The sequence below is a fragment of the Rattus norvegicus genome, chromosome 8 (assembly GCF_021556685.1).
Source record: "Rattus norvegicus strain SHRSP/BbbUtx chromosome 8, alternate assembly SHRSP_T2T, whole genome shotgun sequence".
In the NCBI taxonomy this organism is placed as follows: Eukaryota; Metazoa; Chordata; class Mammalia; order Rodentia; family Muridae; genus Rattus; species Rattus norvegicus.
In genome coordinates this window covers 59,455,545-59,527,633 of record NC_141541.1, presented here as the reverse complement: position 1 = coordinate 59,527,633, position 72,089 = coordinate 59,455,545, and the positions used below count along the sequence as shown (strand labels likewise).

The window sequence follows — 72,089 nt, the reverse complement described above, 5'->3', positions numbered from 1 at the left end:
CTGAGCTAAATCCCCAGCCCCGATTAAGGTGGGTTTCTAAGAATTTTGAGATATACTGATCAGTCTTCTGACTCTGGAATCATCCCCACTTTGTCAATGGAAGCTATCCTGTTGAAAATCTTGCAAAGAAAAATATACCCAACCTCTTCCCCTCCTGGCACTGCCCAATCAACTCTTTGGTGCCCTCCAGAATAGAGTCTCTTCTTGGTGTCCTTTGCTGTATCATCTGTGATTTTCATCATAGCCCTACTTGAAGTGGTGTTGTCCAGATTTCCAGAGAGGCAGGTGCAGGAAATGGATGCTATTCTCAGCTTTGAATAGTGCTAAAACCAATCCCTAACACCAATCAGGAGTTCTGGGGAGGGGCAGCTTGTCAACAGTATAAAGCATCTGACAAAAATGATGCAGAGGACAGCGGTGTCCTCTTCAGAGTGTAGAGAAGAATACCTTATTCTGAGTGAACCTCAAGTCCTGCGAGGGCCACCCTAGTCCCAAGAGAAATAGGATGTCATCTAGTAGAGGGCACATTTGTCACCTGAGCAGCTAGCAAGATGAAAACTGACAGCCATATTTCTCTTGGCCCACATAATGGTTTTAAAAATTCATATTGGTTGCCAAATATTTAAAAATTCAGAGTTCACACAAAACTCTAGGTTTACAGCATTTCTTTCTCTTTTTATCTAAATTTTCCTGCCTCACAATGGTTGCTCAGGGGAAAGTAGATAGTTTCCTTCAGAGACAGAAAGTGCTCCCTTCTCCAGCATGTCTTCCCCATCTTTCTGTAGTTCACATTTGTGACTTCTTTTGGAGCCTTTAGTCATCTGATGGTAATTATTACTCCTGTAACAGGTACTCTTTGGAGGACTCTACTAGGCAGAAGGTATATAAAACAGGGAAGTAAAGGAGAAAATTCTGAAACAAGAACAACGGTGCTTGCAGGCTCTGACAAAGCTGTGTGCTTGTGGAGATCCCAAGAGAATGAGAGGACTGCTTGCATCTGTAGCATATGAAGAGACTACTATGTGCCAAGCCTTTTGACTAAGGAGACAGAAGGCTTCACAGGAAACTATCTGAGTAGATACTCAAGAATAGAAAACTATCTGGTGGACAACATTTTAGATAGAATTCTATGATCAAAGTCTTTTATACAAGTGGAGAGAGCTCAGATACCATAGAAACCATAGTGTGGCTACAGCCTGTCTTACACGAGAAATCAGGATAAGACGGGGCAATGAACTCAGTTTGAGGATACAAGGAACAGAGTTCTATCCTACAACCAAAAGAATAACATTCAAATGTGTTTGCTTGTTTATCTATCTATCTATCTATCTATCTATCTATCTATCTATCTATCTATCTATCCATCTATCTATTTTTGAGACACGGTTTCTCTGTATAGCCCTCGCTGTCCTGGAACTTGATCTATAAATTGAGGTTGGCCTTGAATTCAGAAATTCATCTGCCTCTGCCTCCCAAGTGCCAGGATTAGGAGCTTATGCCACCACCATTCTCTTTTTCAAAATCTTAAAACATTTGAATGATGCTAAACATGATATATATTCTAAGTGTACAATGACTCTGTATATATTAGATAATGATTGTCATAGTCTAATTGACTAATGTATCCATCAGTACCCATGGTGAACAAAATGTGCTCATCTGATAACTCAAAGCTTGTGCTGTTTTCCACAGTATCATCTAACGGTCTATGTCCTGCCTCTGTCACTATCATTCCACCTTTTGAACTATGGGTTTACTGATGAATCTGATCTCCAGCATTTGTTTTGATGAGGTACTTATTTCACTTAGCATAGTATAATCTAATTTCATCATTCTTTCTCTAGTTGAATAACATTCATCATATATGTTCACACACAGGGACACCCTCCCCATGAATCTAATATACTTGATTTACCCAAACATTAAAGTCTACTTCAAATATGTTCAAGACACTTATATTAGCCTACAATTAGGAGAAAATTATCTAGCAAAACATGTTTCTTAATAAAGGGCTGACTTTATCACGGCACACAGTAATGAAGAACAGTAGCTGCTCTCCTCTGTGACTGTGGTTGATTGATCTGTAGCTCACTGCCACTGCCCGGCATGATAAGGGGCACAGTGCCACACTTCGGGAGCCTGGGAACACTTAAATTCCATAGTACAATTTCTACAGAATACTTTTGTACCATGGTAAAACCAATAACATTGTTAACTTGAATCAAAAAAATCAGAGGCAGACTGTATGGTGGGTTCATATCAATTCTCAATTTAATAAGATCTCAACTTTCCTGGGAAAGGAGAACCTGTAAGCTACTGTTCAGATTAAGTTGGCCAGTGGGCATCCTTGTGAGGGAATCAGGTTATTGGAGGTGGGAAGACCCACCCTAAAAGAGGGTGACATGTTTCCCTGGGATCTGGTTCTAAACTGCATGACGGAAGAAAGAAGACTGGTAGAGCATGGTTTTCGTTGGTCTCTTTCTTGACTACAGAAGCAACATGGCCGGTTGCCTCAATCTCTTACTGCTGTAATAGTGATATTCCATCACCTCAAACTATGAGCTGACATAAACCCTCCATTCTCTACGTCATATTTTTTTCAGGGTGCTTTATAACAGCAACAATAAAGTAAGACAGTCCAAGTATAACATAATTAATACAATAAGAATGATGGCCCCTGGCAATGCATTTGAGACCATTTTCCTGTACAATGAGCTGACAATGTGTCTTCCCCCATCAAAGAAGTAGCTTATGCCCATAAATTTATACCATTCCACTCAAAATTATGCTCAAATATTTTTCATGGATACATATTTTCATCATTTCTCCTTCCAGAAACTTCCATGTTTTTTCCTGTTTGTGAATTCCTTCTTTAGGAAACACCCACTTATGCTAATATGCAGAGAGGTCCTGGGGCTTGTCTGGGGCTGCTTTGCCATGCAGATTACTTAGGAGAAGCAATGTGAGAGCCCTCTGGGAAATTCTCACATGTAACAAAATCAGAAAGTAATATCCTGTTTTGTCTGCACTCTGCACTAGTCCCCGTGTATCCTGTGGAGGAATCCCTGAGTTTCTCTCCACTGGTTGAAAGATCAACAAACTTTTGGCTCCTAGCCCTACCCTAAAGCCACCAAGGGAATTACCCTGAAAACAAAATGTCATCAAAACTGAACCAAAGCTAAAGAAACAAAGCCTTAGAGGTCTCACCAGCAGCATGTTGAGATCCTGGAGCCAAAAAAAAAAAAAAAAAAAAAGTCCAGGTTCGCATGTAGAGCAAGCACTTATACCAAAGGTTATTAGCTCCCAATTTTCTCTTTAAGAAAGTCCCCATTTATCTTCAAATAATTTCAAGAACTCAGAATAACAGATGATTGCTATTAAGCACCTGAAAAAATGTAGTGATAAAAATACCCAAGGAAGTGTACAATGGCTTTTAGAGGAATTTTAATTTTCTTCATCATGACAATGACATTTGCCCACCGATGCCATCAATGAGTGTACAAACCTAGGCCATATCTCTTGTGCTTGGTCCAAAGTGTCAAGAACCTGCCTCCCTAAAGGAGAGCTTTGAGAGTTTTCTTTCCCACACTCTCTTCCCAACAGGAGTCTTCCCCCTGTAGACTGAAGATCTCTGTGACTCAGGAGAAAGAGCAAGGGCACAGTGCACTGTGTTTCTCTTAGGCTTGTTTTTTGTTTTTTCAAAGAACAGAAATCACTGTGGTATCTGTAGAAAAAGTATGGGACTTGGTCAAAGTCCTGTAAAAGTGCTTTCTGTCAGCCTGCCTGTGCTTGCAGGAGCCACCGTCTTCTCACAGGCTACATTCTGGAATGCTCTGTACAGTATACATACCATCAAGGAACATTTATCCTTAGGGTATGTGGCTTCATCTAAAGATTTAAAGGGACTTATGCTGCTTCCCTGTTGAAATCTCATACTCCATGAAAGATCAGACTTATTTGAATATAACACAAGATGAGATGTAAGAAGGTGGTTAGGATGTTCCCAGAATATCAGAATCTCTAATCTGATCCAAATCCAATTTTATATTAAATGTGTAATCCAATCAAGTAATATGTCACAAAAATGTAAAATTTGGCTATCAAATGATAAGAGGTATAAGGTAACATGTCTTTAAGTTTAATCAAGGGCTATGAAGTCTCAAGATGCTAAATGAGCTCAATTCCATAAAAATTATAAATGAAATCTGATAATTCAGAGAAAGGATAAGGTCTCCCCACTAGGTGAGTTCCTAAAGAAAGCTGTGCTAGGATGTACCATGGAAGGCAAAAGGAGTTAGACAATTCCTCAGAGCTGCTATCTGGGATGGTGTTAGAGTTCCAACCCATAATTTACTATTACAGAGAAAAAGCCCTGTGGTTTTTACCTAATATGGGAAAACTCTACAATAGAGGACTGAAAGACTCTTTGAAAGAAAGTGAAAGGCTTACCTATATCACCAGGCAACACTACAGTGGATCCATTATGACTGAGAATTCAGAGCAAGAAGAAATGGAGACACAGATAATACAAAGACTGAGACAGATGGAACTCACCTAAAGGCCATGATCTATCTTGTTGACACTTTGGTCTTGAATTGCTAGCCTCTGAACTGTGAAGAAATACTTCTGTAGTCTGTAATTTAAGCATGAAATCTTTATTTGTTCCCATTCTAGCTCCCAAATAGTTGGCACAAAGAGCAATTAAGTTTATTAACAAGGTCTAAGCCTAGGCTGGGCAGGTTCTGAGCTATTCTAACCATCTAAGGCTGTTAATACCAGACAAATGCCCTATTACTTGCCAAATTTGTCTTGCCCTGGTTCATTCTGGTCATGTCTGTTTTCTCATCATGACCTCTTGAAGATTCCTCCTGGTCTCTGCACTTGATCTCTCTACTTTCTTTCCTCATTGTCCTTCTCTTACTTCTCTCTCCCTGGGACCACTGGCAGGAACCAGAAGTCCAGCCTTCCCATATCCTCTGTCCAGCTAATTGGCTGATCTGCTTTTTGTGGCCTAATCAGAAGGTGATGGAGAAGAATGTTACAAGACACTAAGACAGGTAAAGCTTCATAAAAATAGCAATACCAAAGTCTGGCCTGTACCTGCAAGGTGTAGAAATCAGCATTTGAATAAGACAAGGATAATCTTTACACGGTGCACAAAAACATACATTTCTATTATTTAAATCAGTAAGTCTATGACACTTGGTTACAAAATGCTAGAAAGTCAGTATGCTCCATATATATTACAGATTCCTCAGGCTCATCAAGACTAAGTTAGCATTTTTGATATTTTTGTGCAAAAAAAAAAAAACTACCCTTGGAATTTTATACCCAAGCACCTCTGCCTCACCTTTCACCACTTTTCCATTTGCTACCAGCAGCCATCTCTGTTCACACTCTTCTTACTTAGCACTCTCGAACCTGCTCAGAGAACTGTGCTCTTACAAAAGGTCTTTAAAAACCTAAGACATTTGCTGATGTTTTCTCCTCTACCTGGTGTGTCCTTATGTCTTTGTATTCATAGCAACATTTATGATGCTTTAAATGTCAATTCCAAAGCATACTGGGTAGGCTGCCCAAGATTGCTATACCTAATTCTTCTGATATGCTCAGAACATAGCCACTACTGCTTATGTGCTTGGGTCTCACTCCCAAAGCAGCAAGTTCCTTTATGGACAGTGCCTGGTGCATCTCACAAAGATTCTGACAAACACCAAGTACTCAATAAATGTTTATAATGTTCACCAAGTTTAATCAAACAAATTCACATCAAATAAAGTCACATTTAAAGGACACTTCATGGGCAGCAAACTTTAAAGCAAGAAAGAACACACAATAGACATTTTTGGCTGGAACTATATTGATAGAGCATTTAACTCCTTCCTAAACAGTTTTGCTGCTATCAAATATACACAATCATGTTTAGATGTATATCTGTCCATTATGGATTAAAATGAATTTAAATATTGAAGTATCCTTATTTGGAACAAAATCAAATGTGTCCAAAGGCACATTGCTAGTCAAGTGGTGAACACAGAATGAAAAGGCAGACACTGTAACAGGATGTTTCTTCAAATTAATCAAGTTGTCCATATAGTAAATGTCCATATACCATATAACTCTATAGTAAATGTCATATTGGAAGAGGCCTCATCCAATTGTTCCCATCTACACTAATATTTCTCCTCTCTGGTGTTACAATAAGCTAAATGAGGAGTTAAATTGGCTTTTGTCTCTCTGTCTTCCTTTCTTGTGTAATGTTCCATAACTATCTTTTCAGGAATGGAGAAGCAATAGAGAAGACATAGGTCCTAATGCCAGATTTCCACACATGTGAACTAAGAATGAACTGGGCTGGATACTACTAGAGAAATAAATATTGTAGGAACATTTTCAGAATGGCTTATATCCCTAAGGCTGTAAATAATGGATTCAGTAAAGCAGAACCAACTGTACTTTGGGATGTGGCTAAAGAGTCTTTTAGTAGATTGTCTTCATGACCAGACATTCTGGTTACAAGTATGATAAAATATGAATGATCCACCTCCTTCAGAAAAAGCAGGTCACACACCTGTCAACAGTGTTGGTCTTTCCACCTGGTGACCACTCAATATTAACCCAGTTCTATACCTGCAACAGAAAGGGCATAGTGTGGAGCCCTGCTTTACCATTCCTTTCGCCATCCTGGGCTGGCTTATGTGTCACTTGGAGTATGTTATAGCCATCAGAATCCTAGCAATCTGAGGCTACATTGTAACAGCCACTGGTGTCATGTGGTTTGATGATAACCAGGAAGACTTATATGAGAAAACATTGTGCACAGTCATGCTGTCCTTGCATGGGAGTATGGATGACAGTAATTGAGGGAAAAGGGTAAATTGTAAGATGGTCACATGAAGAACTTTTCAATAGTCCTTAACATAGGCAAAGAAAAGCTGGTACAAGGTTGTTCTGCTCTTGATTATGAAGTTACATTTTATGGTAAACTCATATCATTCTGACAAGAAAGACAAATGACAAGGATTGTCTTTGATGGGGTCATCCTTGAAATCAACCACTTGGAACTCTGAGCCTTGACGCAAAAAGAGAAGTGACTAGATTCTCCTTGTTGGTATTACCAACAAGAATATAATAAAATCATACTTTACAAATTAATTGGTGGCTGGCCACTGAAGGGATCACTTAGACAAGGGTTTTGAAAAGCTCATTTCTGCTGAAGGGGCTTGCAACCCCATAAGAACAACAATGCCAACTAACCAGAGATTCCAGGACTAAACCACGACCCAAAGACTATATATAGACTGACACAGGGCTCCAACTGCATATGCAACAGAGAATACCTTTGTTGGGGCACCAGTAGAAGGGGAAACCCTTAGTCCTGCCAAAGTTAGACGTGCAGTACAGGGGAATGTCAGGAGGTGGGGGGTAAGGGAAGATGGATGGGGGAACATCCTTATGGGGGAAGGGAGAGAATAGGGGGCTTATGGACAGGAAACTGGGAAAGGGAATAATATTTGAAATATAAATAAAGAAATATATCCAATAAAAACAAAAGAAAGAAAAGCTCATTTCTATCTCTGGGTTACATCTTTCCTTGCATATTCTCTACATTACTAAGCCTATATTAAATCTGACAAAGGAGATATAAGCAACATTTAAAGTCGCTGAGGAAGAACGCGTCATGGAAATCAAAAATGAAAAGATTAAAACATTAGAAAATTGGTATTTAAAATGACTGAACTGCAGTAAAAAATGTTCTTGAAAATCTCACAGATAAAGTGAGGGAGTTTAAAGATAAAGGGTTTCCCGGCAGATGAAAACGTGAGTTCTGGGGTAGCTGGGCGTCTTGACAGTGCCATGAGAAGTAGAGCCCAGACTTGGTTCCCTTAAACAACCAAATGATGCCTTTGACAACAAAGCACATATATATGCCTAATACTTGGAAGAAAAGAACACATGATTGGCCAAACTGAACAAAAGCATATGTTCTACTTGAGCTTTCATAAGGGGTATTCCAGGCCTTGCCAGCCTGGGAAGACCAGGAAATGTTTGGACCATTGGATCCCCAAGTCCAGAGCCACTTTCAACAAGGACATTTTAGGCATCTTCCATTCAAAGCATCCAGTGTGGACCAGGTATCTCCTACAGAGGAGTTAAGTTCATCTCTTTCCACTCTAGAACCATCTCTTTCTCCAAACAGCTCAGGGTTTCCCCTTTCATCCACAGCTCTGCTAAATTCTCTGAAGCATCCTCATTCACAGGTTTCATTAAGCCTCCTTTGATGGAGCATGAGTGGAGTCCTTTAGACAGTAACACACTCTGGGACGAACATGTTCTTCGGTGTGGCCTCACACATGTGAAATAGCATCAGTTACTTACTCTAGGCTTCATTCTTGTCTCTTAGTATCCTAGTGGCTACATGAGTCAGAAATTGACTCATGGGGCAATTTCAAAAGCAGAATCAAAAGAATCTCCTATTCTTAACCTACATCAGTAAGCAGTTCCTACACAGAAAATGCTCTGACTTCCATTTAATAAATCCTTCTTCGTGAAGGCATCCTTGATACCCTTGTCTTGACAAATACCATCTTCAGCACCACTTCTGAAGTAGTAGTTGAAATCTTGGTGCCGAATCCATCCTCAGCTTAGCTTTCTACAGCCACAGCAAGAAATGCGTTGGTTTTTAGGGTTGTTTTGAGTAGTTCCCCTTTCTGTTGGATTGCTTTATTTAAGTGACCATAAATTTGTTCACATTGAAGGTTCCTAGAAGCATAGATCTTAGCATAATATTTCTGAGAACAGAGATGACTAAATTAGGAACCCGTGAGTGAGTGAATACATCTTATTTTCTTTAGGTAATGGAAAGTAATTCATCTTGCTTGGATTAATCAGTCTACTCTAGCATAAGCGATGACATCATTTTGATGGGCAGTTAAGAAGCTAAGATTTGTTTGCCGAGAACTACATTTTCTGTAGGTGTAAAGAAATAACGGAGAAGTTTGAAGCTTACATAAATAAGTATTCAATAATTTTTTAAATCAGTAAATATTCATTCCGTATATCTACTTTTCATGAAAGCTTGAATGAAAAGAAACCAATAGCCAATATTTCCTTAATGTCATCTGCACACAGTATGTTCTGGGCTCTTAAACCCTGTGGGATGAAAAATACAAATGAATTGATCAATATGTCTCTCTACATTGCTCTTGCTTTTTATCTGTAATTTCATAGCAATCATAAAACTTTTTCTTTTTTTTTACTTTTATTGAAAATAAGGTTCTTTTTTTCATACAATATGTTCTGATTACAGTTTCCCTCCCTCTACTCTTCCCAGTTCCTTCCCACTTCCCCTCTCATTTAGATCCATGTCCTTTCTGCCTCCTGTTAGAAAACAAGCAGGTAAAGACATAATAAAAAATAAAATAAAATGACATACAAAACAACCAAACAAGAAAAAGAGCCAAGGAAAAAACAGTATATGCCTATAGAAGCAGAGACATACATATTTTCAGATTCAGGAATTCTATGAAAACCTAAAACCAGAAGCCAATATATACAAAGGACCTATGCAGTAGAGGAAAAAAAACACCCTTACTTAATACTATGAGGCAAGGAATCTCACAAAGACGCCATTGAGCGTGTTTTCTGTTGGCCATCTACTGTTAGGCATGGAGCCTTTGCTTAGGAGTAGTTTGTTTCCCCATTAGACTCTCTTAGACAGAGCTAAACTTTCATTTGCAAGTGGCTATCAATTGGAGATAGCTAGGGATGGGTTAGGAATGGATATATGAGTCCACTTCTGCTTTCAACCCTTGAACACCCATCTGGTGCAGATGGCCCTGTGCATCCTGATACGGCCTCTATGGATTTGTATGTGTCTAGAAAGCACTGAATCTTGGTGTTCTCTGCTCCCTCTCACCTTAGCCTCTTTCCAACCCTTCTTCTCTTAAGAGGATAGATTTGATGGAGTTATCCCTTTTAGGACTCAGTGTTCTGAGGTCTCTCACTCTGCATATTTTGGTGGTGGTGGGGTAATCTCTGTATTTGTTCCCATTGGCCGTAGGAGGAAGTTTCTCTAATGATGGCTCTGGAAAGCATGGATCTATGAGTATAAAAATAAAATGAGTATAAAAATAATGTCATTAGGAGTCATTTTATTGTTCTGTTCCTTTAGTAGAACAGTAGGATTTGGTTTTCCCACAGGTTCTTGACCTATTTAGTCTCGGGTTCTTGGCCACACAAGCAGTGTTTGGTCCATCTCATGGGGTAGACCTTAACCTAAATCAGATATTGGTTGGTTGTTCCCATAAGCTTTGTATCACTACTGCACCAGCATAGCTGGCAAATAGATTACCCTCAGAGATCAGAGGGTTTGTAGCTTGGTTATAGTTTACCTATCTTCTTATGTGGCATACAGAGTATGTAAAATGTAGGTACTAGTATAGACTAGTATCGTGAATGCTAGTCTGCAAGGGCAAAGGCACTAGGTAGGCACCAATTCAACTTCTCCATGGTCAATGACTCAAACTGGGGGGAGGGGTCACTCTGGAATGGAACTAGGAAAATATCATCATGAATAAGGTAACTCAGGCCTAGAAAGACAAATTTTGTATGTATTTGTTTATATGTGATGTTATCAATTAAGTCATTGATAAGCAAGCACAATACATATGACCACAGAGGTTAGGCAGAGAGTAATGGACTGGGGTTAGGGGGAGGAACATAACTTCCTAGAAAAGGAAATAGAGAGCTATGGATGGATAGTAGTGGGGAGACTAGAATGGGAGGATCAAACGTGAAGAGGAAAAGAAAGAATGAGGAATGGAATATGTGGAGGGATAGCTAAACTAATGGTTGTTTGAGGGTTCTAATAGAAACCTAATACAGTAGAAACTATATATATATATATATATATACACACACACACACACACACACACACACACACACACACACACATATATATATATATATATATATATATGTATATATATATATATATATATATATATATATAAATGAAATCACAAAATAATGGCAGAGACAGGACCCCAACTGGACATCTGTAGTTCTCAGCCAAAGGGGTCCTATTGGAACCAACAAACAACCCAGACTATTGCCAAGGCTATTGGTGGCTCTCAACAAACTGACAGTAAGGCGCTGTCATTGATGAAAACACCTACATGAAACACTTTTCTAAGTTATAAGGCTAACTATTCTGAAATGCAGCAGTAGCATTTCCTGGTAGATTTATAGTAACGATCAGTATTCCCTCTGGGTTTTCTAGTCTTCACCTTTGCTGTGAGAGTGTCTGATATGAAACAATACAGGTCTATTTAAGACTGCTGACCAGAGTTCCAGTTGTAATCATTATAAGTGCTAAAATTAAATTAATGTTGGCACCAGACACTGGATGTTGAACACGATTTTATCCATTTACATATATTAGTTTTGTGAGCTCTGAAAGATTAGTTCCTTTTCTCCTTCTTAATCCTAAAGGCACAAGAAAGCTAAATTAATGACTAGTGAATGAATAGCTATGTTTTGAACTGCCCCCCCATCCTGTTCTCACTCTTCCTTTTTAGCTCTTTTTTATGCTCTACTCATCTCAGTCAGGATGAAGAATACATTTATGGTACACAGTGTCTTGTGCATAAGAAATAGATGAATAGTCTCACCTTGCAAGGGCAGACACTTTCTGTCTAATTATGTAAAAGCACTTATGGCCTTGGGCCAAGCCAGCTATTTTCCTTTGCCTAAGCTGCATTGTGACCCATGATCCTGACTCACTGATCAAGATGGATGGAATTACCTCAATGATAGTTTAACTCAAACTTGGGTCCTCAATATAGATCCCTGACCTCACTAACTGTACTTCTGAGAAAACATCCAAACCACATTTCTAAGTCTATCTGCTGGTCTATAGCCACTATTGGTTAATCCTGGGAAATACTAAATCAAAGTTTACCAAGATCCTATAGAATAGGACAGAATTAATGCTGAATGTCCTTTAAGGGCATCATATATTTTGGGTGTGTGTTAAATTTCAACATTATATTCTTACTTAATCTTGTATCAAGTTGTAAAAATCTAAGGAAATTCCATTTTACATTTCTTTTGGTATTGGGTGTTTTACACTACTGATTATACTGACTAGTTGTTGGGTATCCATTCACACTTTCATCACTGATTTCAATTTCTCTGGTTATAGTAGGTTCCAGCATTTACAAATCAGATAAATTTTAAATAGAGAAGTAGAAAAATCACTGATCCTTTCAAGTTGTTTTCCATTTCCTCTGAATGTTTGTTTGTTTCTAAGTGTCAATTCCCAATCACAGGGACCACAAGTCACATCCCAGATAAAATAAAGTCTCAGTCTAAAGCCTGTGGGTAGCAAAGTGACCCAAAAATATGAGGAGCAAGAATGCCAGCAAAGTAGAAGGATTCATTTGTAATCATCAAGAGTTGGTGACTGGTACAGGAAACAAGTGGTCATGTAAACGCAGTGCTTTGGGAAGCCATGGGAACATCGGCCCTTCTAAACATGATGACTAACTATACAGATCAAAACCAGACCTTTCAGCTTGGATTATTTCTTTCTCAAACTTACCGCTGCAGGAGATTTCTGAAACACATGCACAGACTATTGAAGTGGAAACTTAAGGGTTCTTGGAAAGTCAGTTGTTTTAGAAGGTGTTTTGTTGGGACAAACACGTGAAGGAACATTTCCTTGAAGCAGACACAGGTAAAGTATGTTCTACTAAAGCAAGCACATGAAAGGACACATGATGAAGGATTCTTTGCTAATGGCACACATCTATTGGCCTGCCTTACAGTGTGAAGTTGACCTACATTTGTGGGTACTCCATAGAAAGAAATGCACCAAAAAATCTTCTGCTGGTATGCCGCAGTTTCTTGTCCCTTCTGTAGACTCAGGCTGATTGGCAGAGTGATGTTAGCTGAGACAGATGAACAGACTGAGACAGATACCAGATACGCACTGAGACAAGACATGTACTGAGACAAGACATGTGCTAAGGCAAGACCTGTGGAGGACACACGACATTTTGAGTATAAATAGGACTCAATGAACTGTGTCAGAGGAGGGGCTGGCTTGCTTGTACAGCTAGCAATACAATGCTTGTTGGTCGCAAGTCTTTGCTGATCTTCTCTTTGTTGAGAGAGGCACAGCCGAGAACTTCTCTTGACCACCCCCTCTCCCAGTCTTTCTTTGCCCGTACTGGAGGGAAACAAGACCTGAGCTGTAAAGGAGAGACTGCCTCTATGTCCAGCTGAGAGCACTGAGCACATGAGGAGATAACTAAGGAGAAGGCAAACAAACATATGCCTGGCTAGAGCCTGGCTATCCCAGTTCTTCATTGATGCTGATGGAGAACCCTGGTTACCTCTATTTCCCTTTTCTAACTAAATTTTTTTATATTCATGTTACTAATAAGCTTCAAACAACAGGCAATATGAAACAAAAAATTAAGAAATATAGAAAATATGCAATAATCTGGACATTTTAAAAAGTTCTTTAAAAAATAAAATACTTCAGCCTTCATTTGATTTGGGTTTTAGGTTTTATGGTGGTGGTGACTGATGTAGGGGCTGTATTCACACTGGGTAAGCCTTCTGCCACATGCCACCCCTTACGGTCATTTTGAAATAAATGGTGTTCAGTAACTCCTTTGTGGCCAGTGTGTGTATGCATGTGTGTGTGTGTGTGTGTGTGTGTGTGTGTGTGTGTGTGTGTGTGTGTGTGGTGTGTGCATGTGTATAGATGTATGCATATGTTATGTAGACATACACAACTATAAATATGGAGACAAGAAGCTGATTTCAGGTACCTTCCTTTATAGCAATCACTTTATTTATTTATTGAGGTAAGATATGTTACGCAACCTGGAGCTTGCCATTGAGACGGGGTAACCTGGCCAGTGAACTCCTAGATTTAACCTGTTTCTACCTCCTCCCTCCACCCACAAGTACTGGAGTTTTCAGGCATCTACTTCTGGGTCTGGCATTTATGTGGAAGTTGAAGATTGAAACTCAAGTCTTCATGCTTGCACTTTTCTCAGTGAGCCATCTCCCTAGCCCTCAGATCACTTCTAAACACTATTATCTAAATCCAGCTAAAATGAGTGGCTATTGGGAGGTAATTCTCCATGGGTTGCTTGTATGTTTACACATTTTGCAAGCAGAGGAACTGATTTCCAATTGCTGAAAAATCCCCTTTAAAGTCCTATGAAACTGCCTGGAAACGTGTACCATTGTAAAAGAAACATCAGGCACAATCACTGCGACATAAATACCAGTTGAGAAAGGCAGCTTTCCATGTAATTCCAGCTTTAAAAGGCAGAGGCAGAGAGACCTCCAAAGGGGCTGGCTAGGGAGACTAACCCTATCTATAAATGAGCTATGGATTTGATTAAAAGAGTCACTTTCTCCAGTGATGTAGCTACTAGCAAGTCGCCCTGACCCAGTGAATATGTGCTCAGGTAAGAAAATCTAATTAAGTCCGGGGTGGGGGGCACATATTAAACAAAACATGCAAACAGGAAGGGGACTTATTGAGACAAGGGGTTCTCCTGAGAGAGGGATAGGGATGAGAGAAAAAGGATGAGGGTAAAGTAATTAAAATCCATTGTATAAATGGATGAAACTCAAAGAGAAAAATAGTTTAGAAAAAAGGAAAAACCATCCCTCAATGACTAAGGGAGAAGAGCAATTAAGAATAATGCATACCTGCATGCATACATACATATACAAGTACACATACAAGTACATGTACATGAATACCACACATAAATGAAAATGGGAAAAAACCATAATATGGGTATGTATGCACACAGAGAGCAGATCTGAAGAATGGGGAGGCTTCAGGGCCATGCTTAATTCTATTGGACATACCTACTCATTGGGGTTAAACGACGATAACAAAAGGAAGGCATCATTCAGAGTCAGCTTTCAGAAAGTGGCTACACGGATTCACTCTGGAGACAAACAGAAGAATAATCTTGGGGTGAGGTGCCTTGTAATAACCCCAAGTGTACTACTCTGCCCCCTCTCCACCTCCCCCCTTACTCTACCCTTAGCTGTCACAATGAAAAATTGGCTAGGGTCACCAAGTCCCACACCGTTCTTCTGCATGGCGTTTTCTCTGTGAAGAGCACTTCCTTCTACAGGAGAGAGAAATAAGTCCTGGGGAGAACAGCTGTTCCTTTCATTGCACTCCGCCACATGCTGGAGATGAAGACACAGGGCGGACACAGCATCTTCATTCCGTTTGTTGATGTGCCTGGCACAAATGCCAAAGACAGCTCCAAGTAAATTGCTCTCCAGGCTCCAGTGAACTAGAACATCTTCATTTAAGTCATGCATAGCCTGGAATTTTTTTTAAGAAGAGAAAGATGACTTTATGTGGTAGTTGCTAAGCAGCAGGGCTCTCTTGGGGGAACTCAAACATACAGCAGTTTGCAGAATCGCAGTGGGAAGCCAGGCTGTCTTCTTTAAAGCACTCTCCTCATGTAACCCTTACTATCTTCTAGGCAGGCTTTGCTCCCTTGTTTGTTTTTAACTACCCACCATTCCTACCCCTCATTAACTAGTGAAGGATTGGAAGGAGCTAGCCTGACTCACTGAGAGCCTCCAGACAGCCTGATCTGACAGTAACCGTGAAAGCGAGGGTGCACGGCTTTTCCCTTACTGTCTTTTTGAGGTACAGATAGAAAACATAGAGAAGCACAAGGCAATGAAATAAAAATGCAATTTCACACCAGTAGTCAGTGGAAAATTTGGTGCTTGTGTTACTCTGTCTATGACAGACATGTAGCAGAATTGTGACAGTGCACATATAGAAATTAGCAGGCATTTCACTCTGATAAACACTGCCACTGAAGATAAGAACACAATTTTATGTCAGTTTTGCAGTGAATCTCTTCACACTATAGAATTTCCACACTTGTGCAATATTTTGTCATATACATATACATACACCAATTTATTACATTTTTAATTCTTTACTAACTTCTGGCTGAATGATCTTTTAGAGAATGGTCTTAAATGGTATTTTGTCAATTATAATCTCATTTAAGGTGCTTTCAAAACTATTAAAAATAATGACGTCATCTATGGTTATTTTTTACTGTTAGCATATTAATTACTTTTAGATATCACTTTGACATTTGATTCTGTTAAAATACAATCTGTGGTTAAATACATGTAGTTTTAATGTAACTACATTTAGTGTACATTTAATGGAATTTATATCTAGTGCCTAGGTAGGCTTATTCTCTTGTGAATTACAAACCAATGGCCTTAGTGGGTTTTCCCCCCTAAAGAGGGGACTACACAAAGGTAAGAAGTAAGAATCACCCTTGAATATTTCAATTGGACCAGCTCAGTACTGAAAAGCGGCCCTTAGTTGTACCCAGACACTCAGCTCATGAATATACAGGTATCAGAGGTAAAGAGTATTTAGGTAACACACATCTCTAGAGAGCTATCCAGTCATTTAGTTTGCTTCACTTCAGCATCCTTAGAGAGGCAGTGAGGGGAAGGATTTTCTCCTCACCTCCAATCAAATGTGACTAGAGATGTCCAGACACTACTCAAAGATCAATGTGTATCTCCTGAAGGCTGGGGACATGGGTATGAAAAGTTGGGCACAGAAGCTTTCCCAGAAGATGGAGGAGAAGGGGCCCCCTCAGCTGACTACATTATCTCCCACTTGGGAAAGAGAGGGAGGATCTCATGCATCAGATGGAACAGGAAACTATGCTGACTCGTCCGCAGGGTCTCGTCGGCAGATGACCTACAGTAGACGGATGGGTAGACTGCAGTGGTCCAGGGACTGAGGGAAGAATGAAGAACAGCTATAGAAAAAAGCATGGAACTTTCTTACAAATCCCCATCTGAGGCCTCCAATGGTGGTGCTGCCTCCATGAACTCAAGAAATGATATTCATTAGAATGAGGGCTTGGACAGGAAGATGGCTCAGTGGGTGGAGTGTCACACAGCATGAGAACCTGAATCAGGTCTCTAGCTCCCTACAAAAGGGTAAAAATGCATGTGTCTATAATCCTAGTGTTGAGAATAGGGAGACAAGGATCCCTGTGACTTGCTGTTCAGCTGGGCTACCCAAATTTGTAATCTCCTGGTTCAGTGAGAGAGCCTGTCTCAAAAAATAAGGTGGCAAGCAACTGAGAAAGACATTTGATATTGACTTCTGACCTCCTTACAAACATGCTCTCACATACATGGACCAGCATAGATGTTTGTGTGTATGTGTGTGTGTGTGTGTGTGTGTGTGTATGCACATATATGCATAACATACATAAACACACATACATACATGCACACACCCCCTTGGTCACAGTCCATGGGTTCCACCCAGTAATCATCAACACACCAGGCAGTAAGACCATTTTTACCCCTCTTCCCTGATTTCTCTTCGAAGAAGTCAGGGAACTTTATAAAGCTAAGAGTTGAGAAGCAAGCAAGAATCCTTACAGTGAGGAGAAGTGGACACTCTGTCCCATTACTGGAACATTCTGCTCAATGTTGAGGAAGAAAATATATTCATAAATAAAACATTTAATTATAAACTACATTTTTTGATACCTGGACAGCTGTGTAAATATCTAAATAATCTAGTCTTTATGTAATTTAACTTTATTTTATAAATTTGTTCTATATACTTAGGTTTTTACCTACAGTGTAGATACAAATGCATATAAAAACAATAAACTGAAAATAGAAATATTAATCACTAGAATTATATACATGATTAATTTTCAGGATATGACAAATGAAACAATTTTTTAATCCTGTAATTACTAATAATATCAACTTTAGCCTTTGTAAGCATTTAGCAATGAATAGAGAGTCATTATGTTCACTGGAAATAACATATGCTAAATTCACACATATGTTCTCCCTCGCTCTTCCCCACCCTCTCTTTCTCTTTCCCACTAGAGTGTGTGTGTGTGTGTGTGTGTGTGTGTGTGTGTGTGTGTGTGTGTGTGTATTTCAAGATAGGGGGTAATAGAAATAGAATTTAGGGCACTGTATATACTAGGCAAGTGCTCCACTGTGATTCAGCCTCCCTAACAGTCTTGATCCAAGGCCTATACCACTAGGCCTGGATTTTATTTTGGATAAAGTTATTAATTGGGAGAATTTCCATAACCAGTGAATTTTAATTTCATGAGTTCATTTATTTTGGTGAAGCCTCTCTTGGTGCCCTCTAAGAAAGGCTGTAAAATATGAGTATAGATTCTCAGCTACTTAAAATAAGATCTGAACAGTGGTCCTGTATCCTAAATAGGTATTACGAGAAAGACTCTGAGTCTTTCCTGTCAGACATTTTATTCAATATGTGGGACAAGAAATATGTGTCAAATTTCAAAATGTCTAGAAGAGAGCTAGAAGAGAGAAGGAACATCCAGTCAAAAATTATCAAATTTGAGAGGAGAGAGAGGACATAAAGAAGGGACAGAGGTAGGAAGGATAAGGGAGCACTTGGAGAAGGGGAAACCATGATCAGAGTACACTGTATATTTTTTTAATAAAAAGGAAAAGTAAAACAGTGTTAAATGATCTAAATAGCTTGAAACAAAATATAAATCAATTAAACTGAGAAGTGGGCAAGGTCTTCTATAAATAGATTTGTCACACAAAGATAGGCTGAGGAACCTCAGACTTGGCAGATGTTCGACTAGCATCAACAACAAAATACGTCCTATACATTCTAAAGTAGGAGACAGAGGTTGATGCAGAGGGCACTGGTGTGATGTCCAGAGGTCCAGAGAGCATGTGGCACAGAGTAGGCCATTCTTCAGGACTAGTGTTGGAATAAATGCCTGTGAAATCAAGAGCAGGCAAAGCAAGAAGTTGGGATTCAGATCAGTGACTGCCTTGACCGAACTCACAGTTCTCAGATCTAGAATGTATTCTAACAGATGCCCCGAGTGGTCTAAGGAGATGGAGTCTTTATACTCCTACATTAATCATTTGCTGGATGTGGACTGCCCAGGGAAAGAAAGGGACATGACCTTGGAGGAGGAAGATCTCTGCAGCTGAGCAGCCTCTGAAGGGTTGACAGCTGAACCTATCTACAGACAGCACTGCCAGCAGCTGGGTCAACAAATCCTTCGGTGAAGGGGTTCCTGGGCCATGCATCACAGTGTCCTCCACAGTGGGAAATCCCAGTGCCTGCTCCAAGCCCATAGAAATGCTGGGAGAATATATTTTTTAAGATGTTTTTAATACACGGTTAAGCATAAAAAAGCAAGAACAGATGCCAAAAATGAAGAGTGAGCTGAAAGGCAAAGCCCAAAGATCAAGATACAGGCCTCAAGAGAATACAGTTTGAGTTCCTGGAGAAGGAAATCAAAGCCTTCAGATGCTGGTCCGCACCACCCACCAGAAACAACAATCCGCCACGCTACCAGTGTTCAATTGTTTATGACTCTCCATGTACAAACTCTAAAATGAGACCTTAATATAAAATTCATCCAAATGGTGTCTAATGCACAGATCCCTATCCGAGGGAGAACTCAAACACTCTCCACGTGGTGTCCCTACAGTGAGACCCCTGAGACTTCCCACCTGAGTCCCCATATCGATCAGTGCTGCTGCGTATGACCTCGAATGAGCCCTAATAAGGACAGGATGGGGAACTTGGAAATGCCAGCACATATTCATATAAAACTTAGATTGTGCCACGAGAGGCTTACAACTGCTCAAAAACTAAAGAGAAACGGGAGAAGGAAAAATGCAGAAAAGCCAACACATTTGGAGAAAAGAAGTCACAATCCATAATTTTAGGAAGTAATAGTACAGACACTGGACATTTTTATTGTGCTAAATTGGAAAAATGGTTGCAAGAACCCACCTGGCTACAGTCTACAAAGACAGATCAGTGGAGAGGATCCACTGTGTTCAAGGAATAAGCAGGTGATGGAAACCTCTTTTACCCTATTACGCATAAGTTGAATACTTACTATGTGCTCAGTGCTATACCAGATCTCACAGTAACACTCAGCAGAAAATTGGCTTAGAATATTTATGCTGGCTTTGTCAAAAATGTAGCTAGCTTTCTAACCCATGACACCTACAAAATTAAGCAAATAGATTAATAAAATATTAGAAGAGCTACCTGATAATACTCTTTTACTTTATCTGGATGATAAGGAAAAATGTATTCCATTCTGGTTTTATTGCTTAACTGTACCTGAAGTAATATGAACCTTTTTAGCTACCAAAATTCAAGGCGACATGTTGTCATAAAGAGTCTAGACCCAGTAAACATGGACAGTCGTGAGATATCCTGGACTACACTGCCTTTATTAAACAGCTAATGGATGTTCTAATTGGAGAAGAACCTAAGTAGAAAACAGAAGCCCCTAGTAGTTTCTGAGCCAGGTTATGACTTCGTTCAAGACTTCGGCCTTGGAGATGAAAGGTTCTTCCTTGTACCTTCAAAGTCAAACTGTCGCTCTTAGCTTTTCCTTGAGTTAAAGGCATCTGGATCACTAGAGTGGTGCAAGTAACATGGGCTGCTTCCGACCTGGAGCTTGAGAGCTCCATATACATTGAAGTTCTCACACCTGGCTAGCATAGAACCCTTGGTCAATGATGAAGGGGGAAGGGGTCCCAAGATGAAAAATGTCTCTGTCTCGAAGGCATTAAGTGGGAGGCGCGTCTAACCACCAGGGCCGACTCTGCGAACTTCACAGCATTGAGAAATGTACTTTTTTACTGTTTAAATATTGCACATTTATGTTCTTTTAGCCTCATACAGGTAAGACATCTACATTGTAGTAAGATTTAGAGAAGGCATATGTCAGTGTAGACATACCCAATTCTTATTTACAAACCACTAAAAAGTTTTCCAAAATTAGCTTATATTTTCTTTCTAACACAGTATCTTTATACACAGTTGCCCATCCAACTTTCACACCCAGTTCCTGTCTGGCTCATCCTAATGAATTCCTGATTGCAGTAATTCTATTAGAAATTCTATTGCCCTCCTACTCCCTTGCAAGGGAACACTTTTTTTTCCTGCCTGGATTCTGTTTGTTACCAAGGCTGTCGTAGTATCTTCCAAGTGCTTTCAATGGAAGAGCTTTTCTTATCCATCACCACCTAAGACTGCATTAGATGTTTCCCCTCAACTAAACTGATGACCTAAAAGGTCTCCTTCATACTCCTGTTTATGTCCTCAAGAGTTCCCATGGGAGTAGGTATAGGGCAATTGATTCTTGAGCAGGTTAATAAGCAACCAGTGTGAAGCTGTGCTCATGGTCTCTTGGCCTCCTCAGAAGAAAAGCAGATGCAGCAATATTTAGCAAAAGAACACAGTATACAAAGCATAGAAAATATCAGAGCACATTAAAAAATATATATATATGCATATATAAAGGAAATCAGTTTGACTTCAAACCAGCTATTTTCATGAATAAAACCAACAGCTTCCTTTGTTGTTCTTGTAAGATCAGGAAAAATGGAATGTTTAGTTATTTTTAAAATCCACCCAGGGCTCCCCTGAGCAAATGGTCCCTCACTAAATTAGTAAATGAATAACGGCAATGCAGTGGCTCTGGGAGTCACACATGTCAGAAAATCACAGTGCTCAGGAACAAAAGAAAATAAGCAACGGAGTCTTTCAGGGGACCTTCATCTTCTGCTACTGAGCAAACACATCTGTCCAGCTCAAGGCCAAACAGTTAATATGATCTTTATGAGTATAAATAAAAATTTAAACAGCGCTCAAGGGTAATACATTCTTACCTTTGCCTGGGATTTGTACTGGAATCAGAAATGAGAGGAAGAGAGGAAGAGATGGTCTTCTTTATAGCTGGTGTGTGCTAGATGAAAAACATCTAGCTAAGTGCATGTTAACAAATATTCTAGAAACCCAGTCCTGGCCCCTCACTCCCATTCTCTTCTCTTCCTGCGCATATCGTGGAACACAGGTGCTGTGCCTTGCTTCAGTAGCCTTCTCTTCACCTAAGCTGTGCTGGTCAAACATTTGGCCCAGGGGAATTAGGCTTCAGAAAATGTTCATTAAATGCTTGATAAATAATCCTGGAATTTTCCTAAAAGCATCGCGCTAAATTGTGATGAAATGTCCTCCTCGTTATAAGTAAACTTGAAAGAATGGAACACAAAACTAATCAGCAGTCATGCATGGTCTGCTATAACCAGGGTTTATTCCATGAAAACAGGAACAGTGTCTGTCTCGGGTAGCATCCTCAGCATGTAAGAGTTCTTATTCAGTCCTCTGAGAATTTTCAATCAATCACCCAGCCTATATCACAATGAAAGCTTGATATTTTCCTGATTCCCTCTGTATGTAAATAATTTAGCTGACTTCCACAATGTGTTTGTTTTCTATCACTCTCAAATTATCAAACTCTACAACCTAAAAATAACTTCATGTTCAGTAGCTGCTGTGTGATAGATTTTTCCCCTGGAGAGATGCCTCAGATAGTAAGCCTATGGCAGACCAAAGTACAGACCCACTAGGTGAACAAATGAGTTTTACTGGGATTTCTTACAGGAGCAGAAATGACTCAAAGAGGGTTGTATCACCAAACCTAATAATGAGAGTTTGTGGAAAGCCGAGACAGCATTCGCCATTACAAGATGGCGCCGGCTTCTGCTGTGCCAGCCCGACTTCCTTTCAGGAAACTAGCTGTGTGCGCATGTGCAAGAGTGTGTTCTCGCCAAGTCTTTGCCCACCCCGGGGTGTGCCAGTGAGATCATGGGTAAGCGACCAATCAGGCGTGGACGCGCCGTGCTAGGGTTTTATAAGCAGTGCCTTTCTGGGCCCTGGGTCTCTTCCTCTTCAAGATGCAATAAACGCTTTGCTGCAGAAGGATCCTGGTGTCCGAGCGTCGTTCTTGCTGGCGAGACGTTGGGCACGCGACAAGAGTTCTATCGCCAAACTCACAAACCTGAGAAACTGGAGCACACTGCACACACAGCCTGTGGACAGGTAAACAGGTTAGAGAGTGTCCTCATCTAGTAGTTCAGTTGTTCTGTGCCTCTCCCAGGCAGCTCAGCTAGTCTCTGGTTCTTACAGGTGGCTTAGCTTGGGACTCTCAGCAGCCTTTATTGTTTAGTCCTGGGAGAGGCCTAGAGAATTTGGCAGGTTTCAGGAACTTCCTGAACTGTTTTGAGTTGTTTAATTTCTGTGTAAGGAACTTCTCTTTAGGGTGGAATGGAATGTTTGAAGCTTGGAGGAAATTGCTACATAATAGTAGTTCAGTACTCTCAAGGCCCAGAAGTCGAGGTGAAAACAGTCTGATTCTAAATATCAGTGTCAGCCAGTCTGTGTTCTCACCTGAAGACACTAGGAAGAATCCACTTCCAGGATCATTCCAGGTACTGACTAAATGTGCTTTCTTGAGATTCTGGATCTAAAGTCTGAGTCCTTGCTGGCAGTTGCCAGAGGTCATATTCAATTTGTAAGTCCAGACACATGTACACACTGGCAACTCTCTTCAATTTTACACCAGCAACAATAAGGGGAGTCCTTCTGATCTTTTTTGTCTCTTTAATCTCCCTTTCTGCCTGACTTGCCTCTTGTCTTCTGCTGCCTTTAAAGGTTGATATGAGGATCCCAGGCCTATTGACATGCCCAATATCATCTAATTATTAACCTTAGTTTCATCTGCAAAATCTTTCACAGTGGTCTAAGATTAATGTTATTAGTCAAAGGATAGTGATTTAGTGAGGCATCATTAGAAATCTGCCTACCACTCTTAAGTGTCAATAGTGTTGTCTTCCTGTCTCAGAGCCAAATCTTGACAATGGCATCTATTGCTTCTGCAATGTTCTAAGTGCTGGACACAAGTCAATGAGTGATTCATACACAAGGAGAAGGAATACACAGACTTTGGATATTAGTAAGCAGATGTTATTGGGGGCTGTCTGGGAAGCAACCTCACAGAAAAGGAAGGCCATTGCACCTACTATATGATTCAGTACTTACATATTCCCAATAGTGAATGCCAACCTAAGCAAAACTATGATGCCATTATACTAAAAGGAATAGATTACAGAACAGAACATAAAAAAGCACATTTGATAGAAAAAGTAGAAAGTAGACTTACGTTTCCTTAGTCAGCTGTGGGAAGTCAATAAGAAATACCTAAAAGTAGTAAACCAAGAAGTAGTAATCATTATGTTATTTAGAGACTTGAAGGTAAGACATGAAGGGATGGGAACAGTTCCTCTTGAGAGGGTTGTTCATGAATATGGCCAGTCTTCGATAATTCTCTGACACTTTAAGTATTGTATGAAGGAAGGCTGGTATTAGCTCAGTTGTTAAAGTGCTTGCCTAGTATGCATAAGCCCTGAATTTGAATCCCAGAACTGCTGGAACTGTTTGTGGTGCCCCATGTCTCAGCATTTGGGAGGTGGAAAAAAGAGGTTCAAGGTCATCGTTGGCTACACAGTAAGTTTAAGGCTTCCCTGGGATACATGGTACCATGTCTCAACCATCATGTGTGCATGTGACTTTGGATAGAAAAGTGAGAGGGGGGGCCAACAAAAGGAGGAGGAAGAGGAGAAGGAGAAGGAGAAAAAGAAGGAGTAAGAGAAGAAGGAGAAAGGAAGAAGGAAGAAGGAGGAAGAAGGAAGAAGAGGAAGAGGAGGTGGAGGAGGAGGTAGAAGAGGAGGTGGAAGAGGAGGAGGAAGAGGAGGAAGAGGAACAGGAGGAGGAGGAGGAGGAGGAGGAGGAAGAGGAAGAGGAAGAAGAAGAAGAAGAAGAAGAAGAAGAAGAAGAAGAAGAAGAAGAAGAAGAAGAAGAAGAAGAAGAAGAAGAAGAAGAAGCAGCAGCAGCAGCAATGAAAGGTAGGTGTGGAGGTGCATGTATGTTATCCCATTGCTGGAAAAAAAAACAGAAACACAAGAATCCCTACACAATGAGATACAGGACTAACTGGCCAATCAGATTTTCCTAATCATTGACCTCCAGGTTCAATGAGAGACCCTGTCTCAAAAAAGGAAAAAGTGCGATTAAGGAAAACACCAAGTGTCAGTCTCTGGCTTTTGCCAGCATGAGTACATGCACATGCAGGCGTGTACACACACGAAAGTAGGAGAAAAATGTAGTTATTTACATCAAGTGAAAATGGTGCATCACACATCTTTTGCTGAGATAAACATTGGCCCAAGAAATAAAAGGGAGGGTGATGATGATAATAAAGTCAGAACTACCTACAACCAGCTCACCAGAATATGCAACTCACTGCCTAGCCACATGTTAAACCAGTCTGACCCACTTCTACCCTGGAGGCCTGAGACAGGTGGCCAGCAAGGCCAGACCTGCCTCTCCTCACTGTCATCATGTTTCTCAGTCTGGCTGCCCTGCTTCACTCAGCCTTGGTTCTATTTCTAGCTTCCAGTGCACAGCTTTGGGTGATTGGTGAGACAAATGAGCCGAATTCATTTCCACCATAGCCCTCTGCCCTTTCTATTCTTGTGCAAACCCTGCATGTCTCCTTGTCTTTCATGTGTCATTCAGTATTTCCTTCTAGAAAATTCTCTTGGTCACCTAGACCAAATGTACAATGACCCATACCCCCAACACTGTAACATCAACATGTCTTGTCTTATTTTAGCATTTGACCTGCAGTGGGCTCCTATTACAAATGTCAATACAGATGTTCTGTGCAATAAATATCTATAGGATGAAAAAAATGGTGGGGCAGTGTATTGGTTTGATTTTGCTGAAACGATGCTATACAAACAACTACACATCAGACTTCTTGATGTCTTCTAATGAGAATCTTTCTTGCCTCAGCATATGTAGAGATCAACTTGAATTTAAGTTGATATTGAGTGAGCTCAGTGGGGGCTGGATGCAGGCCTGTGAATTGTTCACTCCCACTCCATGTGTTTCCTTGTGTTCCTGGACTGGAGGCTACCTTGTGTGTGCTCTTCTCTCTGTCCATTCCCGGAATCGGGGGGCAGCAGAGGCATGCCATACTTCTTGGAGACTGACAGGGGGTGGCAAGCACTTACTTCTGTGTGCTTTCTGTTGGTCAAAGGAAACCACAGACTGAGTTTCATCTCAGTGGGATAAGTGAGAAAACACATCCTTTCCACTCTTGCTTATGATGGTGACACTGAATTAAAAACATGTACACAGAGAGAAATGTCCAGATTACTGCAGCTGAACAAACAGCATCAACGAATATCTATAAAGAATTTAATCTGCTGGAGATAGAGCTCAGTGGTAGAATGTTTGCCTAGCACGCACAAAGCCCAGAGGTCAATCCCCAGCCCCACAACAAAAAAGAACTGAATCTTGTGCAATCCTTGTCCCAATGAGAAAACAGATCTAAATAGACAAAGGAGAATGGAAAGACACCCTAGAGTTATATGGCAGATGGACAGCTGAAGAAATCAATAAAATGGAATGAGGAGAAAGGGGTCCAATAGGCAGATAGATGTTAAAAGCACAAAAGAAGAGGCAAGGCCCTGGGAAGTCAATTGATGAGATCACATGTGTTAGTGGAAGGTGGGTCTTGGGAAAGAAATATTCTGCCTAGCAACAAAAGCCTGGGTAAGTATGTAGACAAGCTTCCTGGTTGTAAAAAAGGGCAAAAGTGAAAGAGAAGGAGAGTACAACACTCAACTGATTATTCTAAATAGCAAGACAAACCATAGTCAGATTCAGGGATGACGTGGTAGGTAGTGCGATCCCAGACCTTATGCCGGCTGGCTGCTCATCCTAGCAGCACCAAGGATGGTTTGCCATTTGTAATCACCTGACTGTGCCTCACACAGAGTTAGCGGATGTTTCTACATATCTGAAATGTATGAGAGTCTCTTGTTAAGATGAATGCAGCTAGGGTGTGATGGCTTATATATGCTTGGCCCAGGGATTGGCACTATTAGAAGGTGTGGCCTTGTTGGAATAGGTGTGTTACTGTGTGCATGGGCTTTAAGACCCTTGTCCTAGCCTCCTGGAAACCAGTATTCTGCTGGCAGCCTTCAGATGAAGATGTAGAACTCTCACCTCCTCCTGCACCATGCCTGCCTAGATGCTGCCATGTTCCTGCCTTGATGATAATGGACTGAACCTCTGAACCTGTAAGGCAGCCCCAATTAAATGTTGTTCTCATAAGACTTGCCTTGGTCATAGTGTCTGTTCACAGCAGTAAAACCCTCACTAAGACATAGGGTTATATAGGTGGCTGGAGACACGTGGTGAAGGTTTGGCAAAGTATCAGAGGGAAATGACCAACATCACTGGAGATCTGGTCCAGTGGGCTGCCTGGACTGAGAGAAAGCAATCAATTGGAAGCAGCTCCTCCACTCGTGTGGCTGAAGAGAATTCCCACAGCCCTGCTCCACTCAGCTGCGTATGGGCTATTCATTGAGAATTATGAGAGGCAAGTGTCATCCCTAGTTCCAAACAGATTTTGCTCTGATCCATACGCACTCTGCATGGGTTAATGACTAGAGAAAGCTCCGCTGCCCTTCAGAACTTAAAACTAAAAGCTGAGACTCGGAATCATGCAAATGTAACCTTTCCGTCTCAGTTGCCTGAATCAAATGTCACTGTCATTTAGTTTCCTAATAAATTGTAGCCATCCGCTGTGTTTAAATGTGAAGTTTAATGTAGTCAATAAAATACAGGCATCAAAAAAGCAGAATGTAAATCCAACTCCTATCCTTCGGTACCTCACTGAGAGATAAATGTCATTTGCCATGAAATAAAATTGTCACAAAAGCATTTCGAAGAGTTGTAGCTCCAATATCCCAAGATTGCTGACGACATCATCTTTATACTTAGGACAGTAAATAAAAAAGCAGAGAGACAAACCTTTATTGAAGCTGATTAAATATTAAGCATCCAGGTGGCAGGATGATGATGCTACACAGAACTTTATCCAGGGTTGGGAAATTCATTTTCTGAAGACCCAGAAGAAATGATTAGCAAAACAGAAATAAATCCCAAGTCCTCGACTCCCATTCCAAGATCATTCCATTGCCCTGGTCTGTTTCTTTAGCTGTGCTTGGCCAGATGATCAAGCTGGGGAGGATCTCAGAAAAAGAACAGCATTGAAGGGCTTCTCACAATATGATGAGCAGAACCTCTGAGGGGAAGAGAAGACCCCCTATAGATGGACTGGCCAAGTCACCGTCAAACGCAAGCCCTTGGTGGGAGGCAGTGTGGCCAACATAGCTGGGGTACGTACCATTCACGGAGGCTTCCTGGCAGCTAGAATATACACCATCTAGAACCTTGAATGATAAGGATAACTGTAGGTAAACTAAAAGTGTTGTTTACTTTTTAAAAAAAACTCTTTTGGAAACATTGTGAAGCTTTGACATAGCCACTGTGACAGAAGGAATTCTGCTGTTTAACTCATCTTTCAGGATTTACAGCAGATCATTTCATGATCTGGTCCCTAGCCTCTACAAACCACCTAAACACATCAACTACAACACTAGAATGCATGCTGATTCTGAGTGCCTTACCTTCCATGATATCTTCCCATATTTCCAATAAATACATCCTGCCCAAGTTTTCAGGAAAGCTCAGATCTTTGCCAGGGTTAAGCCACTTATAGAGTACTTTGTGGTTTCTGTTATAAATACTACTCTACATTAAGAATAGGTATAAAATAATTGAGAAAAATCCATAATATTTACTCTGAAAAATCATGCCCCCTTATAGTCTCTCTGTCTCTGTCTCTCTCTGTCTCTGTCTCTCTCTGTCTCTGTCTCTCTCTCTCTGTCTCTCTTTCTCTCTCTCTCTCTCTCACACACACACACACATACATACACATACAGAGAGAGAGACAGAGACAGAGATACATACACACACAGTTTTGTATTTATAGACATTCTTTATATGATTGTCCTTTTTTGACTACAATAAAGATGTTGAAGATAATCAAAAACCCTGAAAAGTACCTAAACATGAACATAGACTTAGAGAACACAAGTCAGAAAAGTATGCTACCTTGAAATCTGGAAGGGAGCCCCAGGTATAGGCTAGGAAGAGGCTGGGGCAGAACAAATTCTATACATAATTTACAGGTTAGCTGAAAAGGCAGTTTGATGTGGAAATGACTGTGCTCCTCAAGCAGAACTGAGTACTCCAAGAGGGGAAAAGGATTCCAGGAAGCTCAAACTCCAGAAGGGAAAGTCTGGATGCTGTGCCAGCAAAGACTAGCCAATGGCTCGTGTGCAGTGCTCTTACCATTGTGGGACCTGATACCAACAGAGAAATCCTAGGCACACAACTTGGCATGAAATTTTCCAAGGGTCTCAGAGCATCTGGTGGCTTGGCCTAGAACCAGACTGTGGCAGATGAGAGAAACATGGAAAAAATAGTGAGACTCCTTGAACCAAAAGGTAAACCTTCAGTTAGAGATTGCTGACAACCTGCTGGGGTCCCAGGCAACTTGATAAAAATGATAACAGACTAAGCAGAGACTAATTGTAGCCAGTAGAGTAGGATGGTGATGTATCACAAATGTCAGTGTCTATCAGGACAAGCCTCAGAGTATCACTTACAGGCCAGGATTCAAATCCAGGGGAGTAAGACAGCACCTCAATAGCCCAAACTGTGTCCTACAATCTCCATAGCTGGAGGCTCCGTGTACAATGCTTCTCCTACTCTAGGTACTGGGGTTGCATGGCTTGAATGATGTGTTCCACCAGACAGAAAGCTCTCCTTTATTGTCAACCAGTTCCATCTCCTAAGGCCAAGGTGCCGTGGATGAGATGGCAATGACCCCATCCTATCTTTCAGTTTATGATGCCATGATTAAATCATCTTGAGCAAGTGAACTCTGTTCTTCCGTCTATAAAATTACCAGTGTAACTATGTTAGAATCCCGTTTATTATGTTAGGGACCGTTCAAATGTCATAATTTGATGCAGACATTAAAACCACTACTGAGTAATACCTCTGAATTCAATTAAGCATTTAAACCCTTGGAGGGCTGAGATTCTGCCTTGGGAAGCCTGAGGAAATCTGTTAAGTCGGCAGCAGCAGGCATCAAGATGTCTGCACTTTTGCATGTAATATCTCATTATGTTTCCCGTCGCTGTCATCACAGGTAACACTTTGGCATTCACCATGTGACTGGCACTTTGCATGTATTCTGCATGCCTCAGTTTGTCCCATCCTTACACCAGCATTTGAGCTAGAGAATAGTACATCCATTGGCAGCTCAGGTACTGACGGGTAAGAGCAAAGCAGAAGCTCGAAGTCACGCAGCTCTCATTGACCAGCTCACATCTGCAGGCCTCCAAAGCCTTCCACCACTCCCAGCCATTCTGCCAACCAATTAAGACTTTTTTAACCCCCAGTGCAAAATTTCCTAAGAAATTCGATTTAAAAGACAAAGTATCTGGTCATTTGGGGACACCATCTATAAAATTGTATTTCTAATTCAGAAAGAAGATGCGGGGGATGGCATCCACTGCTAACCGCGGTAGGCAATCTGTTCAGTCCCCAGCATAAAGTCTGATTTTCCCCCCTTCTATCTGCTTTTATGCTTAAGGGAATTAAAATGTCAGGAATCATGCATTCCCGGCGGAGGGCAGAGACATAAATAACTTCCACTCCACTTTGCACAGGTGCAATAGCTAAACTGAGACCAGGAAAGACAGAGACAAGTGTAACAACACACTGATGATGTATCTATTTTTAAGAAAAACTGTTAAATTAGAAAGAGTTCTCAACGTTTAAAAAAAATTCTTCAGAGGAAATAATCTGGACACAATTCTAAGAGACTCAAAGGAGAGCCGGAGTTAAAATGAATGAACGATCCACATTCCAGAAGGGACTGGGAATCCATTCCCAGATTTGAACAAAATTATGAACATTTTTAAAGTATAAACGCAAAGAAAAGAATTTAAGCCTTAAAGAACCTTAAAAGATCACTTGGAACCAAGAAAAATATTTCTGAAACAATACAAATTATATATGCTAGATGAAACAACTGCTAAGAGGCAATTTCTCCTAAAAGAATATAGTATATATGTTGTTTGTTGTTCTTTAAGGGAATTTATACTTAAAACCAAGATATGCATAGTTGTTGCAAGTGGATTTAACTTAATTTATTTTATACCACTCCAGCTCATTAACCCAATTCCTGAATACTTGTCCTAACATAATATAAAAAGGACCAGTCAGTCACTAAGAGATCTTGGAACAGTTAGTCCTAAATGGTTGTTTCCTTCATCCAACCCCTCCCTTCAGAGCCGGGGAAGCTATTCAGAAGAGGAGGCAGAAAGACTACAAATCCTGGAGAGGATAGATGCTACCACAGAAACTGACATCCAGATACAGCAGGACTGATGCTCATGTGAACACACAGACTGCAGGAGCACACATGAGGCCCACACATGTTCAAGTCAGACAGGCTCCTGAGGCTGAGGGGAGAGGGGAGTGCATAGAGGATCCCAACCATAACCAGGAAGCTATTTGTAATTGACACCTGCTTGCAAAGGAAAAGTTAGTTTTTGCCAATGGAGTCTCACTGGGTATACAGACTACACTTAGGAAGGAAGGGTACATCCCACACCCAGCCGTGGATGGCTAACACAAAGTGAGCTCAATGATATTTTTATAGACCTTTGTTTCATTTTGTTTTATTTATTTGTTTGTTTGTTTGTTTTTACCTTCCTGGTCTTTTGCTTGTATATTATGTTCGTTTTCTCTCTCTCTCTCTCTCTGTCTGTCTTTCATGCGCACGTGCGCATGTATTTCTTATCTTTTTCTGTTTCTTTACTCTGATTTGGTTATGTTATTGTTATAAATGAAAAAAATGTGCAATTGAAGAAAGTATCAATCACAACAGATACACAATGAAACATTACTTTTATAGCAATTTCTTAAATAGGAACTAAAATATAGGAAAATAAAAATCTACCAAAGCAGCCATTGTCTGGTCACTTTGCTAACACTACATGAACAGTAGTAATAATCCAGATACTCTCGTTGTAACAAGAGGATGAGGACAAAGAGTTTAAGTTCCCTGTCAAACAGTGATCTCTCAACAATAGAGGGTCAAAGAATATTCTGAAGCACACGAAATAGAAGGGTGGTTAGTTAACAGTACACCAGTCAGTGTAATAATATAATACGTAAAAACATTAGTTTTTTATAGCAATTAAAATTAATTTTTCTGAAGACCCTTAAGAAGATGGGAAAGTACATAAGATTTAGTATTTACACATTTGTAAATATATACATGCATGCACGTAATGGCTTCTAATCTATAATTAAATATGTGCAGCTACACTTACAAATGGGCAGTGAGTGTATTTATTGAAGGTAGTGGCTTTCCTTGTTTAAAAAGTTTTTTTGCTGTTCCTCCATTCATTGGGGACATTCTTATTGAGGGCCTATTTTAACACACAAAATAAAAGCACGTCTTTGCAGAGACAATATTCTAATAAAAGAGATAAATAATAATGCACATATTACATGGACCTGACTATTGACAAATGCTATGAAGAAAAACAAAGGGGGTGTGCTGTACCTTTAGAAACAATGGCCAAGGAAAGTCACCCTGATGCGATGGCATCAGCGGAGCCAAAAAAATAAATAAATAAAAGCTACATAACGTGGGAGACTATCACAGACTGGAGAGGCGTGTGGGCCTACACCATATAAATGCAATGGCTCTCAACCTGTGGATCATGACCCCTTTGGGGTGTCAAATGACCATTTCATAGGGGTCATGTACTGGCTGGTTTTGTGTGTCAACTTGTCACAGCTGGAGTTATCACAGAAAAGGGAGCCTCAGTTGTGGAAATGCCTCCATGAGACCCAGCTGTAAGGCATTTTCTCAACTAGTGATGAAAGGGGAAGACCCAGCCCATTGTGGGTGGTGCTGTCCCTGGGTTGGTGGTCTTGGGTTCTATAAGAAAGCAAGCTGAGCAAGGCAGGGGAAGCAAGCCAGAAAGTAACATCCCTCCATGGCCTCTGCATCAGTTCCTGCTTCCTGACCTGCTTGCATTCCATTCCTGACTTCCTTTGGTGATGAACAGCAATATGGAAGTGTAAGCTGAATAAACGTTTTCCTCCCCAGCTTGCTTCTTGGTCATGTTTGTGCAAGAATAGAAACCCTGACTATGATAGTCACCTAAGAACATCAGAAAACACATATATTTGCATTATGATTCGTAAAAGCAGCAAAATTACAGTTAGTAGCAGCAACGAAATTTCATGGTTGGGGTTCAGCACAACACAAGGAACTGTATTAAAGGGTGGCAGTACCGTGAAGCTTGAGAACCACTGCTCTAACGGGATGCTACATAGATGTGGAAGCACATATAGTTAGGCTAAAATGAGGTGAGAAAGAAAAGCTAAGCCGGTTGTGGTGGCGCACGCCGGTAGGATTTGCCGAAGGAGGCAGAGGCAGGAGGATCACGAGTTCGAGGCCAGCAGGGGCTACACATTTTGGTTGGGGATTTAGCTCAGTGGTAGAGCACTTGCCTAGCAAGCGCAAGGCCCTGGGTTCAGTCCCCAGCTCCGAAAAAAAAAAAGAAAAGAAAAAAAGAAAAGAAAAGAAAATCTAAAAAAGCATGCCTATGATAATCAAAAGCACAGAAAAGAATACTGATACATCCTTCTACAGTGTTTAAAAGTATGACAATACATTGATAATGATTTATGTGAGTATCATTTTAGAGACCTCCGGAACTCAACACTTCTTTCTTACTTGCCAAGTAGAAACAAGTATCACCGGTTGGTTCTGTAACTTTGTAACGATCATAGGTCACAGAGCAGTGCATCCAAATAAACAGGTTGGGAACCTCAGAACCTGTTGGCACCTCACAGAGTCAAAGAAATGGCAGATAGAGGATAACAAAATATCTTAAAGATAGAGTGAGTCGGAAGGGGGGCAGATTGGCAGAGAGGCAGAGAGAGAAAGATGGTGGTTCAGTCTTTGAAGATGGAAGAGAAGCCATGAGCCGAGTAACAGGAGCTACTTCTGGAAGATAAAAAGCAAAGAGGCATTCTTTTCTAGAAGGCCCAGAAAATGAAATAAAAACAAGATGCATCCCTTGAGTTTACTCTATTTAACCATTTTGGGCTCCCTAACTAAAGAACAATCAAGATAATAAAGTGTTGTGATGCACCAAATCCATGACAATTTCCCAAAGCAACAGTAGAAAATAAATAGAAAAGAACCAGGTCAGTTCCGATGAATAAAACACTTAGAACCGAAGCTGTTAATCAGCCCATAGGCTCGTATGATACAGATGGCAATGTTTCCGCCCATGTCTTCTGATACTTATTTAAGTAGAAGTCGGGAGAGGCCACCCTTGGTAGACAGCATGCCATACAAGCACAGGAACCTGAGCTGAATCACCAGAACCCATTAACAAGCCAGGTGTGTGGAATATGTGCGTAAACCCAGAACTAGGCCAGTGGAAGCAGAAGGACTAGGGGATGTGCTGGCCAGCAAGCCTACCCTTGGTGAGCTTCATGTCAATGAGAGACACTGCTTCAAAACACAAGGTAGACAGCAACTTTGAGAAATAGCACGTGAGGCTGATCTCCAGCCTCTATACTCATGCACACACATGTTTACGAATGTAATGTATATATGTACACACACATACACACACACACATACACACACACACACACACACACACACACACACACACCCCAAACTAGTAATTGTGTATGAGTTAAATTTTGCCTTTGAAAATAAGCAGGGAAGGATACTAGAAGGAAGATAGCTTTATCACAAGTGTCATCAATACATGCCGAGGGAGATTTCAGTTACAGAAAAACAAAAGAAATTGAAATGTAAAATGGGAATAATGAACACACAGACACAGGCATGTGCGTAGGCTTTTATGTCTAAGTTACATTCTTTAGTTGCTAACAAAACACAAGTGGCTGGAACTGGACTAGATTAAAAGACATTTCATTTTGGATGTGATTTACAGTCTATGAGGAAAACCATGGATCCATCAAGATTCCAGATGTGGGTCAGTAATCTAAGCCATGGAGTCCAGTAAGCTCCTTTACGGATGAGGACCATAAAAGCTTGGAATTTCACTCCCAGTAAAAGTCTCTAGGAATTTGTGAATTTCATTTTCATTCCAACGGAAAGTGACAAATCAAATGCACCAAGTCCACAGAAAGCACCCCGCCTTTCATTCTTGGCCCCACCAGGTCTCTAGGGCACTTAAAAATTTCAATTCCTTCCAAACGCTTCACAAGTATCTCCCATATGTATGGCCAGACCCCATGTAAGGAGCATGGAACTAGCAGACGGTACATAATCCAAAACATTCATACTTGAGAAAGGTACAGCTTCGTTATTTTACAAGATTGGAACGTTTGCGGCTTGTGCTCCAGTCCTTCATTCAAAAATATTTATTGAATGACCTTCTGAGTATACTGAGTAGTGCTGCATGTATCCTTGAATGGTTTTTAGTAAAGGAATGGGAAATTCAGTCAACTTCTTGCTTTACCACTTTGGAATTAGCTTCCAATTCCTCGACATTTAGATACTTGGCAAATAAGTGATGATTTTCTAATTTCTGAAGAATTATAGAGCAGGATGTTCATCAAGTCAGATAGTAAGAGGGTGTTTTGTTGTCTTTGGTGTCACGTTTATTCTTATTTCTTATTTAAGTGCTGTGTTAGAAGGCAATCCCTGCCCCTGATATCTGCTTCCCCATCCTCACTGCTCGGAAACTGTTCCTGTCCCCTTGTTCTGGTGGTGGTGTTGTTGTTGTTGTTTCTGGCATTTACTTCTGCATTTCCAAATAGGTTTTTTATACTGTTTATTTATACTCTTTTAAAACTTAAACTGTCTGTTGTAGGGTTCTCAACCTGTGGGTAGTGACCCCTTTGGGGTTAAACGATTATTTTTCACTAGGGCCTCATCATATCAGATATTTATATTATGATTCATAACACTAGCAAAATTACAGTTATGAAGTAGCAATGGAAATCATTTTATGACAACCTGAGGAAGTGTATTAAACGGTAGCAGCAATAGGAAGGCTAAGAGCCATCACTCTATTGAGCACTTCTGTGTAAAATTTGAATTTAATTCTTAGGTCTGTACACCTCACACTCTCATAAAAATATATAAACATCTTCTAGTACCCACAGAGAATAGGTTCCCACATCCCACAAAACACTGGGTCTTGAAGATAGTCAAGTATCTTTTATAAAATAGCATAGTATTTCAGCTGTGAATATAACCTATACACATCCTTACCCCACGCTTCAAGTGCTGCCAGAAAGACTGTGCAAATACTCACCTTACTGTGCTATTTAGAGAATGGTGGCAAGAACTTTGGTGTGTGCTCATTATAGATACCACTAGTTTCAAAGGTTTTTTGATCCCACATTTGTCATGGTGCAGCTGTAGAATCCATGGAAATCAAGGATCCACTGTAAGCTTGTCTTCTGCTAGTCTTCACTCTGTTGTGTGGATCAATATTTATTATATAGATTTTTAAACACAGGTTTGAATTGTGTGTGCATGTGTGAATATGCCACCCACAGAGTCCAAAAGAGCATACCATATCCCCTGGAGCCAGGGTTACAGGCTGTTGTCACAGTGACTGGGAAACAAACTTCAGTTCTTTCCAAAGGAGGTAGCATTTTAAACCCTGAGCCATCTCTCCAGCCCATTTCTGTTTAGAGTTTATGACTACATAAAACAGCCCAGTGTGTGTAGTTCAATAGAGTACTCTCTAGTTTGTAATGTTTGTTTGATGGAATTACTGATTTCCTCATTGAATCCAGTTGTTGGGCTTACTCTAACTGTTGCTCATTTCCAAGTCTAACAGCCAAGTTCCACTACAGAGGAAGCCCATGTGTGTTTTATTTCATTCCATTTTGTCTTGCAGACTCATATCTTGATCCTATGGTAAATGCTTAATTTTCAAGTCATTTTACCTTCTCTTTTGGATGATGCACTAAATTTAGAGAAATCCATCTTCCAAATGCCTCCTGAAAAGGGATGTTTGAGCACTCAGTGTTAAGAATTTGTAGTTCCTAAAGTGCCTTTCTTTTACCTTCATGCTTGGTTGCTCAGTTTGGCTGGGTACAAAATCCTAGTTTTTAAGTTGATGGAGTTAAATCATACTATTCTGGTATGTTGACAATTAACATTGAGAACACTTGAAAAGAACAGAACCAAAAGATCACTTTGCCATCCCTGTCTCAAAAGTAGACAGTGAAAACTCTAAGTGAAGATATGGTATCTTTCTTAAGGGGGAGAAGTTAAGACCAATCCTACATAAATCTTAAGAAAATAAATCTTATCTTTTAAGCCTTCCAACATAATTTAGTTGCCTCTTCATAGCAACTACTCTTATTCTAGTTTACTATGTAGTTATAATTTCCTTAGATCATAAATTAACATTATTCTTATGTCAATTCATTTTTTAGTCACACCCACAACTCTAAATAAATATATCACTTTTTAGCTGTCTGCTGTTTGTTTTCTAAACTGTTACTCTGACTCCTGATCATTCCCATGCCAATGATTGTTACCTTGACTGTATCCCCAAATTTCATGTGCTGAAAACGTAATCATTTAACTCAATAGTGTTAGAAGTGGGGCTGTATGGATGATAGGGTAACAGGAGCTCTACACTGGTTTAATGTTATTATAGGACAGTACTGGTTATCACAGAAAAGGTTCAAGGACTTCAGTCCCTTCTTGGGCGTGTACTCTTGTGCCCTGTTGGTCTACTGCCATGAGGTGATCAAATACAATGTTCTCCCACATTTCCAGATTAATCAGCCTCCAGGACCAAATAAACACTTATTAATTTATTGATTATCTAGTCTCAAGTATCCTCACACATCATCACAAAATGCTTCAAGTTGCAATTGTCTGTCTTCCTCTCTGGAGACTTTAGGATGTCTTCATCTTTGATATCCTAAAATACTTTCTATTTTCTTTGTTTGAACTCATATTTTTCATATCCTATTTTGTTGTCCAATAAGGAAGCTTTGAAGGTTAATGCCTACAGTTCTGGGAAATATTTTAATATGTACTTAATCATATTTTCTTTATTTCCTTCTTGGAACTTCTATTATTATACATGATATCATATCAACTACCCATCCATACTCTTGTATTTACCCTCCTCCCCAACATACACAATTTTGGGATACATACTCTGAAATATTTCTCAGCTTCACTGTCCAAGCTTCCAAACATTCTAAGAATGTTTAATTTGTGCTATTATTTTTAATACCTAAGAAATTTGTTCCTTATGGGCAGGTTTTCCTTTTATTCTGAGAATATTAAAAGTCTTTCATTTTCTATCTATAACTTGAGGTCTTTCTGCAAACATCTGGTAATTTGTGGGTACCTGACTGAAATTAAATGCCTCTAGGTAGGATCTCTGACCAGTGGGCTTCACTACCAGATGGTAAGATAAAGACACGGTTGTGTTTTTGAGGGATCATAAACATGGTCTCTATAGAAGTTCACAGTTGTGGAAGACCTTGTGTCTCCCACATTAGAATCTTTTCCAGTCTCAGGGCTCAAGATAAAGGTGCTGATTCCAAGCTCCACAGGCCTCACGCAGGAAGCTGAGAGATCCTATGTTAGAACTAGGCAGGAACCTAGAACTAGTTCTAGGTTAGAATTTCCACTGCAGGTTACTGACTACTGCCTACTTCCTCCTATTGTCAGACAAGTGGCTCTATCTCATCTGAAGAATGCAGTTCTTCCAGTTCGGTGAACCCTGTGATTCACCCTCCTTGAAGCTAAATCCTTCAAATCCTTGGCCAGAGGATAGAGGGACATTTGCCCTGGAAAAAAGGACCTGGAGATCTAACAGCTAAGACAAATGAGATTTCCAACTAATCCATCTATTTTCAGCCAGAGCTACACTTCCTACTTTTCCAGATACCTGTGGTCTCAAATTCCTGAGCCTTTTCGGAGTTCTGCAGATTGGATCTGTTTGCTTTTATTGGCTGTCCACGCCACAAGCTTAGATTTCTGCCTGTTTGGGTCAGTAAAGTCAGTTCCCATCTCATTCCTCCAAACTCCTGCTTCCAATCTAAAGAGCAATACACTCATGGTCTTATGCCTTGTAAATGTGTGCCCTTAAAAAATTTCTGTTGTCATTCTAATGGGTCATGGAGAGGGGGGAAGGGCAACACAAAAGTGTCTGTGCCCACCTGGAACAGTACCTTTCATTTTATTAAACAATTTAGTATGTTTTTATCCTTGTGATATTTGGATATTGTTTAAGTGGAAAGCAATTTCTTAAATAACCATTGTGTTTGGAAGCAGAGACATTCTTCATCAGTGTTCTCCATTTTCACTCTGTTATGGTTAAAAAAAGCTGCCTTTTAATAAAATTGTATTAGTAACAGGATCTATCTCACAGTAAAGATTTCATGAGACAATTTATTGAAACTATCCAAAGAAAAATAAGTCAAATGTGTTTTTATCAGGTAATAACTTAATGTCTTTACAGGGCTAAAGTACAGTCTTTTTCCCAGTATTCAGATTTACCTTGCCTATCTGAAGGAGTTCTACAGTTTCACCAATTTGCATTCAAACCCCTCAAATTAACAGGTACTATAATGGGACAGCTGGGTGATACATTCTATCATTTATGTTTTTGTTTTGTTTTATTCCGTTTTATTGCAATAATGAGTAGAGGGTAAAAAGAAAATGAAAGAAAGTATGGGCTGCTAAATTTCAGCCTGAGACATAACAGTCAGCAAGAGATCTGGAAAAAGGTGCTCAGGGTCCACTTATGGGTTCAGTTATGTACCCTATAACTCCCTATCTAGGACATCAGGATAACATCCCAGCAGTCATTAGGCACAAGAGGTACTTATAATATCAGCACTTTGGAAAACATGGCAGACATGGTACTTCTCTTCGGCAAAGATAGGATTCTCTTTCTACTGTTAATATGAAGCAGAATCCATACCCTGATGTACAGAAGCTTAAAACCTATTGCTACCCAAGTCTAGTAATTCCTGCCCACACTCCCTAGGATGGATGAAGCAGGAGGATCACAAGTTCAAGACTTGCAACTTTAGTAAGACCCTGTCCCAAATACAAAATGAAAAGAGTTCTTAATACTTAGCAGCAATGGGGGGAGGGTTGGGAGGGGAACACCCATAAGGAAGGGGAGGGGGGAGGGGGATGTTTGCCCGGATACCGGGAAAGGGAATAACACTCGAAATGTATATAAGAAATACTCAAGTTAATAAAAAAAATAAATAAAAATACTTAGTAGCTCAACAGAAGACAAATCCTTTATGCCACCTGAGTCACACTAAATTGCAAGCAAAGCAACAATGTGTCATAAGTTCTATCAGAGATGGTCACTCTGTCACTGCAATGAGCAAAACTGAGGCTAATGGAACAACAGTTACAATGGTGACTTCTGGTTGACAACCATGATGATAGTTCTGTAAATGCTGCTACCCAGCATCCAAAACTCAGCAAGGTAGGCGGGTACCTTTTCAGCATCTCTGCTGGGTCCCAGCACCAGAGATGTACCCTCACTGGCCAGGATGAATGAAGCGATTTGCCAGGATTTGTAATCACAGTGGTCATCAGCTGCTGACAGATACTATATAGTGGCCACTGTTTAAATAGTTTATCTATAATAATCTGACTCATCCTGAAAACTCTATGAGGCAGAATCAGTAAGATCTCTGCTTTAAAGAAAAGGAAACTAAGGCATGGAAAGGTTATGCTACCTTTCTCTCAAATGCCTCTTAGTAAGTTACAGAGCATGTTTCATTGGTTACCAAGTTTATTCTCTAATCCATCGCATCACGCTATCTGTAGTACCTACTGTTCTATCTCAGGGAAGTCATAAAACAAGAAGTGTTCCCGACTAAGCAAAGGATCCAGTCATTTTGCTGCCTATGTAAGCCGAGGGGTGGAGGTGACTTACCACTTGACCCTTCTCACTCAGTTTTGGACTCTGATGTAGAAGACTAAGATTCTTTCACTGTTCCTTATAGAGTGCAAGTAGATGTCTGAAGTCTGAAAGAATTATGTGCAGTTCTAAATCATGGCTGGGTGTAACGAGAATCAGTGACTCTGGGGACTTGAATATATATGTGTACCCTATATGGTCTTTTCTCTTTGTAAGGCCTTCTCCACGGTATTCAGTACATTCCAACCTCATTCCTGAACCACCTTCCTTCACCAAGCCGCATCTTAGAACCAGAATCTAAGTCGGTTGTAGTATTGCTGAGTTGTAGCTCCATTAGTGACTTTGACCATGTGTTACCATTCCATTGGGAGAAGAATGTGTTTGTAAAATGTGTTCTTAATCAGATAGCTAATTCTTGGTCCTTTGTAATTTCAATCCCATTATTATTTATTTTTAAATCAAGCTCCTTCAAATAACATTTTACTTACAAAAGGCCAAAACTTATAATAACCCAGGCTATCTACACACTGTCAGTAGGCACAGAGCTTTATTGAATGCAGTCAGAGCCTATATATCAGGTCCCCTATATGTTTCCAACAACTTGTCCTATCACAGAAAGCCTATAGGACAGTTTCATGAGGACAGCAATCTTCATTGTCTATACAAACAGCAGGAAACCATGCCCAAGCCCCAGAGCCAAGGCCCAAACTCTCATTTCCTAGCTCAAGATCCTGTATTTTTGTTTTCCTAAAAGGGATTGTCCAGCTGGCTTTTGTGACAGCTCTGATTTGCTGTCCCAAAACCTTGTTCTATTTTACAAATTCAGAAGAGTTGGTGATCATTCCGTCTTTGTTAAGACAGGAAATTCATGCTTCCCACGAGGAGTCTTTTAGGCCTGACCTAGATAAAAACTAAATGCCCTGCCTCTGGATTCTTACATTCCTCTGGACTCTTAGAACAGCAGCAAATGCCTAGGAAGGAAGTATGCTTTAGCGTGGGGTGCAATGAATTTCTGATTCTTCTTTAATTAAAAAGGGATTTGGGGAATTTATTTTATCAAGATTCTCAGATAAGTCACAGAACCCGTTTTTTTTTTTTTTAGATACATGATCTTGTTACCAAGAGCACTAGGAGATATTAAGAGTTTCATAAATATTTAGAGAATGACAAAGAATGTTAATGATGCAGGACAGAAAAGTTCCCTTCCCTTTAAAAATAATTCAGACTAATGGAAGACCTTGAGAGACATTTCAAGTATTTCATTCCAAGCCTTGAGCACATGATCTGAGAAGGGGCTGCCAGAAAGAAGCCCCTCGTTGACCTCTTTTATGCTTCAATTCTGGCCTTACATATCAAATGAAATCCAAGAGGGATGAGCTGTAGGGGCACCTTTCCAGGACCAGCTATGTGGGGTTCATAAAGCTGCATGAGAAGATGCCGGTGCTATCAACCCTCAGCACTTCTGACATTTTCATCAGAAAAGTTTTCATACTGTCTAGGGATCAACTGCATGATGCCATCTCTGTCAGCCATGAGCTCATGTGCCCAGACAAGAACTGGTATGATAAAGAATTTATTCCAATCGATGTCCCTGGGCATCAGGTCAAGACTGTCATCTAAGCCCTGCCAGTTACAGGATCATTATAAATCACCCCTTGACCCTGAAAGCCACAGGGTTTTCATTATAACACAGACAATGAAGGAAATAATTATAAGATTTGATACACTGTTACCATTTGGGGGGCTTTATTTGGTAATCTCTTGAGACTGAAGTGGAGATACATGAGAGAAAAATTTAGCCTCAAGACTGGTAACAGTTCTTATAGTAGCTGATGGAGAAAACCATCACTCCTTGGAAAAATAAAACCTTCTATTCTAGTTTGCTTTCTATTACTCTGATAAGACACCAAGACCCAAAGCAACTTGAGGAGAAAGGATTTATTTTACTTTTAGATATATTCCATCCCAAAGAGAATTGAGGGCACAAGTTGAGATAGGAACCTGGAGGTAGAAGCTGAAGTAGGGACCACAGAACACTGCTTACTACCTGGTTTGCTCCCCATGGCCCACTCAACTTGGTTTTGTTTACTTATGTGTTTGTTCACAACACAAGGCCGCTAGTTAGATAGACCCTTCCACATCAACCTATAAGCAATCTGAAGGAGGCATTTTCTCAGTTGACGTTTCCTACTCCTAGATGAGCCTAGCTTGTATCAAACTGATAAAAACAAAGCAGCACATCTTCCATAAATAATGCTATCAACTTCCATGAGTAAATTACATACATAACACCATAGAATGTTTAGGCTACTGCAAAACATGACAGCATCCCCTACCATAAATAATAGTAGAGATTGGATGGCTTAAGCAAAACATATTTATTTTTTCATAGATGTAAAGTCAAGAAGTCCAAGATCAGGGTGTCATCCCAGCTGGATCCCCGAGAGGAAACTCTTCCTGAACTCAAGATGGTGTCTTCTTAGTGTCCTCATGTGCCAAGGAGGAAGACAGGTAGAGGGAGCGATCTCTAGACTCTCTTCTTACAAGGACGCTGGTCTTAAAATGTGGGTCCCACACTCATGATTCTATTTAAATCTAATTATCATCCATGGTCCTCATCTCCAAATACTTTTTTTTCATGGTTCCATGTGGTGAGATTTAATGGGGAATGAGACAAGAGGAAGGGGCAAGAAAAAGAAGAGAAAAGAGATCTCCAAATACTTTTATGTAAGGTAGAGAGCTTCACCCTTGAAGTAGGAATAGTGGTAGATGAGGCAACAATGATTCAATTCATAGCAACGTATTTGGCAGGAATCGGAGACTCTAAGTGCACTTGTGAATTAAGACATTAAAAATGATCATTAAAGAATTATGATCCAGTCTAATGGATGATTGGTAGTGGTGTGTGTGTAGGGTACAAGAAATCAAACATAAAAAAATGTGAGAAGCAAGGAGAGCATGATGAGCTAGTGAGACAGACAACAGAACAAACCGAAGGAACATTCCTTTGAGTAGGGATTGCCCAACACTCAAGCCTAAGTCTGTTTACACTTGTTTTAGTGAATACTCCTCCTACTCACCCCTTTTTCTCAAAGTCCCAGTTGATTTTGCAGCACACAAATGTGCTCTGTGGAGCAATTCTTACTGAAGTACTTAAGGAAAGGACTTAGGTTTAATTAAACCTTAGCCTTCTATGAGCCAGAGATAGATACAATCTGGCAAAATCATCCATGAAAGTGGAAAATTACCCATTACCCCAATAGCTCAGTGCATCTTGAAGCCTCATCTGAGAAGCTTTTATTTACAATAGATGTTGATTAACACAGACCGCAACTGACTGAAGTTCAAAAACAAGTAACTGCAATTCTCAGTCCCAAATAGAACCAAGCCCCTCCTCCCAAGGCTCAGGGACCAAAGCAGAACAGAAGGCAAAAAGAACGAAAGAGGTAGAGGCCGTGGATGAGTACAAGGAAATCGTGTCATAAGGACACAACGGAACAACTGCACATATGAACCCACAGCAGTTGTGACAGCGCCCACAGGTCTACGGAAGCTCATGCCAGACTGAATCCCAGAATGGAGAGGGGTGCATGCACATAATGCCACCCCAAGCCCAGGAAATATTATCAATCATTAGCTGCTGAGAAAGGAAGAGTTGGTTTTCTCTAAGAACATAGACTCTAGTAAGTCAACCATGCTTCAATAGAAGACATACAAAAACACTCAAGCCACACAAATTGGTCTTGATGGGGAAAAAAATGACACAAAGTTGGATGAATGGAGAAGGGACATGGATCAGGGAAGAGTTAGTGGATGGAGTGAATATGCTCAAAATACACTGTGTGGAATTCTAAAAGAACTAAGAAATTTTTAAAAGAAAGGGAGGAAGGGAAAGAGGGAGGGAGGAAAGAAAGAAGGAATGAAAGAAGGAAAGGAAAGGAAAAAGAAAGAAGGAAAGGAAGAAAGAAAAAAGAAAGAAAGGAAGGAAGGAAGGAAGGAAGAAGGAAGGAAGGGAAGAATGAAAAGGAAAACCTGGAAAACGTAAGGTGACTTGGGGAATGTGTCTTCTATTATAGACACAATCAGATAATCAATACTTACCTGACTTGCAAGAAACAGAGTTCCCTCAGCTAACACAGGATAAATAGAAAAATATTACAGGTATTTTATTCAATGTGAATGAATATGAAAATAGAATCAGGACAGGTCAGGTGGAAAACAGAAATCCTTCCCTGAATATTCTCCCGCTGTGTCCAGACTTTCACTCTCCTAAACAACTCCCAGAGAGGCAGCTGCCACATCAGCTGCCCTGTGGGTCTCTTAGTCAACAGGAGCACTGCAAGGTTCTTTTTCAAAATTAACACATACAGAGTCTGTTTGTCTCAGGGTGGGAGGAAGGGAAGAACTAAATAACTGCCTTTTCTTATTCTCATATGATCAAATATGAACAAGTGTTTGCAAAATGCAACTTCTTGAGAGGTATGTGTCACTCCTCCAAGACCTCATGAAAGATGATTATGAATGTGAAGGAGAAGAGAAAACTTTTTATTTATTCCAAGAATTTCAGCTAATGAAAATGCCAGTTTGAACTCCCTCTCATCAGGAGTTCTGCACCCAGCCTCTCTAGCGGAACCCTTGGCACAGACACTCCTGATGCCTGTGGGATTCCGTGAACTCTACTCCCTCTCCATGATTCTTATAATCAGAAACCCTATCACTCACTGAGACACAGAAGCCTCCTTCCTGCTTTCACCTTTATTGTAGGGACTGCCCACCTCCACACACCAAACGCTCTCTAGGCCCCTCTCCCTCACCCCAGTTCAGCCCTCCCTCTTTTCAGGACTCTCTCCTCTTCTTGGTCATCCTTCTGTGTGGCTCTTGACAAGAATCAGCATTTGATGAATCCTACAGCCTTCCTTTGAAGTCCCCACAGCTTAATTAAGCATGCCTAGCCCAAGGCACAGAAATGCCCCTTTCAGCCTATATATCAGAGACTTGTTATTGAGAGACTCATTTGCATAATGAGGTGATGGTGGAAAATAAGAAAAGCCACATTCTCATATATGACCACTTAGGGAGCTGAGAATCTTGTTGCAAGGAAATGGGAATAGCTGCCCTAGTCGAGCCTCAGCCAGGATGACAAGAGTTTTGGCTTTATATACAGAGGGACATGAGTGAGACATGGCTAGATCCCAGCTCTGCCTAGCTAAGACCAATTGTGGGCAAACACTTTGTCAGATCTTAGGACTGGTAACCATGCCTTATGGCCATTGTGAGTAAGAATTACCTGTAGCAGTACAATAGCTGACACAGTTTGAAAGAAAAATGTCCCTATTGGCTCACATCGCTGAACATTTGGTACCCAGCTGAGGGTGCCATATTTTTTATTATATATTTCTTTACTTACATTTCAAAGGTTATTCCCCTCCCTGGTTTTCTGTCCATAAGCCCCCATTCCCTCCCCTCCTCCTCACCCATATGGGTATTCCCCCTATACATCCCCCTTATTGCCCTCCCCCATATTCCCCTGCAATGGGGGTCCAACCTTGGCAGGACCAAGGGCTTCCCCTTCCACTGGTGCCCCAACAAGGCTATTCTCTGCTACATATGCAGTTGGAGCCCTGGGTCAGTCCATGACCCAGTAGTGGTTTAGTCCTTAGAAGCTCTGGTTGGTTGGTATTGTTGTTTTTATGGGGTTGCAAACTCCTTCAACTCTTTCAATACTTCCTCTAATTCCCCCTAAGGGGGTCCTGAGGGTACCATTTTGAACGGTTGTAGAGCCTTTAGTGGATAGAGCCTGGCTGAAGAAAGTGCATAGCTAAGAGGTTTAATGCTCTGTCTGCACCTCCTATCTGCTTTTTCTTCCTGACTGAGGATAGCATGTGCCCACCCGCCTCACATTCCTGCTGTCATGCCTTCACAGCAGTGATGCACTGTCCTTTTTAAACTCTTAGGATCCCAGGTATTTTATCACAGCAATGAGAAAAGTAACTCTTGAAGATATTTACTAGGGGACAAAGCGTGCTCTCATTTCTAGTGATCAACCGTAGTGCATAGCAGAGTGTTTTCTGGAAAGCTCATGGAGACCCACTTTTGTTCTCCCATGGAGGTTACTACAACTTGGAGAATAAGAGTAACTATTTGCTGTTTGATACAACCAACCATTAGCAGTCAATGCTCCAAGTTCTAAGACTTCATATGAGAAAAAACAAAAACTGTCACATGCTCCTATCTTTACTGGGGAACGCATACATTTTAGTAGGTATTGTGCTCTATATTGTATCTAAAAGAAAAGTAAGGCTCTGAGCATACAAATGGCTTGTTTTAGGTTTTATGTCAGTCAATATCCCAATAGACACAGCGGAGCTGATAAGAAATGATCAAGTATCCAGAAATTAACAGTTGAAAGCTGTTAGCTCTCTAGGGTTGAATAGGGTAGAGAGGAGTTGCTGTAGAGGAATGCTGTTCCTGTACTCCAAGGAGAACAAGAGCCATAGAAAAGGATCCACCCAATAGGACCCACTACCATGCCAGGGAGGCAAGGAAGCAACAACAAGGAAGCGTGTGCACTGGAGTTAACCCCTCCCATATCCCAGCTACTCCCTTCCCAGTCTCTGTTGATACCGTCCATTGAGTGAACCCAACAGGAATCAGAGAGCAAGAACCCTTGGGCAAGGCAGTCCACGTTAGACTCTCTGGCTTAGAGAATAACAGGAGAGTGTTAAAGAAAAGAGACAACCTAGAAGTTCCACAGCTTCTAAGCAGTGAACCTAGAACCTCTCTCAACAATTGCTATATTCCAACACCAGTTTCTGCTACATGGAAATTAATATAAACTGTCATTCCTGGTTGGGGCTCACCTACAAAGGACATGACAGAAAACTACAGGATACTTATGAAGAGAGAAATAAGGACAAAATAAAGCTGACTTTGGATAGATGGTTCATTACTCATTCATCTGTGCCCCCTATCTGAGGACTTCAGGTCAGTCAATCACTATTTTCTGCTTCAAGGGAAGCAGCCCTATTAAATCCCCTACTTGACCCACAACCTCATCCAATATATAGAATTCCAATGAAGTACACATTCTCCATCTCCTTACACAGAACAACAGATTCAACAGACACCTACCACAAGCTACAAATTCTTCAAGGCATGGGTAATAAGTAGACAAGCATTTCTGATCTTTGGAGCTTATGTTCAAGCAGAGGAGCAAACCATAATATATCAACCAAGCAAAGCAGGTCCTATAAGTAGTGGGAGTGGCTAAGGAAGACAATAGAGCAGAGAAATGAGATAGTAAGAATTCCTACTTAAGCAGTGTGGTCAGGGAAGGTCTCACTAAAAGCTTGAAAAGGTATGAGACATTTCACATATTTATACGTTCTGATAAATGTTAGCTATTAATACTGTTCAAAGACATTTTTAGCTTCTGGTAATAATAGCTTCCTTATCACCACCATGATGAGATAAGTCTGAGAGATTCTGGCTCTGACCAATACCAGTCCTTCTAAGAGAGAGACCCTGATCTCCCTTCTAAGAGAACTGGATCACCTTTGGTGAAATGTACTCTGCCCATATACTCGTCTTTTTGGAATGTAGGTAGCAGTCTCAGATGAACTGGATTGCTGACATTCAATATGGGCTCTTCTGTTAAGAGGAGCTTAGGAATACGTCATTTCAGGGACAGCCACTTCACTCAGGGTCATCTGCAATTGGATGCCCTTGGTTTGAGGCAATATAGGTTGGAGTAGGCCAGAATATATTGAAACAATAAATTAATTGGAATCCCTGGAGCTTAACATAACACAAGTTTATTTCTTATTCATCTAACATCCATTCCTAAGTGACCCTTGAAGATAGCTCTAGGCCACTTCAATCTTATGACTCCATCAAGTCTTGAGTCTACACAAGACTTTTTCCTCAATGGGGAGGAAGAGAGTCTTAGATATTTCATACTTGCTCCCAAATGTCAACCTGGGAGTAAAGAGCACTATTTCTGTACATAGGTCAATTGGCTAAATCTAGTGATAGGGCTTCATGGTTCCACCTCCTAAAAGTGAGATCATGTGAATAGCTCCCTGACAGGAAGGAAAATGGGGAAGTGTTAATAATGTCAAACAGAATCATTTGTCTCTACTCCAGAGGGGTGGGAAAGGCAATATAAATGCCACCCTCCATGCTCTCAGTACCAGCAAAGATAGCTTTATCAAAAGAATGGCTTTGGGCGCTTTAGTCTGTAAGGTAACCATAAGAGTTTTCCCATAATACCCCAAACAAAACATGAGTATATGCTTCTTAAATCTCTTTCAAAAAGACAACCAGATTGGCATTTCCCCCCACAGGGACCACACGAAAAATTCCCATTATTACCGCAGAGTTATAACTTAGCAAAACTCAGTCAAGTGATTATGTAAGTTCTTCCCCAAGAGCAAGGGCTTACTTAGCCTCCCTACAGCATTCATGAATGAATATGCTATGCTACATGAAGCACAACTCCTGATGATCAGTATTTTATATTAAATGGACTCCCACAAATCAACACACATTAAAGAATGCTGTCCAGAAGACTTGGTCTGTGGTCTCTTTATTATGTTCACTTCCTATATTAGGAGAGCATCCTCAAATCACCTCATTGTTGACTACTGTACTGAAGTTTGCTTTAGGACTGATGACTGGCATGACCTGAATTTGATCCACTAAACCCACAATGGAAGGAAGGAACTGACTCTTAAAAGTTATCCTCTGAACTCTTTGGACAGCCTGTGGCAAGTGCATAGCTACCCTCACACACAATAATCATAAATAAACATAGAAAATTTTGAAAATAAAGCTTGCCCTCTGGGTTATTTTTAATAAGGGGAAAGGAGTGAAAATAAGAACATGATTCAGTGATCACTAGAGATAAATTATCACTCACCATTTTCACTCAAAGTGGTGACATCAAATTTACAACACCTGCTCTTTAGACCCTGTTGTGTATGAGGCCTAAGACAGAGTTTGTCTTATGTCAATAGCATCCACAACCAGACACAGCCCTTATCTATTCACTTTCTATAGATTCCTGATGTATCAGGACATACAAGAAGGACTCTTAGACACTTAAGAGAGTCACAAAAACACTTCTGAGGGTACGTATTTGGTAGGCTTCTGTTCAATAGCCTAATCTGTTGGAATCAGAGCACTCTGGCCCTGTGGTCAATATCTATCAGATATGTCCCTTGTGTCCTACTTCCTTGAGCCAGCAGCCATCAACTGAGAACCCTGTCTTCTTACAACTGGCTAAGCTGTCATTGTGTCATCATGTTTGAAAACATTTCATTACCTTCTTGAAACTACACTCTTAACCACAAGGAAGAGGACACCAAAAGCTGTTCCTCAAGACATGAGCTACAGGTGCAGGAGGCCTCGTTCCAGACACAGCTGCTCACACCTGCCACCACGAAATGCTGAGAACATCACTCCAACACTAATAACCCTTAGTGAGCCACAGACAGCCCCATCTACAGCTATTGCAGACCTAGTAACAGTCTTCAAGCAAGGCCTGCTGAAGAGGAACTCTCCAGTGAGTCAGCAAAACAGGTTATGATGTGTAAGGTTTGGTACTGGTCAGAACATTATGCAAGGCTGATGGAATTAGACAGAATCCCCTTTTCTGAATAGAGATACAGACTATATTTAATCTTCTCCTGTCTGCTAGGAGGATTCCTTCCGTGCAAGGTTTCAGTGCTCCTGCATTAGGTTTCAGTGAAGGTCTCCATAACATCTCTTGTCTCCTTGTGATCTTGGTCAGGGTTAGAGCAGGCTGAGTTGGTTGCACAGAGAGCCTGGTGCTTTTAGCCACAACCATGGAGACTGCACTCCACTCAGGAAGCTGGGAGTGCAGAGCATCACTGGAACCTGAACACCCCAAAGCTGTCACACTAGAACAGCAGCTAAAGTGCTTCAGAAATCCACCAAGGAGAGAATCTGCTAGAAGCTGAGACCAGAGAAAGTAAGGAGTTATGAAGAACCAAAAACAAACACTGAAAATTACTGTAAGGCCAGGTCATTAGAAAAGCTTGAAGAAGATGCCAAGGGATAAAATCAAGACAAGGATTTTGATGCCTGACATTCAAGAGCTATAAATCCGGCCTAGTGTAGGTACTCTGTGCTCTTTGAAAGTCTAGACAAAAAAACATAGAGTCTTTGGGTTTAAAAGCTGGGCCCATGAATCTCTGGGACCCATAGCAATCAATACAAAAGGGAGTCTGTCTGTGATTCCTCTCCTGGTCCAGCAAAAGAACCCCTAAGAAGCATTCTGTAACAAAACCAATATGTTAGAAAGAATAAACCTAAATGTTTTACTTACCTGTCCCAAAGAGATCATGGGAGTTGATAAATTCCAATAGCAGAGGGTTCAGCCAAAAGGAGAGGTGCACAGGAGCAAAAGGACCCACATAGGGCTATGCCAAAGCCTAAAGGTCTTGGGGTGTCTCTGCTAGGCTTTCCCTAACAAGTTGTAGATTATGTAGCTGAAAGGAAAGATACTGAGGGGTGGTCTTGTTTAGCCGACTTGGGTGTTGGCCATTAAATTTTTTCATGGTCAACAGCTGTGGAGTCTGCTGATTCTGGGTTAGTAAGAGAGGAAGGAGAGGGCTCCCTGACTGTTCACACAGGACAGAGGTGATCAATTGGGTATGTCTGGATTTCAGATAACATATGCCAGTCTAAAAATTGGTACCCAGGGTAAGCAAACACATAGCAATGGGTAGCCCAGAAAGGAGGTGTAAAAATTTAAATGGATCAAGCAGCACTGAAAGAAATGTTTGCCATAGCATACCTGGTCATAGCAGTCGATCACTGACAGGCAGGGTAGCTTAATAAGTGGGCTTTGATGGATCTGTCGTTGCCTCTCCACAGAAGTTCCCTAGGTGGAAAATATTAAAAATTTGATTTTATAGCATTATACAAGTTATACATGATTGACATCAAATAAACACATTAAATTAAAATTCAAAGCCACCCCCAACTCTATTTCTTCTTCCTATGGGTCCTACCCAATTCCAATAGGCCTGAAGGTCATATTAGCCACAGAACAGTCTTTTCTGTACTTGGACGATGCACACACTCTTTACCTTTCTGCACACTGTTCAATATTGCACATCTGCCTTTCATCATCATATTTAGTCAAAAAAAGTCACACATCTTCCAGGTCAGGAGAGAGACGAGCTTTCCTCTCCCTAATGCACTTTGCATACAAGTCCTAAGTTGGGTGTGGGGTTTTGTTGTTGCTGCTGTTGTTGTTGTTGTTCTCCTCCTCCTCTCGCTCCTCCTCCTCTCCCTCCTCCTCTTCCTCCTCCTCCTCTCCCTCCTCCTCTCTTCCTCCTCTTCCTCCTCTTCCTCTTTCTTCTTCCTTTTCTTCTTTTGAAATTAGAAATAGCACTTCATGAGCGTTTCTATGTCTACATCTTTGGGTACCCATTTGTAGAACAGATTTCCAGAAGTGGAATTGCTAGATTAAAGGGTGAGCATATTTGAGATTTTGACTGGCATTGCCCATAGTTGGGCAAAAGTGTTGCATGCACTTATGTTTTCAGACATTATTTTAGTGATTAATTTTCCTCAAGAATAAAGGTATAAAAGACAAGAAGTAAAACCCAGAGACCAGAGACCACGACGGGGCAAGTAGAACAAGGAAGACACTTGCAAGCCACTGTACAAACCCCCATCCTGCCTGAACTAATGAGCCTGAAACCCAGCAGGAAAGGATTGAGAAGCTGCTGGTAATTAAACCCTGAGCAAGTCAGGACTTGAGAAGGCAGCTTCTCAGTAATAGATACTTTAAAAAAAGATGGAGGGCTTGGTGGGAGACAGCTTCTTAGCCACCTAGCTGGGTTTTGTTCAAGGATCTCTTTGCACTATTCCAGGAGAGGAGAGGACATTTGGATGAGGTTTTCTTTCAAAAACAAATACAAAATGTTTGAGTGGTGGTAATTTAATTCTAACCCCCCTCAAAATTCCCAGAGGGAACAAGATCCAGCCCAGTCGATGATTGAGTCATTTGGGCAGATCGGGGTTAAAGGGGTTGACGTCAATAAATTGGCCCTTTCTGGCCTGCCTTAGCTGTATTAATAAAAATGGTGCAAAACATCTTAACCTTATGCTTGTCAAGCTCCAAAGTAATCTATTGTCCTTTCCCAGATGAGATTTTCTAATGGAGGGCAGAGAGAGAGAAAGAGAGAGAGAGAGAGATCTGATCCCAGGATAAAATCCCCAAGTACCACTAAATACCTGCCAAGAAGTTTTCCTCTTGAAAAGAAAGAATGAAAACTAAGTCTTTAAAGGCATAGGATCCCAGATGCAGGGAAGCTCTGGTGGTGTTTTCTATAATGTATACAAAGCCATCAATGTCACATCCTCCTGCTTTTTCCTGGTGCCCTACTATGCCAGATTTCTCCTCTCTAGAGAAGTATTTTAACCCTCTATCCCCGTAACCCCCAAGTTACTCATACAAGTCTGATGAAATGCCTGGCAACCCCACAAATGAGAAATGACAAAGACTATGGTTCAATTCACATTTTTTCATAAGACTTTGATTCTACAAAGGACATATGTGCAGAGTTACAGACTACATGGAACCCCCAGTTATGAATATTGTCGCGTCTAGTGGAAATGCATAGTGAGTTCCTACCAAGGCTGGGGTCAGGTTTGCATCAATAAACAAATACATAAGCTTGTTGGGTGTGTGTTTTTGTTTAAAAATGTCTAATATGCTATTGATTCATTTCCACTAGACTCACAGACAACCCACGCCTGAAGGAAGCTTATCAAACATAGGTATTTCCTCTGAAAGGAACCTGACAGCCTGCATGCACAGAGCTATCCACCAGAAGTTATTCACTTCTCTCTCAATGGAGATCTAAGCTGATTCCATTTCTTGTTCTTGCGACGAGTGCAGCAGTAAACAGGGATGCACAAGTGTCTCGTGATAGGTTGTAGTGTCTTTTGGGACATCACTAGGTCACATGCTAGTTCTATTTCTACCCATTTAGAACCTTCCATATTGATTTCCACAGCAGTTCTACTAGTTTGGACTCTCAAATGAAGCTGTTCTTTCCCTACATCCTTGCCTGCAGCTGTTGCTCTTTTTTCTTGAGGATGGCCATTGTATCTAGGGAGGGATGGAGTCTTAAAGTCGTTTTATTTGCCTTTGCCTGATGGCTAACAATGTTGACCATTTTAAAAAATATTTCATGACCATTTCTTCTTTTGAGAACCCTGTTCATTAGGTCATTTGTATTTTTTTCTTATACTTTATTTCCAGACTTGAGAATTTGGTGACAGCCAAATCTTAGCAGAGTAAAAGCCATCCAACAAAAAGTTATATGTTGTGCGACTGCAAGGTGTCAACCACTCTTCTAGGCACTAGAGAACTAACAATAAAGAAAAAATAGAAGCACCTTTTCCCTCTTAGAGCATATATTCAAGGGCAGTAGGGAATGGATGGATAGATGGATGAAATTTTATACATAACATTTCATCTATCAGGATAGGAGTTTAGAGCTAAAAAGATAATTGGAATGAACTGGAAACATGATCACCAGGTTTCCTCCTCTAGAATTAGGGTAGCCTTTTTCTGACTCCCAGCAATCTGCAGCAGTAAAGGGAAATAGCCAAGATTGAATGGAGCCAGTGTGGACGTACGTAGAGATCGAGGCAGAACTGGCAGTGTTGGCAGTGAGCATGAACAGCTCGGCTGCAGTGCCATTCTGAAGAGCCCACTAACCCCTGTGCAGTGTGGCCAGAGACAAACAGGCACCCTATCTTGTAGGAACACAAGGGGCTACCCTGGTAGGAAAATGGGCACAGGGAAAAACACAGAGGTCTACTTCTAAAGTTGACTACAAGACGAGCAGCCTGATCATTCTATCGGTGTTTAGTGGGCAACTCTTATGTATAGGAATCATTCTGAGCACTGGAAATACAGTGAGCAAGGTAGGAATCCAAACTCCTCTACTGCTGCAGTCTGCACTTGGAGATAGATAACCAATCACCATAAATAAATATAGGAAGGAAAGGGTGCTAGTGACTTGAAATAGAGTAGTCCCAGAAAGCCTTAATCAGGAAATATTGGCATGCAGACAATTGCACTATGCTCCCCCCAGAAAACTAGCAACAGCACCCTAGCAACAGCTTACCTCATCACCAGGGGTATAAGAGGATTGGTTGCACACCTCTTTCTATTCTCTCCCTCTCTCCTGCATGTTCCCAGCAGGCCTCTTTCTCTCTGTCTCTCTCTGTCCTTCTATGTCTCCCTACCCACTTTCTCTATCTCTACCCTTTTCCAGGCTCTCTTCTCTTCCCCTGCCAATAAGTTTTCTTTATACTAGGTCTGTGGCCTGGCTTGGTTGTTGGAGGAAGGGGAGAATGCCACCTCACGGTGGGCCCACTGAGATGCTCCCTCCTGCCGCCATGCCACATTATATTGCTGTTTTGTAAAACACATCAGTCAGCACCTGTGTTATCTACAAAGAGGTGAGCATGGTTACAGGGATGATGATCAACAGGAACAAAGGTCATGTGCACCCAAGAAACCGAGGAGCTCCATGTGGCTGGAGCAAAGGGAGCTGAAGGGAGAAGAGTGGCGGAGACAGAAAACCAAAGTGTGAATGGCTCTGAGGGTAGAGGGAAGGGAGAAAGCAGTTGTTTCATGTCAAGTTAGCTCTTAATCCCTAGGAGGAGGGAATCATGTTGAAGGGTTGCAAGGAGAGATTGTGCTGCAACATGAGATTTAAATCTGTTCTTCATCATTATTGTTTAGAAAGTAGACAAGAGAAGCCTTCTGAACACAAGGCTAACATTAAGGAGTAGATGTAAAACCGCCTTTGATACAATGCTGACTCAGCTCAGCTATTGCCCACCCCCCATCCCTGCTTCTTACATTGCTTTGTCTAAGAACAAGATTAATGGCAGAGCCTGGGGCTGGGCCTTGGCAGCTACAGCTGGGGACAAAGTGACACCAACTGTAAAACAAACTAGCCAAGAAGGCAAGAGCTATAGGGTAACTCAAAACTCATTTCCAGGTTGTCCTTACATCAGTGGGCTTTAAAAACTATGAAAGACCATACTCATAGAGATCCCTCCTCGGGGTTCTAGGATGGAATGGTTTTTAGTAGTATTTGAGTAAATCTAAAGTGTGACAAAGGTTCAGGACAGCTGGTGGAGACCATTGTCATCTGAGGCCACAGAAGTGGCCGTGTACCCACTCATCACTCATGCCCTGAATATTTACTTTGCCCAGCACATGAAGTCCAGTAGGTGATACATCTTACTGTATGAACAATGAGGGGCTTGGAGGCCTATGTGCTAAAGGGGAACATGTCCATATCTATGCTTTGTGTCCAGTACAAGTAGGCAAGATGATTGCAGTTAGGAAGACAGACTAAAACAGTGATAAGGGAAGAGCCCCAGTCTTTACCACGTATCGTCATCACCAGGGAAGATGGCTATTAAAACAGGCTGCTAAGCTCCGCCTTCTAGAGTTAGATTCAGGGGGTTGGAGAGAAGCATCTGGCTTTGCTTTTCTGACATATTCCAGGGTGGTATCTCCCCTGCTGATCAGAAGGGCATACTTTGATAGCTGTGGGCTATCACTGGCTAACAGTCAGGTGAGAGGCTAAGAAGAGACTGGAATCGGCGGAGACACTCTATCTTGATAAATCCAGTACCATGGATGTTACAACTGTTTGGCTGGAGGAGGGAAAAGAGGAAATTGCTCAAGAACAATGAGTGACCCCTTTAAAGCGTTTACTTTCATGCCTCTGTAAAACATAGAAAATGTTCTTTCTTTTCTCTTTTTGGGTTTCTCCCCTTCCTCAAACCTGACTAAAGAGTATAATAGATTTCAATGCTTTATTTGTTTCACCAAATAAAAGAATGCTTGCCAATATCTGTTGGTCTAATATCAGAGCTCAGTTCCAGAACATCTTGTAGTGGTTATTTCTAGTATGTTCTGGTATCTGTACTTCAAATGCTTAGTCTCTGAACCAACCCACATTCGAAAAAGAATTGCCAGTGCAGTGCATGAACTTATCAGGGTTATTGTGCCTGAATAAGAATGCACAGCAGACATGGGCCAGGTACCAATCTCTGGTGCCAAAAAGATTTCAATAATCTTTAGCCTCAAAGGCCGATCCTAGTACCACAAACATTATGAAAAGTATGTCTATCATTGATGGACTTTTTTCTGGTAGATGAAATCATATTAAAAGTGTTCATCCAGCATATAATGAGGTTGACAGGCGCATTTGGGTAAGTTAGTCAGCTGGTGTCATATAGAGGCACTAGTTAGTAGACTTAATAGTTCACTAAAAGAAGAGACATCCTTTTTGTTTCCTGGCTACATTATAAAGCAGAGTATTCTGACCTTTTCATCATGCCCTTTATTTAGAAAATGTATATTCCTGGTACTAGCCTCAAACTTTTTGATTATCTTGGCCAGAATCCACATTTAAAACTATGATCACAAGTTTAAGAACCAGAGGCAGGTATACATCCTGGAGCCCAAACAACACCCAATAAATATACATTGCCTTAGCAAGGAAGTTTCACAAGCATCAGGGTTCCCATGCATCTATTTCTATTCACAAAGATATAGATTAAATCAGTCTGAGCAGAGACAACAACAATAGCCCTATTTTTCTTCTTTTGTGGGTACTGGTCACCCACATATGTAGACAGTCTCCATTTACAATGGGACAAGCTTTTCAACTTTATGATACTCTCAAAGACGGCCTTCACTAGAAATTGCACTCTGAATTTCCAATATTCATGTTTTCCCAGGCTAATGATATAGCTGTGTTCTCTGTTATGGTTCTGGGAGCTGAAGCTCATGGTTAACCACAGGTTTATAAGGAAGAAAACAGATACTCCACAGAGCACTGTGGTGCTAAGCTGTGATGTTAGGTCATTCAGTGCAATTTGCTTTAGGGCATTTTCAATTTTTGTTAGATCAACTGGGATGCAGTCCAGTTTGAGTTGAATAACAGTATGTTACTTTCTGACATCCATTCTCTCTTCTCGATGCAAATGCTGGAAGTTTCTAGTTATTTCTTTCCACTTTCCACTCACCTTGATTGAGGCATAATTAACACACAGTAAACTGAAGATATTTAAACTTTGCAACCTGTTGATTTGTGACATATAAACATGTTCCCCAAACCATTGCCAAAGTCAAGACATATGTCTGTCTGCAGAAGTCTGTACACTCGTGTGACTCCTTTCTTCCCCTGTCCACACTGCCAGAAGTTCTTGAACTAGTTTCTGAAGCGACGGTTTCTTGAGAATTTTAAGTAACCAATATGCTCTCTCTTTCCCTCTGGCTTTGCCTGCTACATACTGATTTTGAGAATCACTTGCCAAGTATCAGTAGCTCTTTCTTTTATGTTGTTTAGTTGGACTCACAGCATAGGACTCCTTCCAGGTTTTGGCAGCTACAAGTGAAAACCACTGTAAACATCTGTATGCCCGTTTTGTGTGAAGGGATGTGTTTTCAATTACCTTAGTAAATAACTTAGCGTACAATGGCTGGACCAGATGGTCAGTGTGGGTTTTCTTTCTAAGACACTGATAAACCCTTTTCGAAGTGGTTTTAATCCACCAGCTGTATGAAAGTCAGTTCTGCCATATATTCACCAGCACTTGATAAGATCTCTCCCTTATGGAGTTGCACATAATTTGAAATTAAGAGCAGCCAATATTATTCTGGTTTTTGAAAAGAGTGGAGAAAAATAGATATAAATATGAAAATCTAGTCAAGTCAATACCAACCCCTGTTAAAACTCCAGAGCAAGCAGTCAAGCAAGCAGTTAGTAAATATTGTTATAGACTGGCAGGGTTGCTGCTGACCGGGGCTTAGTCTCAACAGCTCATACTGAGTGAGGATTATTAATATTTTGCTAAGGCATTATTAGGTCAGGAAGATAAGAGTGGGAATGTAGGATATAATGACTAAATACTGTCATCAGTGCTTGGCAGTGGCTTTCCGTTATGAGAAAGGCTCGTGTGCACCTAGGTGGCTAGAGCCAGCTCCTCTGGGCCTGCCTTTGTTTGCCAACCATGTGTCTCCTTGCTCTCATTCTGCAGCAGCAGGGAGTTCTTTGCTTGCCTTTGGGTAACATCCAACTCCTCCAACCACCTCGTGTTTCATGACACTAATTTCTGTTTCAGTGTGTACTTTTCCACTCACAATGGCTCCCTTCCAATCTCCTACATGTTTTTCCATTTAATCTAGTTGTCAACTCAGGGTATTTTTATGAAAAATCACTTGTACATTGCTTGCCCATAAATTTTTATAATTTTCTAACTGGCTTAAACATAATGTCCCGTTATACCCTCACTCATTATGTTACCTATTGAATATTCAGTTTGAGGACAATCTTCTAATGCTAGTCAGAGGACTTAGATCATTTAACACATAATGAGTTTTGTTATACCATTCATACTGTCTGTATTAACGTTGGCCAGATTTAGCCTTGTTTTTTATTTTATTTGTGACCCTTAATCCTAAACCATTCTGAGTTTGAGCAATATTTAATCTACACTGAGTCTATTACTTTAAAAGTTGAAAAGCTTCCCAACCCTGTTTCAATTGTCAGCAAGAAGTAAATTAATGTTGGTTTTCCTGAGTTAGGAAAGAAAAAAATCTCCTTATGGATAAGACCTGGTCATAGGGTTTTCCCCTAGAACTCCCAAAATGTTTCTACAAATTAAAGAATGCAATACCTTGCTGCAAACTCCTAGTGGTTCTTAGAAAAGAAATGAATGTCAGCAGAGTAAAAATAAACATATTTTCATCTTTTGAGTTAAGGACAATAATAAAAATTGTTCATGATCACCTTTTTTTCCCTAGATAAAGAAACTGTCAATAAAGTGCCCACCTCCTCAACCCCCATCTAATGAGCTAACAAAGAATCCAGAGGCCATCCAGAGATTAAAATGCATCACGAAGACTGAGAAACCAACCCTGTATGCGATACTCGAGGCCAGCTAGAAGAATGTTGTTAACTAGAAGTATAAGACAATGGAAGATTGTCTAACTAGAAATACAAGACTAACAACTTGGGGCCAGGGAGGTGTCTGGTCTATGAAGGCAACTTCCCTTAGTTTACCAATACACAATAAAACGGTGTTCTGAATGTACTTAGGAAACTAACTTGAAGTACTTAAATAAAATCATATCCAAATAAGCTAACAGGGATGGGCCAGCTTTCCATCCCCATCCTGGAAGACGATGTGCTTTCTGGGGCTTTGTCGTTTATCACACACTACAGTTTGAATTGGTAGAGTCCACAGAAACATTTCTCAAAATACAGTGTCATAATCAGCCAGCGAGCTTGTTATACATAGATTCTTGCAACCACCCTTGAGCTCCTAGAGACAGGGGGAAACAAGTAACTTGGTCTCAGTAAATTTGGAGACTCTACACCTCTAAGAGGGTATACTACTATGGTTACAGCCTGGCTTTAACACATGAGATGTTCCAGTTACAAGGGTACATTACATAACTTTTCAAATGTTGTGATCTGTAAATCATGCTGATATGTTGTCCTAAGCCCACCTGCCACTGGGGAAGCTTTAACCACAATGAGAGACTGTATTAAATTGAATCTTCAATATACAGTACATAAAGCTTTTTGCATTCAGCTTCATGCATATGGATGTCATGGTTTGTCCTGACACTAGTGTTTTGAGAGCAAATATTTGATGGAGCTTTAGAATTAAAGCATCTCAAACCTATCCTACAAAAAAAAAAAAACGATAAAGTATGCCTAGTTTAGTGCCTGATATATAAATAGCAATTAGTAAATATTTAATGAAATACATGAATGGATAAATGTTGCATTACTTCATCTTTTCTATTCCCTTGTTAACTTTCAGTTTGCACGATATAAAAATTACTATTACCATCTGCTGTGGTCCCATCCAAAGCTCAAGTATTAAACCATAATGAGCCAATGTGGTATTAAGATGTTGGCTTTAAGAAATGCTAAGATAATAATGATAGCTTTTTTTTCATGAATGAGATTAAGCATCTCCTAAAAGTAGCTTCGCAAAAAACTTAGTCCTTTTTTTTTTTCACTTGTCTATAGTAAGAGTTTGGGTTTCTTAAAAATCCCAGCCCTGTGTGACTGTTTTGGTTTTAATCCAAGGTGTGGGATATGGAGCGGTTTCAGTTGGTCCACAGCTGTTAACTATGATTGTCTTGTACTCTAGGAGGAGCAGAATTTTTGCCAGCTGCAGATAGTTGAATTCTGAGGACTCTGGAGAGGGGTGAAGAAAAAGAAGGAAGAGAATAAAGAGGAAGAGGAGGGAGTGGAGGAGGAGGAAGAGGAGGAGGAGGAGGGGGAGGAGGAGGGGGAGGAGGAGGAGGGAGAGGAGGAGGGGGAGGAGAGGAGGAGGAGGGGGAGGAGGAGGAGGAGGAAGAGGAGGAAGAGGAGGAGGAAGAGGAGGAGGAGGAGGAGGAGGAAGAGGAGGAGGAGGGGGAGGAGGAGGAGGAGGAAGAGGAGGAAGAGGAGGAGGAAGAGGAGGAGGAAGAGGAGGAGGAAGAGGAGGGGGAGGAGGAGGAGGAAGAGGAGGAGGAGGAAGAGGAGAAAGAGGAGGAGGGGGAGGAGGGGGAGGAGGGGGAGGAGGGGGAGGAGGAACAACAAGAAGAAAGAAGAACAAGAGAAGAACAAGAAGAAGGCAGTGGTGGCAACTCTCCCCCATGCTGTTCCTGTTTGCTGCTGTTGTAGTTTGACAAGAAGAAGTTGGAGATATTCTGATGATGAAGATTGGACCGGCCCTAAGAAATACGACATCTTTAATATGCCGGAAGTAGTCTAAAGAGGTCCATGCTCCTTCTCCCCCCTGGCCTCCTTTCTCTCTTACTTAGTGCCGGGGCTTTGAAAGAGATTGGGTTAGAATAGAGGTTAGAAAGGTAAGAGGTATGAGAACATAACAAAATAAGAAAACAGATACGCCAACACTTACCCCTCGACAGTCTCCTATCAGATGACCCAGAATGCATCACTTACACAAGACCCAGCATTAATGGGCCATCAAGGAAACAGAGCAGCCCTTCTCACACAACCATACCTGCTGGCACCTTGACTTTGGACTTCACAGCCCCCATAAGGAAATAATGTAGCTCCTTAGCAATTACTTAGCCCAATACTTTGTTAGAGCAGCACAAACAAACTAAGACACTTCTATGGCTTGAGTATGGAAGGAAACACCCACAGGCCAATGTTTTGGAGCTTGGTTCCTGGCTGTTGGTACTGTTTTTGAGAGGTTCTAGAAGCTTTCAGAGGTGGGAGCAAGTAGATCACTTGAGGCATACCCTGTCCTGGCCCCTTCCTGTATTCCTGTTTGCCTCTTCTTGTCATTGTCCATGAGGTAAACTGGTTGTTCTGCCATCCCCTCCCCAACAAGAGAGACTAATAACTTAGAAACATGAACCAAATAAATCTCTCTTCCTTAGTTAATTTTGTTGGGCATTCTGTTGGTATGGTAAGAAAATGCTAACCAGTACATCCACCAAGATTGCCAGGTCAAAATCTGGAGAGTTGTCCATGGAACCACAGACAGATAAGTACCGACATTACACCGTAGACATTAACAGAGGTGACTGGAGAAGTACAGCCTGCCTCTTTGACTTTGTGAACCACACACAGATACAGGCACTTAACTCAAAGGGAAAAAGCACGTTTGAAAGCTTAGAAACAGAAGTGATGTGCCATCGGGAGTATATTGTGACACTGAGGGTTTAGAGATAGAAACCTGCACAGAGACGAGTCACACGTCCTGGTGTCAGAAGACCCAGAGCTGTGTAGTCTAACACATCTTCCCTCAGGAGTCTGGAGAATAAATGGTATCTACTGGAATTGTGTTCATAACATTCAATAACCCTCTATTGTCCTCAAATAACCTCATGAGAAAGAACTACAACATATGAGGTAATCAAAACAAGCGCTGAGAACCCAGAATCTTGGATCCATTAGTTGACCTCCCTGGTCTTCAGTTTTCCTGACTTAGAATATTTGCATGGATTTGTTGTTTCGATGCAGAGTTCCCAGATGATGTATTCAGAGCATGTTGCCTGGATCAATGAATGCTGGCTTCTCGGAAAGACAAACCTTCACAGCTCTCCATACCACATGCCTGAGGCTGTACATACATACATATGAACACTACGCTTATCACAGCCAGGATATCCTGGCTGATACCAATGGAGAACAGATCTGTAAAGCCTAATTAGTAAGGATGTGAGCATGAGCCCAGTGTTCAGCTGATGGAGAGATGCTGCAGATGAAAACAGACGCTTGGGTTGGAGTCAGTGCCCACAAGGAGAGAAGCATCTCTCATTTGACTCTTATGGTTTGTGGCTCCTGGTACTTTTAGATATTTCCTCACATGGCTGGAAATTGTCCTCATTTGGGAGTCCTACCCACATGAAAGAAGCCAGGAACCTACTTTCTGTGTACTCTTTCCAATTAAAAAACAAGTGTGGTTGTTTGTTTTATTGTTGCTGTGCCCAGACACATGACCAGAAGCAACATAGCCACTGTTTAACAAGCCTATCATGGAAGACTTGGGACATGGGACAGGAGTGTACAGCTGGGACCCCACACCTCCTCAGGTCTTGGTGACGCAGTAAGTGGAATGCAAGCAGAAATACGACCTGATAAATCATTAAAGCCTTCCCCCAGGGATGGACTTCCTCCAGTGACACTCTACCTCCTTAAGCTTCTACGACTGTACAAAATAACAGTGCCAACATGGAGCTCAAATGTTCAAACACAAGAATCTCTGGGGAACATTTCACACTTAAACCACAAGAGTAAGCACGTGGCCTTATTTGGGTAACAAATTACATCCCACAAATTCTCAATGAAGAAGAGGGTGACACGAAGGGAGAAATGGGCATGGAGGTCGAGACTATGTCAAGAACTTGGAGAGATCCATTGTTCACAAAAGTGGCAACTGGACGAGTTAGAGTCTGTGCTGAACTGCAGCATTTAGGAGCCAATACAAAGCCCTTGTGCCAGGTCAGCCGCACAGGAAGTTCTCTACCAGAGCAGCTGATAACAGGGCATAGCTTTTATACCTAATACTGTGGCCCTTTCAGATCTGAAGATTGCCTTACTATCTTTTCTGCATAACCTAATAGTGTATTCAGGGTATCTGTGACTAAGAAGCCTAGGTAGGAGTTTTTAATCTTACCTTGCTTTTAACTATACCCCAAACAGACCATTTAATAGGGAAAATGGGCAGTCACTACTGCCTAGAAAGGAGTGGGATGTGTGGGGGTGGGATTCTGAGCCCTCAGTCTGTGAGTGTCGACGTCTCATTGATATTGGCTTGACTCAGTCTCCTGTTGACTCCTTGCTGGAGTCAGTCAGCTGCTTTACCTACACATGTAAGCCAGATGCTTTGATACTTAGAGGAAGACGCTATTTAAGCTGAGACGTCAATGATGGAAAAAATGCTCTTTAAAAAATTCTGAAGAAGACCCCTCCAAATAGAAGTACACTAAGTAGCAAGTGCAGGCAGGGGGTGAAGAATGGGCACGGCAGTCTCCTGTCTGAGACATATAAGGAGGCCACAGTGTTTCGGATGCAACTGATTTTTGTCCCAATGGGGAGCCCAGATCATCTGAGAGCTAAAAAGATCCTAGCTCCAGCCCACACAGAATGGAAGGGCATGCCATGGGGCTCTGAGGGAGGGAAGGAGGGAAGAGGGAAGAAAGGGAAAGAGGTTGATTTCTGGTGAGCATACATCATTTCGTTGTAAGAACAATTTAACAGATAGACACTATAGTCATGGGCTTAACATTTCAAAAGCTAGCGTATAGTCTGGGGGAATAAACTATATGATAGATAATCATTAAGTGCTACATCCTGCAAGCCATGTAATGCTAACCACTGGGCTACAACAAAGACATTCATTGCCTAAAGATTTTAAACGCTAACAAAGCAATGTTGCATAATCCTCCATCACCATACCACCTGCCTGTGAAATGAATTGCTTTTGAAATACTGCTGGAATCGGGATGAAAAGAGTAAGTGGGTCGCATTGTAAGCTCACAGCTCCATTTGTTCCTGAATGGTTAACTTTGAGCCATAACAGGGTGTTCTTATTAGATAATGGCTATGATTTTTACCCCAACCAAGTCTTTGTGCCAGAGAGAAGGACATCTGGAGTTGTCACCAGTAATTAAAATCAGTTATAAAAAAAAGAGTTTTGAAGTGAAGTGCCCGACTCACAAAAGACGATTGGAAACCAGAGCATTGGGGAGAAAGTGGAAACTTCCCTTTAGAAAATCACTCTAAGTAAGTGCTAGGGAGGAGACAAATGCACTCATCACGCCAAAAGTGGACCATTACAAAGAATCACTGGGGAACCATGGGCACAAACCAGAAACATTTGTGTGTGTGTGTGTGTGTGTGTGTGTGTGTGTGTGTGTGTGTGTGTGTGTGCATGCACACATGCATGGGAGAAGTAATGTACATCGGAGAAGCTCCTGTTGAGTGAAGTGTCTGCCTTAGTGACCCTCCGCCTTATTATTGTTTTTATATTTAATTATTTTAAATAATGTGTATGGGTGTGTGTGTGTGTGTGTGTGTGTGTGTGTGTGTGTGTGTGTGTGTGTACGCACGTGCAGATATGCCCATATGAGTGCAGGTACTCACTGAGGCCAGATGCATCAGATCTCCTAGTGCTGGAGTCACAGACAGTTGTGAGGCCTGTAAGGTGGGCACAAGGAGATGAAGTTGGGTCCTCCACAAGAATATCAAGTGGTCCTAAGTGCTGAGCCATCCATCCAGTCCATCCACATGATTTTCTGAGGCAGTGTCTCTAGCTGAACCTGGAACTCACTGACAAGGTTAGTTGGCCACCAAGTAACAGGAATCCTCCTGTCTCTGACTCGAAGTACTGGGAAAACAGATGCACATTACCATGTCAGTCCTAAGAGGGCAATGGGGATCCGAACTCAAGACCCCATGCTTGTGTGGCAAGCATTTTACTAACTGAGCCATCTCCTCAGCTACAAAGCAATTTTTTTAATGCTACTGACATTTTTATAAAGATGCAGGATTTTGTTGGAGTCTGACTTCAATATATTTTTATTTCTTTTTACTCTGTGTCTGCACATTCTTATTAATGAGCACTAAACCCACTTCCATGGCAGGAAGAAAAGTTCACAAAGCAATTAGTTATTTCTTATCAAATACATACATTGTCTGAGTATAAATGACATCCATGCTGCAGTAGCTCTGCTTAAGCCACTGAGGGTCCATTCAGATTCTAGAAGTCTTCAAACAGGTGGTCCAATGAATTAATGTCATGTCATAGAAATCTACATAAAACTTTCAAGTTCAGGAACATTATTTCCTTACAAGAGTCATCAAGCTTACATTCCTGTGAAACCACATCAGACTAGAACACCTGGATGTGTGCACACATGTGCGCGCGCGCGCGCGCGCACACACACACACACACACACACTTACATACTCATACACACTCATGGATATAGGTTATATTTTTTTGAAAATTTGTTAAGAAACTATAATACACCATCAGATGTTTTTGGTGCACTTCGCCCTATGGAGTCCTGACAAATGGAGCTCAACTATGTAATGTAAGGTGGACCAATAAAATACATGAGTGTTGTTAGTGAAGAATCCTTTATCCCATGTCTTTTCACGTGCTTCTTTTAGCAAAACATCCCTTCACCTGTGTCTGCTTCAGTGAAACATCCTTTCCCTTGTGTCTGCTTCAGGAAAACACTTCTTCTTGTGTTTGCCCCCAGAAAACACCATCTTACCCAACTGACTTTCCAAAGAAACCAGAAGTTTCCACCTCAATGTACATTCAACTCCTTGTCTCTTTAAGTTCTGTGGAATCTTTACAAATGTCACCTGTCTCGCCCGTGACATTGATCGTACCTGCCTTCTCTCTCATCAATTATATTCACCTTATACAGGCTCAACTTTGATTTAATTTATGTGTTTCCTAAATTCCTATAACTTCTCTCCACCAGGGCCTTGCGCTTGCTAGGCAAGCGCTCTACCACTGAGCTAAATCCCCAACCCCTCTCCAGATCTTTAATATTTTGTTTCTTCTTCATTATTTGGATTTCATTTTCTCTTCTTTTTACTAATTTTTGAGGTGTATGCTAAGACCATTAGAGACCTTTATTTTCTTCTACACTAGTTATTTTGTTCTATAAATATCCATCTAATAATGGCTTGGTAATGTCCCACCAATTGTAATGTGCTGTTATTGCACCTGTGACAGTATGAGCATATCCTACTAAAATGATGCTGAAGGGATACCAACAATTATAAAATTTATAAAGTTATAAGTATAAAATGCTGGAAAATTCATAATGAAACATACCTGGTCACTGACTGCTTAGGAAAATGGATGAGGATGAGAACGCTAAGTTTCCAAATGGGTAAGAGAAAATCTGAGTTTGTGCTACCCCACTTTGTTAGCTTACTCTTGAAGTGCCTTGGCTACCTCAAAGGCTATGCACTCTTAAAGCTTTCCCTGCTACCCCAGGCACAATCGGGGAAGTGACCAGTGACTTTACCTCCTGCTGCTCCTGTATCCTATCCTCCTTCCCTGAGTCATGGCGATTCTCTCCTGCTTCTCTCTGTCGCCTAGCCCATGCAACTCTAAGGCTCTCTCCCTGTCTCCCTTTTCCCAGCCATGGGCTGCTGTCATCTTTATTGACTGATCAAAAACCAGTTGGCAAAAAGGACTTTTAGCACCTGTACATGCAGATTCCCTTTTGAATCAAAGCATTAGAACCGATCTCCAACAGAAATGGACATGATTGTAGGGCATGTGGACAGTGCCACCAGATGGGCATGGGACTGGTGAGGTAGAACAAACTCAAACCCCAGGAATCTCAGATGCCCCCTATCTTGACAGCAGTGACAATTTTATAGGTATGCACCTATGACATGCCCACTGACTTCAGGCATTAAAAGTGCATAGACTACTATATGTAAATTATATTTCAATATATCTGTTAAAGAAAAAATAATAAAGCCTAATGGCTTAGAGAGAAAGACTAGTGGGTAAAATATGTGGTGTAGCCTCAGGACCTGAGCTTGTATACCCAGCACCTGTGTGAAACCCAGGTCTGGTGTACACACGCATTACCTCATCAACAGTGATTGTTGGGCCCCAGAAGATCATGGACCGGCCAGGGTAGCTGAAATGGTGAACTCCAGTTTCAGTGAGAGACTCTGTCTCAAATAATAAGGTGGAAAGCGATTGAGGAAAACAAACTGATGACTGACACTGACCTCCATATGCATCCACTAAAACTACGCACACATACAGAGAGCGGGGGAAGAGAGATAGACAGGTAGGCAGGCTTTCAGGTAGCTAGGCAGGCAGGCAGGTAGACAGACAGACAGACAGACAGACACAGACACAGAGACACAGAGAGAAGACAGATGTAATGGCTGGCTCATGGATGCTCAGAACATGGGCATGTCTGGACACTGTGTTTCCCTTGCAGAGACAGCCTCCCCGCTTCATCGAGAAACTCTGCAGTTAGTCCTCTCCGCTTTATGTTCTGTGTCTCTTTGATCCTCTACTGTTCTCTATCAACATCAAGTTTCTCTGTGTCCCTAAGAAACTATCACTCTGGTGGCCAAGAAACCAAGGAGTCATGAGAGAAAGCAATGTAACAGGAAGCATCTTTGGATAAGCCCAAAAAACGAGGACTGTGACTGAGGGTGCTCCTTAGAGTGATCTTGTCTTTACTGGCCCCGACTAGGAAGATGCCCAATCTGCCCAGGCAGTCTTCTTCTAAAGAAAGTTGCAGAAATGTATTCAGCATCTCTCCACTCCTCCTCAGAGGCAGGGACCCCCACCCCCACCCTGACATAGAGCCCTGCAGGTCTTGCTGGTGGACAGAAACAACAAGCTGAAACTGGCACATGGCCAAGCTACACCCTAAAGCACAGGGGTTCTCAGTAACAATTTACAAACAACAGCGGCACAAAGGTACTACTACATTTTCCCTGTAGTCAACTCCTAGACTGCAGAACAGGTAAAAGGACAATATGCCTGAGAATCATTTGTCTTAGTGCAGATGTGTGAGAGGAACAGAGGAGGAAAACTGTCATTTAGAAAGAGCATTCATGCTCTGTTCTGTCCAGCAGCTAATGGCCACAGCTACAGGAAGTTACACTTACAAAGCAAAGACTGAGTGGATTCTCCCTGGAAAAACATACCCTCATCGCAGCTACTTTATCTAGACTGTCTGGGAGCAGCATAGCCCTAGAGTGCAATCTGTTTCAGTTCTTTGGGCCACTGCTTCTGCCAAGAAATTCCTTGTCATCTTTGTTCTGTTTGTCATCCCACTGGCCATTTCCATGTGAAGAATTAGAAGCCTGCTGCCAAGTGCAGGAAAAAGTAGGGGTTCAAATACTTACCATTATCAAACTCACTCAGATCTCTCTAAACTGTGTGGTAGACATGAGGGATGACTGACCAAACCCAAGACAGTTCCCCAACAGGAAGCAAAGAGACCTTGCAGCCTCTCACTAAAGCTTATATTCTCATTTCAGAGAGGTTTTCTCCCACCTTCAAGGAATCTTCCAGAACAAGTAATGTGACATAAAGTGAATGCTGCAAAATCAGAGGCAATAGAGGCAGCTGGAAAAGAGGAAAAAATAAAAATCCAATAACCATGGGGCCTGACTATAGAACTGGATGTTTTGTACTATAGCTGGGTACAATAACTGAAAATTAAGATACTTCACTCTGTGTGTGCCTGTGTGCAGTACTTACAAAGCCCCTCTCCTTCTCCCTCTCCCTCTCCCTCTCCCTCTCCCTTTCCCTCTCCCTCTCCCTCTTCCTCTCTCTCCCTCTCCCTCTCTCTCTCCCTCTTCCTCTCCCTTTTCCTCTCCCTCTACCTCCCCTTTCACACACATACACACATGTTCTCTTTTACACACACACACACACACACACACACACACACACACACCAGTAATCTATGGAGACTAAAAGCACAGAAATTTTGAGTCATTTAATTGCTCGTCCTTGCTATTTACCAGCTGCAAGTCAGACTGTCTAAGCTCTGAATTGAAGTTTTCTCACTGGTCCGAAGGAATGACAGTGACCTCTGACGTGCTCCTTTATCCTGGTATCATCAGACTGAGGTCAACAGAAAACCTGGTACACAACGGTATGTTTCACTAATGCCATTCTCTAAGGAATGGCAAAGGGCTTTTAACGAAGGAGCAGTGTGCTTTACTCACTCACAAACTGTCTATGTACAAGGCATTCCTTTGTATTTACGATAATAGTCCTTACGATACTTACAATAATAGTTTTGCTCCGAATGCTGGTACACAGAAGTTTAACCAGCAGGCTTCACCAGGGCCTATCCAGAACCTTGTTTGGATAGTTAAAACAAGAGGAGAAATCACATGTGATATCCTGCAAATGCTTCACAAACTCATACTAAAAACCAGTGGAGGATGATGCAGGCTCCCTGTCTTTATTTCTGCATAATTTAGAGTTTAAATAAATAGACAAATTAATTTTAAGTCAAATCAAAATAATCACTCACAGAATGTCATATTTGTGAGATGGCTTCCAGTGAAGGTTTTAAATAAAATACATAAAGTTTGTGACTCTACGGTCCTCATTAAATTGCCTAGGAAATTGTTTTTCCTTTTAAAGTATGGTCTGGTGCTGTGCATATGCTTTATATATATTTTATTGCATCTTTCTGTTTACAAATGCAAATTTTAAAATGTTAAAGAAGCATAACAACAAAGTGGCGTTTGGCAAGCTAGCTATGCATAGCATTCAGCTCCAGGTTTTCCGTTGCCACCATGGTCTGCTTCATACGACAAGGGATGGGAACTGCATGCCTTCTGCTCTCTTCTCTCCGTGGACAGGAACAGAGATCTGCTGATGTATCTGCCACCTCCATGTTTGCAAGTACTCCATGACGACTTCATCTATATCCCTGAGCTCTCTGCCCTGCTACCCTGCTCCCATAGCTAACACAGTCCAGCCTTCAAGAGAACGTGTGCAAACTGCCAAAGGGAGAAACAACTTCCTGTGCAGCCCGGAAGCCGGATGGCTCATAGTTGGCTGGATAAAGTGGAAATTTCACCAGTGGTGCTAAAAGAAATTCCTACTCGAGCCCTTAGGATGATCTTCACATTTCTCCAGAAAGGCAGAAAAACCTGGGATAGTGAAATGTTTGCTACAATGAAACAAACAAACAAACAAACAAAAAAAGAGCTTCAGTCAGTGTCCTAGCAGCCCTCACCAGGGAAGTCTGCTCCTCACAGCTGGGCCCAACCTCCTCCATGCTGCTTCCTTTGGGTTCACGCAGGGATAACGTAAATAATAATCATCTCTTCAGAAACCCATGTCCTCCCACGCTGTAATGCCACCCGTGCTCAAACAGGACTTAACTTCTTTAAAAGGGGCACAGAGGCAAGTCCTTGTAAAATCTGTATTCTTTACCATTCACCACTGTGTCTCCTTCTTGTATACAGACAAGGCACAAAGAAGGGAGGCCATGGGGTCATCGTCCTAGGCTAAATAGGTCTTTACCAGGACTAACCGGGAGGAGAAGTGAAGGAATGGATGTGTCTTAGCCATTATGTGTTGTTGCTATAACAAAATACCTGAGAATGGGCAGCGTGAAGTGAAGAGGTCAGTTTTGCTGACCCTGGTAGGCAGAAGTTTAACCACCAAGTATAATCAAGGCCTGTTGGCTATATCACAAGATGGCAGAGAACCAGCTGCAAGATGGCTGAAGAGTTTCTGTACATACTGTCTGTAAGCAAGGAAGAACACAGTGAGGAGGGCCTAGGCCCACTCTTTTACAACAGCCCCCCTTTGGTAGAAACTAGAATATGTGCATGGTACCCAAGACAGGTTATGCAGTCCTGAGAGGGCCTCTTAACCCCTGTGAAGGTGGAGCGTCATAAACTAACAGCCTTTCCTTAGGTCCCGACCTCTAAAGTTCCCACTGCCTCATCACTCCTACCCTGGGTACCCTTTCCACCACAAAAAAATACCTAAAGGACAAACCATGATCCAAGCCACAGGAGAAGAATTATACACATTTTTCCTGTATTCTTTA

The 72,089-nt window shown here is 41.2% G+C and overlaps 1 protein-coding gene across 2 annotated transcripts; it reads right to left on the bottom strand.

The window, feature by feature from the left end:
* Positions 1-22,186: 22,186 nt before the first annotated feature.
* On the bottom strand, positions 22,187-70,372 carry LOC148004129 (uncharacterized). 2 transcript variants are annotated; one of them, XM_087564135.1, is made up of 5 exons: positions 70,301-70,372; positions 65,633-69,628; positions 51,742-51,828; positions 24,128-24,165; positions 22,187-22,997 (listed from the first exon to the last, which is right to left on the bottom strand). In XM_087564135.1, the coding sequence occupies exons 2-5, from the start codon at positions 65,645-65,647 to the stop codon at positions 22,790-22,792; spliced, it is 348 nt and encodes a 115-aa protein (XP_087420261.1). In that variant the 5' UTR covers positions 65,648-69,628; positions 70,301-70,372; the 3' UTR covers positions 22,187-22,789. The 2 variants fall into 2 exon arrangements, 1 of the variants encoding a protein (XP_087420261.1); XR_015627649.1 differs by lacking the exons at positions 22,187-22,997; positions 24,128-24,165; positions 70,301-70,372 and adding an exon at positions 36,297-36,459 and having other exon boundaries at positions 65,633-65,818.
* Positions 70,373-72,089: the final 1,717 nt, after the last annotated feature.

Coding starts and splice junctions, on each gene's coding strand:
- LOC148004129 (XM_087564135.1), bottom strand. Junction 24,166..51,741: donor TGATCGACTGCTATGACCAG/GTATGCTATGGC, acceptor TACTACTTTTAG/GTATTTCTTATTGACTTCCC. Junction 22,998..24,127: donor CCACAGCTGACTAAGGAAAC/GTAAGTCTACTT, acceptor ACCTGTCCACAG/GCTGTGTGTGCAGTGTGCTC.